The sequence below is a fragment of the Triplophysa rosa genome, unplaced genomic scaffold, assembly GCF_024868665.1.
Source record: "Triplophysa rosa unplaced genomic scaffold, Trosa_1v2 scaffold421, whole genome shotgun sequence".
Classification (NCBI taxonomy): Eukaryota; Metazoa; Chordata; class Actinopteri; order Cypriniformes; family Nemacheilidae; genus Triplophysa; species Triplophysa rosa.
This window is the reverse complement of record NW_026634427.1, coordinates 17,637-89,725: the sequence shown is the minus strand read 5'-3', so window position 1 is coordinate 89,725 and position 72,089 is coordinate 17,637. Positions and strand designations below refer to the sequence as shown.

General features: G+C 40.1%; 3 protein-coding genes across 6 annotated transcripts; 2 read left to right on the top strand and 1 right to left on the bottom strand.

Annotated features, from left to right (window-relative positions):
- Positions 1 to 18,270: 18,270 nt before the first annotated feature.
- On the bottom strand, positions 18,271 to 25,053 carry parp2 (poly (ADP-ribose) polymerase 2). 4 transcript variants are annotated; one of them, XM_057328256.1, is made up of 17 exons: positions 24,086 to 25,039; positions 23,745 to 23,828; positions 23,323 to 23,526; positions 23,066 to 23,239; positions 22,893 to 22,966; positions 22,727 to 22,777; positions 22,541 to 22,637; positions 22,376 to 22,451; positions 21,945 to 22,047; positions 21,727 to 21,874; positions 21,444 to 21,582; positions 21,148 to 21,346; positions 20,302 to 20,429; positions 20,102 to 20,201; positions 19,379 to 19,477; positions 19,161 to 19,285; positions 18,272 to 19,066 (listed from the first exon to the last, which is right to left on the bottom strand). In XM_057328256.1, exons 2-17 carry the CDS (start codon positions 23,815 to 23,817, stop codon positions 18,907 to 18,909), a joined length of 1,950 nt encoding a protein of 649 aa, XP_057184239.1. In that variant the 5' UTR covers positions 23,818 to 23,828; positions 24,086 to 25,039; the 3' UTR covers positions 18,272 to 18,906. The 4 variants fall into 4 exon arrangements, with proteins under 4 accessions (XP_057184241.1, XP_057184239.1, XP_057184238.1 ...); XM_057328258.1 differs by having other exon boundaries at positions 18,271 to 19,066; positions 21,727 to 21,871; positions 23,745 to 25,053; XM_057328255.1 differs by having other exon boundaries at positions 23,745 to 25,038.
- Positions 24,627 to 28,466, top strand: LOC130550757 (methyltransferase-like protein 17, mitochondrial). Its single transcript, XM_057328259.1, has 13 exons — positions 24,627 to 24,716; positions 25,189 to 25,327; positions 25,412 to 25,601; positions 25,832 to 25,913; positions 26,001 to 26,074; positions 26,225 to 26,319; positions 26,401 to 26,471; positions 26,566 to 26,673; positions 26,779 to 26,847; positions 27,051 to 27,101; positions 27,223 to 27,315; positions 28,044 to 28,243; positions 28,373 to 28,466. Exons 1-13 carry the CDS (start codon positions 24,627 to 24,629, stop codon positions 28,464 to 28,466), a joined length of 1,356 nt encoding a protein of 451 aa, XP_057184242.1.
- An 875-nt stretch (positions 28,467 to 29,341) lies between these two features.
- LOC130550755 (NLR family CARD domain-containing protein 3-like) lies at positions 29,342 to 42,676 on the top strand. The gene is given in 10 exon segments (XM_057328254.1): positions 29,342 to 29,413; positions 29,740 to 29,797; positions 30,854 to 30,964; positions 31,106 to 31,163; positions 34,664 to 34,868; positions 34,958 to 36,725; positions 37,897 to 38,070; positions 38,280 to 38,453; positions 42,021 to 42,194; positions 42,422 to 42,676. Coding segments are annotated over 9 exon segments (2,709 nt in total). The 5' UTR covers positions 29,342 to 29,413; positions 29,740 to 29,771; the 3' UTR covers positions 42,441 to 42,676.
- The last annotated feature ends 29,413 nt before the right edge of the window (positions 42,677 to 72,089 follow it).

Here is a 72,089-nt window from a genome sequence, read left to right as displayed (position 1 = left end):
TTTTATTAAAGAATTTGGTGGGTTCTTATCAGAACTAGTACTGGCCGCAGATAGACTCCTTGTCGTTGGTGACTTTAACATCCACGTAGATAACGTTACAGATGCCTTAGGAATGGCTTTCAAAGACACTCTTAACTCCATGGGCATTAGTCAACATGTGTCAGGACCCACTCACCTTCGTAATCATACTTTAGATTTAATACTGTCTTACGGTATAAATGTGGACGACGTTAAAATCCTTCAGCAGAGTGAAGACATTTCGGATCATTATCTGGTATTATGTTTGCTTCACTGGCCTACGGCTGCAAATAAAACTCATTGTTACAAATATGGTAGAACAATAACTTCAACTACCAAAGATGCGTTTCTCGATAATCTGCCCGAATTGTCTCAAATCATGAGAAATAACGTTGAAGATCTTGACATTACCACTGAAAATTTTAATTCCACCTTCTCGGTAACGCTAGACAAAGTTGCTCCACTACGTTTAAAGAAGATTAAAAATGGCAGCCCCACACCGTGGTATAATGAACACACTCAGGCTCTAAAGAAAGCGGCCCGAAAAATGGAGCGCAACTTTAAGAAAACTAAATTAGAGGTATTTCGTACAGCATGGAAGGATAGTATTCGAAAATACAGGAAAGCCCTAAAAACTTCTAGATCCGCCTACTTTTCATCACTAATAGAAGAAAACCAGCACAACCCTAGGTTTTTATTTAACACGGTGGCTAAATTAACAAAAAATAAATCGTCAGTGACTTCTGATCCTGTATATCAGCATAGCAGTGATGAATTTATGAACTACTTCACATATAAAATCCAAGATATTAGAGAAAAAATTATAACAATGCAATCAGAAGTGAAACCCGCTGAACAAACTAACTACAGCGCCCTTAAGGAGAAAATGCAATTATTTTATACCGTAGATCAAGATGAGCTGTCTAAAATTATTAGATCATCTAAATCAACAACATGCATACTAGACCCTATACCTACAAATCTACTGAAAGAGATGCTCCCAGAAATTATAGATCCTCTTCTTGGTATTATTAACTCATCTCTGACATTAGGACATGTGCCTAAAGCATATAAGGTGGCTGTTATAAGGCCCCTTGTCAAAAAACCCAACTCGACCCTAGAGAACTAAGGAACTACAGGCCTATATCAAATCTACCTTTCATATCTAAAGTTCTGGAAAAAGTAGTTTCAACTCAATTATGCTCCTTCCTCCAAAGGAATGACATCAATGAAGAATTCCAGTCTGGATTTAGAGCATGTCACAGTACAGAGACTGCTTTGATCAGAGTTACAAATGATCTGCTATTGGCGTCTGACCGAGGTTGTATCTCGTTATTGGTGCTGCTAGACCTTAGTGCTGCATTCGATACCATTGACCACAGCACACTCCTACATAGACTCGAAAATTATGTCGGCATTAAGGGAATAGCTTTGAAATGGTTTAAATCTTATTTATCCGACCGTTTTCAATTTGTAGCAATAAACAATGAGGTGTCACGCAAATCGCAAGTCCAGTACGGTGTACCACAGGGCTCAGTCTTAGGGCCTTTGCTCTTCGCATTATACATGCTACCTCTAGGAGATATAATAAAGGACAGGAGTTAGCTTTCACTGTTATGCTGATGATACTCAACTTTATATTTCCTCGAAGCCTCATGAAACACAGCAGTTCCATCGAATAATGGAATGCATAGTCGATATAAAAAACTGGATGAGTAACAACTTTTTATTACTGAACTCGGACAAAACGAAGTGTTACTTATTGGACCGAAAACTGCTATAAGTAACAACCAAGAATACTGTTTAACTATTGACGGATGTTCCATAAAACCCTCGTCGTCATGTTTTATCTTTAGTATTAGGTGTTGAAACATGAAGAACCATGACTTCAAAAGAATTATATTTAGAGTTCGACTTCTGGGAAATGCTAAGAGAGTTATTGTAAAGTGATAAACAATAAACAAGGGAGGGGAGGGGGGAACAACAAGGTTCATGGGGGGAACAGTCTTAATCCCCGGCTGCGCTCGAGGGCGCGGAGTCCTGGGGGATTCTGTGGGGGAAGTCCTGGGGAGGACCGCTGACTTGAGCATCGGCGGGACAAGGCTGGGACCCAGCTGGAAGGCCGGCTGGACAGGGCTTGACGCCGGCTGCTGCACTGGCTGGGACGCCGGCTGCTGTACCGGCTGGGACGCCGGCTGGATCACCGGCTGGGACGCCGGCTGCACCACCGGCTGAGACGCCGGCTGCACCGGACTGGACGCCGGCTGCACAGGACTGGATGCCGGCTGCACCGGACTGGACGCTGGCTGGATCACCGGACTGGACTCCGGCTGCACCACCGGACGGGATGCCGGCTGCACCAGACGGGATGCCGGCTGCACCGGACTGGACACAGGACTAGACACAGGACTGGACACGGGACTGGACACGGGACTGGATGCCGGCTGCACCGGCTGGGACGTCGGCTGCTGCACCGGCTGGATTGGAGTCCACGCTGCCCACTGCTGCCTCTTCTTCTTCCGCCGAGCCACCCGCCTGGTGGTCGGCTGAAGGAAGGATGTATAAGGTACGGCTGGCTCCGGCTGGGACTCCTCGGAGGTGGATCCCCAGGACGCGCACCTCCCCCGCATGCCAACGAGGCTGGTGGACGGTGGAGAAGCTGCCGAGGGTGAGGAGGATGGCGTGGCGATGCCCACAACCCCGATCTGCAGGGAACCACCCTCAGGGATCGTGACCAGCGGAGATGGGTAATTGGAATATGTTGAGACCGTGGACTCCGACCGCTCCACGGCAGACAGCCACACAGCGTTGAAGTCCAGCGGCCTCAATGCCCTCATCTCCGCCCTCGAGAGTGGATTCCTGAGACCGGAGTTGAAAAGCACGGCAAGCTCCTCCTCCCCAAAGACGCCATTCTCGGCGACGTCCAGGAACCTTTCCACATATTCGTCCAAGCTCTCGCTCCCCTGGCGGATTCCGCAGAGGAGGCGAGCTAGGTGGGACCGTCCAGTGTCCATGCCGCCTACTGGGTTCTTAGTAGGGCTCGTGGATTCTGTCACGGACACACGGAAAAGAACCCAAATGCAGGCAGTGGCAATGAAGGGATTAACACAAAGACTTTAATAAAACCAAACAAAACACCCACGATGGGGGAAAACACAGACAGGACTAATTGTAACAAAATGCAAACCAAAACACTTCCCACGGGGGGGCAAAACAAACTATGATTACTATACTGAGATTACTATAAATGAAGAATACACACACCAGACAGGGAACAGAAACAGGAACAAGGCTACGGACTAGGTAACATGATAACATCCTCAAGGTACGAGGTTTTAACAGCACAGGACACATCCAAAACATAGAACGCAATTCAGGAGCAACAAGACAATGACACATTAGGACTATTTAAAGGGAAGACAAACGAAGGATAACGACACAGGGCAGGTTTGTGGGGTTTGTATGTTTCTCTCCACACATAACCAAAGGCTTTGCCATGACTCTGCCACAGGACCAAGACAAACATGACTAAGTGAGGCAGAGCCATGACAGACTGTCTACAAGCTCCCCAATCAACTCCTGTTAGACATCTCATAACATTTAACGCCTTTTTACATTTGTCCACCAATTTCTGGATATGGATTTTAAAATTAATCCATATTCCTAGAAATCGAACAACTGATGTTTGCTCTAACTCTTGATCATACATTTTAATATTAACTGTAGGATTGATTCTTCTTTTATTAAAACATATCGCCTGAGTTTTTGCTACAGAAAGACAGAAACCCCATTCATTTGCCCAATTCTCTACATTATTAACAGCAGTCTGCATACACCTTTAAACACCTAAAGCTATGGGTCTGTAGTTATTTGGCTGCATATGGTCCTTGCCTGGTTTAGCAATTGGCACTATGATCCCATGCTTCCAGTCAGCTGGTAACTTTCTTAACTCTCAAACCTTATTAAAAAGGCTCAAGATTAGATCTAACGATGTTTCTGATAAACGTTTTATCATCTCATAACAGATGTCATCTCTACCTGGGGAAGTTTGTTTAACCCCTTCAAGTGCCTTTTTCAATTCATACAGGGTGAATTCTGAATCCAACGTACATCCAGATGGTCCTTTATCCTTCAATAAATGAGGATATTTACTTAATATCTGTTCCCTATCCTTCCTTGCGTCCTCTGATAGATTTGAGTTACTGTGTACTTTAACAAAATTTTCTGCCAACACCTCTGCTTTTCCACTTTCAGTTAAAATTTGTCTATTATTATGTATTAAAACAGGTATGTTGCGATCTCTTTGTATCCCTCCCATCTTTCTTATCATACTCCATATTTCATTTATTTCAATGTCTTCACCAATTCTCTTACAAAATTCTCTCCAATAATTTCTTTTAGATGTCCGAATTACTCTTCTCACTATAGCCTGTGCCCTTTTATATTAAACTAAATCATTAAAGTTAAGTGACCTTCTTACCCCCTTAAGGGCTTTATTTCTCCTTATAATTGCCTCATTACATTCCTCATTCCACCATGGTACAGCTTTCCTCCTGCTTCCTGCCTTCTTCTTACCTATTACTTCTACAGCTGAACTCTGTAGAACCTGACATATTTTATTATTAAAAACATCAACATCCATCATAACATTACTTATTTCCTTCATTTTGCTTTCACATAATTCCTTATACTTATCCCAATCAGCTGATTTAAACCCCCACCTTGGCATTCTTTCCCCCACGTTTTGAGCTATATCTACTCCCACTTTGCTGCAAATAGGAAAATGGTCACTACCTATTGTACTATGATCTAATACTTTCCATTCACACTTTCCAGCTAAGCTTTCCGAAACTATTGTTAAATCTAACACTGAATGTCTTCCCTTTGATAAATCAATTCTAGTATAACTGCCATCATTGATACAAACTAATCCTCCCCAATCTAGCATGTCTTCAATGATCTCTCCATTTTTATCTGTTTTTGCGCTTCCCCATAATGAACTGTGAGCATTAAAATCACCACACCATACCACTTTTTGCTTCCTATCCCCTCCAATACTTTCTAGAGTATCCTTATTTAACCTTTCACATGGATTGTAAAAGTTAGTTATTCTAATACTCCGTGAACCTTCCCATATTTCCACCACCACAACTTCTATTTCCCTAACATCCTCAACTGCTCTATACCCAAATCCTTGTTTAATAAAGGTTGCTACCCCACCACCATTTCCTAGATGTCTATCTCTCCGAATTGCTACATAACCATGAATTATAAAATTAAGTTGTGGTTTAAGCCAAGTTTCCTGTATACATATTATATCTGGACCATTCTCTTGATTTGCTATATATTTCTTAAACTCTTGTCCATTGGCAATTAAGCTTCTTGCATTCCACTGCAAGATTGTTACTACCATTAAGAACCACCACGTGTTGACTGACTGTTTGTTGTTTGCATCTTGAGCCTTTCATTTATCATATCAACATTAACATTCTCAAAATCCAGGTACTTTTCAGCTGCTCTAATAATGATTCTAATTCTTTCAGTCCTGCTTTCGGTTTGAGTAGAGCAATTCACTACTTCAGCGATAAATGCTAGGAATGAAACTTTGTCATCCATTACTCCATTTTTACCTTTACTTTGCTCTTTCCTCAATTGTTTCGGTTGTTCGGTTGCATTCCTGATTTCGATTACTTTAGGTATCTTATCTACTTTCTTCAAAGCCTCAGCATATGTTATTCCTTCTTCCATTCTGACATTTTGAACCTTCACCGCATTTTTCCGTACATGACACCATCCATAACCTGCACTGTGATCTCCTCCACAGTTGCAGCACTTAGGATTTACCCCTTGTCCACACTTGCCATACTCATGATCACCTCCACACCGCACGCACCTCTGTTTGCCTCTGCAAGCTGCCGCTACATGACCGAATTTTTGACACTTGTAACATTTTAGCGGCGGGGGAACGTATAATCGAACTGTATAATTTACAAATCCCAAATAAACTCTCTCAGGCAGTCTATTTTCATCAAAGTTTATCATTACTGATAAACTGTCTGTCTTTTCATTATTTCTGACACACTTAAGCCGTCTGACAGACTTTACTGCTGCTCCAGTTATATTACTTTTAATCTTCTCATCTGCAACATCCGTTGGGATCCCCTTTATAACACCTCTGACCCAATTTCTTTCTTCTGGTATTGAACATTCAACTTTCTTTCCATTTATCGGTGTTATTTCTAGAGCCGTTTTTTGCTGCCTACTGTCTTTACAAAACAACATCAGCTTGCCATCCCTCAGTGTCTTAATACTTTCAACTGTCCCTATTGTTTCTTTTAAAGTTTTTGTTAGTTTCAAAGGATTAATAGCATTAACAGACTCAGTAAACTTCACCATTACCTTATACTCCTCCTTCCTTCGTCTTGCCTGATGATTTCCTTTTTCACTATCTGTTTCTGAGATGTGTCCCCAACTTTTCTTTCTTGTCCGATTTTCTACTACTCTCCATTCGTCGCCTCCACTATCCATCTCTTCAACATCATCCTCCATTTCCGGATCACTTCCGGAATCTACACTACTTCCTACCATCAGCGCTCCAGTCGCAATCCAGTCGTTTGCCAACCGCCCCTACCGGCGTAACCTCTCGTCGGATGAATCCACCATTGGCTGAAGTTAGAACGTGCCCTATTGGACAACGAAGGCGGAAGTTACCCGACTGGTGTGCGTAGATAGTGGGCGGAGTCACCTATTTGTGGATTGTGCGCACGTCTTGATGTTACAAATGTTTCAAAATCCACAAATGCACAGAGAGCCATCCACAAATGCGTGCAGCGATTCACAAATGCACAGAAAGCGATCCACAAATAAATGCCATTAAAATACGTCTGTAAATATTTTTTATTTGCAAATCTCATTGTATTTATTTGTGAATTCCATTTCTTTTTGTGGAACGTCTAACATATATTTATGGTTCGCTTTTTGTGCATATGTGGATTTAAAAAATGTTTGTGATACTCACTATATTTATTTGCGGATCATAGTTTGTTTATTCAGAATATTGCAACAATTCTGATCCCATAGACATCTAGTGGTTGAGCTTGGTATCGCAGTCTAAATTCAAAATATTGGAGAGACAAGTTTAGCCAAGTAACTGTTCTTTTTGCTTTGGATTGTTATCAGAAATAATCTACAGGCACTCTTTTGTTTGTAAATGTGTACGGGAACTTAAGGTGGCGTCACAAAAGTGCACATGCGCAGTAACGACTGTTTATGTTAAGATGAAACCATATAGACAGTTTTATTTCGTCCCCACAAAAGAAAATATTTTAAAGAATGTTGTTTACTGCCAGTGCTGTTCGGTTAACAACTTTCTTCAAAATATGTTCATAATGTTTGAAATGACATGAGGGTGAATAAATGGTAATAAATGGACAGAATTCGACAGCTCAACAGAGTTATCCATCTGCGGTTGTGACAGGAAGTCTTTGGGCTGCAGCCACATCTCAGAATTTAACAAAAAAACTTTTTGGTCCAAGTTTATGTGTCAACTGTATACAAATATATTATTTTAGGGGAATTGAAATAAAACATGAATTAGAGGTTAAATATCTGTTAATTGTCAATAAGAGCAGAATAGAACAGAAATAAGTGAAGATGATAATGGTGTTTGTGTTTAATTCTCATCTGGTGAGATCTTGACATATTTGTTAAGAGTAACAAAACGTGTTGTTTTAAACAAAATTGCTTTTTCTTGTTTTTGTTCAACTTCCTTATATTAACTTCAGCACTTTGTAGAGTGGGAGCACATTTCCTGTGAGCAGTCTTGGTTTTGCTGTAGTCATCTAAAGCCCATCCTTCACAGTATAGAATCCATAGTGTAGCTGAAACTCAAAACAGGAAGAGGTATATGTGACCGCAATAAAAATGTGAGAGACACGTTGAGAGACGCGGGGAAAATTGGCTAAACTCGGTCAAAGACACTCAAATCACAAGAGCCTATATTTCAACACTTCACCAGTTTACCTTTATGTCTCTTATAAGCTCTTATTGATAAAAGAGGTTTTGCTTTAGTTCATGTTTTATTGAAAATAATACTTTTGTTTGTGGCAGAATCCTGGTCTTTTAATATTTTGAGATTTTAATGATTATTATTGTATACTTTTGCTGTTTAGGATGGGGAACACGGAAAGCTACAATGCTGAACAAGATAACCCTGTGCCCATCCATATGCCAGTGCTCATTCCCATGCCCGTGCAAACGCCCATGCCCATGCAAATGCCCATGCAAATGCCCATGTCCCCTCCATATCCTTTAGATCCTGTCATGTATCCCCAAACCTTTCCTGCAGGAGCCGGTTTTATTGCACCCTATCTGCCACCGGATGAGACCGTCTTAGGAGAACAGGAAGATTCAAATTTACCTGCTGTTGAGAAAGGTGTTCAACTTTAAAAAACTTTTTTTTTGGTACAAAAGGGATCTACAGACATTTTGTGGTAAAACAGCTCTGCAGCACAGATACTGGTAGATGTGTGAAGGTAATAGACTGACAATGACAGTGTGCGTAATTATTTGTTTTCTCTTCATATAAACAGATGCCTCAAATCCCAATCAAGAAGGTGAATTTCATGCACCTGGATTTGAGGACAACACCATTCGGAAAGCATTTATCAGAAAGGTGGGCAGTCAATGCAATGGCACTGAATCAATACTGTGAGGTTTTTATGTAGTTGATTTTCATTTTCAAACCCTTTTTAAGAAATCTAAAAGCTTCTATCTGTCAATGTATCGTTGAGTTCATTAGCACTTTGAATGCACACATCTTTTTGTCTTTTTTTAAATAAATTAAGTTAATAAGTTAATAACTAAATATTAACACCTTAAAATGAAAGGCATTTTTCTTCATGTCTGCATTTTTATACGCTTTGTTTTACATTATTTTTCAATAAAATATCACAATCTACATGCATCATTTGAAAGATAAAACACTCAAAATGTTCGTTCTGAACTTGTTTTTGCAATCAATAAAATGCTCAAAAGGGGGCTCTTATAAAGGTCAAATAGTCAGTCATTTGTTTTATGGGTCTTAATCGCAACAATTACACCGTGTCTACACCACACGTGACGCGGCGCAACCAGTGTGGAAATATTCAAACTTAAGTATTAAATGTAATTTAATGCACGTTAACACATTATTATACATCACTATGTTTTAAAAAAATGATAAGTGAACTGTTTATGTTGTTTGAAAGTTATTGCTTCAATGAATGTTTTGCGAGACAGAACCTTATAATTCTAAACAGAAGCCCAGTGTCTCAAAACGGCTCAGAATGCAGACAGATCCTTCTATTTCCAATTGGTGATGATTTTTCTTCATGATGAATGTGATGGTCTACATTATAGTATTCAATTTGTCTTTTCAAACATGCAGGTGTTCACCTTGCTAACAATTCAGATACTCATCACGTTTACTGCAGTGTGTGTGTGCTGCTACTCCGACACAGTCAAGAAGATGATTAAGGAACATGATTGGGTGCGCAAAAGTTCATACATCGTCTTCGCAGCGGTGGACGCATTCCTTGCCACGTTCTACAAATATATCTGCATTTTTCCCTTGAACCTGCTGGGGCTGGTGAGTTTCATTGGAACCTGCTGGGACTTAATGTTCAGATCAAAAATATCCCACTAATATGTTCAACAAAACATCAGGACGTATAACAGAGACGAAGTCAAAGGGGTTTGTTATAAGCGAACAACACCGCATTTATTACCTTTGCTCTTTGTAGTGTGGACACATATAAACACTAAGCAGGATTTTGCTCTGAGGTTAAATGGGTTACATGTGTAAGATAAACAAAAACACACAGTGACATGTATCTCAAATTTATGGCAAGAAACTGTAGAAAAACTTGGTAATTTGGTGACTTAGCTGCCAATAATTTACTATATAAAATATAACAGCGAATATAGCCATGTACAATAAAACCTTTTGCATGAAACAAAAGTTAATTTGACAAGTGAAATTAGTTAAAGTTCAATGCACTTAATGAAATAAGTTACATGAAGTCAATAACTGATCAGGAGTAAATTCATTACTATTAAAATCACAGTGTTACTGTAAACCATTTTACAGCAGTTTACAACATTTTACATAAGTTTAAATGATTTTATTAGGTGTGAAGAAATAAGCTTTGGAGGAAACCAGTTTAGCACCAGTTATACGGGTTAGCAGCACCATATACGTTTTTATAGACATTTCATAGACTTTTTAAAAACATACATAAACTTAGGATATGAGTGTGCGTATAAAATCTTGCTTGAATGCTGTTAGCTTTTGATGAATGTGTCTGCCAAATGCTTCAATATTAGCACTTTTAATGAATGAATCAATATTGTTGCAGTTTCAGATTATACATTGTTGTTTTCCCAAACCTGTCATCTAACATGCAACAATTTCTTGTATGTGTACAGTTAATGGTCACCCTGAGTCTGTCTTACATGGTGGGGACTTCAGCTTCACATCTCGACTTAACTGAAGTGGTCATTGCTTTAGGATCAACTCTGGTCATCTCATTTTCCATCGTCATTTTCTCTGCCCAGGTGGAGTATATCAGTTCGTCTACAACTCACACTGAGCAAACAAACTAAGATTTATACCAGAACAGATTCAATTTAGAATAGAAAATGAATGATTCAAGAGTCAGGATCAGTTTTGAACCACAGTTACAGACCACCAGGATGTTTTATTTGTATATTACGTATATTATATTATTAATAATGAATACTTTTGTAATACTGAATACATTCACACCGTTAACTCTTAATCTTACTTTAAATCACTTAAGGGCTGAATAAGAAAAGCTTTTCTGATAACTTTAAAGTTTAACTCTAAGTTCATTGCTTTTAACTAATAATTTCATCTTCATCTGTTCTTATCTGCTTTCAGAACCGTGTGAAGTACAACGTGTTTACCAGCATTCTGTTCGTGCTGTTTGTCGACTTACTTATTTTTGGATTCCTCAGCATATTGAATTTCTATATATTAAAAAATATAATTATAAAAGATATTAAAAACATTGTCTATACTTGCGTGGGAGCTCTTCTGTATGCGATGGTAAGGCATAAAAAATATTTATTAGCAACAACAACCAATAATGTTGACAACATGTGCCTTTTAAAATAGAACATTTGTCATTTAATTCAGTTGTCAAATCTACATTTCGCCACCCGATATATGATATTACATATTTGCTGTAAAAAAAATAGGCCCACACAACAACAAAAAAACTTTGTACCAATTTGCCCTAGCTTTTTCTTGTTTACTCAACTTTTGATCAAGTAGTTTACATTTTCTCAGTAATTACAAAAAGAAAAATCAGTTGAACCGACGAGCAAACGTGTGAGTTCACAGGAATCCTTTTTAAAAATTTGATTCAAAACGTAACTAAATATGCCTTTATTTGCCAACTTTATACGGCAACCTAAATATGCCAATTTTTCTGTTTGTTGAGATTACACAATTGTGCAAGTTTTGGACAAAAACTTGAGTATCTAATGCCAATCAACAAAATAATCTACTTTGTGGACGAATTTTATTCAGTATTAACACAAAATAGTATATTGGCTCCTTCTACAAAAAAATTGTTCCAGTTACTTAATCACCTTTGTTAGATGAACATATTTCAGTTGGTGTATTTGTTTGTCATTGTCTTGTTTGCATCTCTTCTAGTACCTCTTGGTGGACTGTGAGCTGGTGATCGGCAGGAAAAGATACAAACTGAATCCTGAACACTACGTCCTTGCTGCTTTAATAATCTACTTGGATATCTTTCTCATACTTATGAGCCTACTAGAAAAAGAACCAAAGAAGTTTGAGGGTGTTGAAAAATGTGCTATTGAAATGTCAGCTCTAGAATTGATTGGTGATGCAGACAGTGACTCTAATTAACATCTGTTCATGTCAACCTTTCTTTTAACATATATCAAACACACAGGCATAACTCAAAAACGCAAAAAAAATCTCTTTAAAGAATGATAAAGAGAAGCATGTATGGATTTGAGTATCGAATTGAATGTCTTACAGGACAACCGTTGTTTGCTTGCTGAAGATGTTGCTTTAATGTAATTGCAATGCTAATAGAAACTTGCTGTAGTAGTGGCTTTAACAGGCCAAACATGCTAGCAAAGCATTAACAAAAAGCCTGCTTATCCTCAATATCAAAACCAAGTCTGAGCAGGTCTGTTTCAGACTGTTTTGGGGCTAAATTACACATGCAAGTCTTATTGCCATATTTTTTTACAGAAATGGTGCGACTTTTTTTAAAGGAATACTTGTGCAGATAATACTTCTTACAGTGTAAACGTGTTTATAGAGGTCTGTGTACATATACATGTACAGACATACTTTAACACATCAGAATGTGAAATGAAAACTTTTTCTATATGACAGCTAATGGATACACACAAACTTTGACTGACCACCGGGATGCACTTTGGCACAACTTTACCCTTACATCACCTATTTTAACATTGTCATTTTGTTATTTGCTATAATTGTATTTGCATTATGAATAATTAGGTGATATCCCACATATGTTTTTATACACACTCTTTATTGCAATGGTGTTTTACAATATATTTGTATGTTAAAAGCATTACATGTAAATGAGAAAGAAAAAAAAAATCTGTGATAATGTGACTTTTTATGCATTATTAAATCAATACGGCTTTGTTTAGATGACATCAATTTCTTATTGTTTGTACAAGGCGAGTATAAATTACTGTTACGTCCCGAAGTAATCGGGAAGGTAACTAGTATGGTATACACACAGTTTTCATGGGGAATGGTAATAAGGACCCAGGAGAGACAAATGATGACCAAAAAGAGGGATACAATTAACGTATTTTATTTACAAGTGCTAAGGGTAAATTACTAATAACTCATATATACAATATTTACACCAGAAACATAAACAAACAAGGAAAAGAAGGGACATTAAGAGGTGCCAAAACAAAGAACTCAATATAACAAAACGCACTCTACCTTATTAAATAATAATTCTAATCTCACTAAACAAAAACAAGAAACAGAAAAGTCTTCAGTGTCCAAGACGCTCTGTAAGGCTCTTAAGTTTTGAACTGAGTTCAGAGTGAGATTTTGGCGGCAGGGGTTTGGGTGGGGACGGGGGTCTGATCTGAAAATTGTGAGACATAAATTCATACAAATAAAAAAATATTTATTTAATTCAGCATTTCTTTGGTTGGTAGCAGGTTTTGAGGCCTTCAACACAGGGGTTGGTGGCTCCCATTTGAAACACTGTGGTTTCAGGCCAGCCATTTTCACTGTCATGATGGATGACAGAGTTCCATCTAGTGCCAAGCTGTTCCTGGTATTGGTTTTGTTTAGTCCAACCATGGAGAAAACCCTCTCAGCGTCTGCATTTGAATGAGGGAGCACTAACACCAATGCAGCTATTTTAGAAAGCCTCCCAAACTGGCTCAAACCGGTCATCTTTGAAAAAAAGGAACCAAGACCCTTTATTACTCAAATGCTTTGCTTTTAAGATTTCAATTAATTATGTGTATGTCATGTGGTGCCAAATATTTCTTACCTTGCTCTTGATTGAGGACATACTCCCCCAAAACTCCTCAACGTTAAAGGTGGTGGGATCTTGGGGCATGGGGATATCCATGAGATGAACTGTTCCTCTGGCCCATGGAAAGGAAGTAGTTCCTGAAATCTAAAAAGAGCACCATGTGTAAAGAACTGATTAAGGATTTGTTTTGTGACCACATGCCTGCTTATGTCCCTCACGCCTTGATGGGCACAGGAGTTCTCTTGTCTACAGACTGAGCACCAGTAGAAGGAGCTGGTGGTTCCTATTTTGATGTATGGCCATCGGGTTGACCACTCCTTCTTAAAGAAACACCTATAGGTGGCTGCTCTACTTAATCCTCTCTTTTTCCCTGTTTCCAGTGGGTTCTCCACTGTCTCCTCTATGGTGTACTCCACAGTCTCTTCCATGGACTCATCCTCTACTGACACCCTAGCTGTCTCCTCCACTGCCTCCTCCACTGCCTCATCTACTGCCTCCACTACTGTCTTCTCCACAGTCTCCTTCTCTGACCTGGCCACCTTTTTAGGGAGCTGATCCTTCAGAGCGAAGCATGAAAGAATGCCCAGTTGCCTCTTCCCTGACATCTTTGAAATAGACAAATGCAATAATTAATACTATGCATTGTCTGGATAAAATATAATGAAATACCCTAGGTTAAAGGTTTGCATAATAATTTGGAATATTTTTAGTTTTTCCTTTCCTTTTCTTTCCTTCTGAATTAGAACTAATACTAAACAAGTGTCAGAATAGCTGCTGAAATTAGCAGGGATTCAACCGGCTAGCTAGGCTAGTTCACATACTCTGGTCAAACTGTTAGCTAACCTACCAGCTGCCTGGACACATATATTCCCCAGCAATGATGAGATGACTTACTGTACTCATAGGATATGGTCTTCTCCCACGTCGATCAGTCTGTAGCCACTTCGGCGAGATGTGAATCAATGTGACAGCTGTGCGCTTCTGTAGCTACTTCAGCGAGCATCTGAATCATTGACGTGTCGAGCAAGCCCGTGAATCACAGAATGTGTCGTTGGAATCAGAATGTAAACATTGTTGTTGCGGGAATATCGAAATCTTACCCGGATACAGCAAATACAGTAATATTTTCTGATTGGCTGTTCGGTAGCTATATTTTTTTAGTTGATTAGCTGGTGCGTGGCAGGGCCTTCTGAATTCTATGGGGAACTCACTTGATTCCTCTAATAGCGGCGCAACTTGGTGGGCATTATCCTGGAAATTTCTCTGCGTGAGAAATACAAGGTGTGGCGTGTAAGCATTGAAATGCGTGAGAGCCCTGGCTCTGACTAATCCCTACTCTAACGATACTATATCAAAACAAAATACAGTGGGTGGCACACGCTCCTAACCTAATGTATTTAACAGAAAACAACATATGTGTAGCAACATGTATGTCACGTGACATGCTTAAACCTAATGTATTTAACAACGAAAACAACCTACGTGTAGCAACATGTATGTCACGTGACATGCTTACCTGTCCACTTCTTTGTAAGGCGAGACATAACACATAGGTTGAATTATCAAACCCAAGAGCACACAAAGTTACTCGGCAAATGACAGTAATCGAGATTCAACAACGAATCAGATATCAATCGTGCATCAAACAAATACTAGCGAGCAGCTAGCAACACAACTCTCAAACCAAAAGCCAACCCAGTCAGCAAATTTCCTTTGGTGCAGATCTGACCCAAATAAACTGCTGACCTGTGGCCCACTTAAGAAAGTGTTCCCCGGCCCAGATCTGGTCCACATCTTCTTAGCCACAACTCAACCAGATCTGTGCCATAATTCCACCAACAGTCAGCCATATAATAAAGAATGATGTGGCCCATATGTGGACCTTATATGTCATTCTTGTTTGGCTGAGTTCAGTATAGGACTGACGGCCCTTGTGTGGGCCACATGTGGCTGATAGACCAAAAGCCAGAATTATCCCAGAATTTAACTTTATTTACACCACAACATTTTTTTATTCAAAATATGCAATAAACACAATCAAACAATATTAAACACAAACACTGATTCTCAAAATGGATTTTTTTATTACAGATTATGCAAAAGCCCAACTACACAAATGTATTCAAAATCATTTACTTTTGTCGTGTTACATGTACTCAAATATCTACAGGTACTCTGTATTCATTTGCAGTGTTGGGAGTAACGCGTTACAAAAGTAATGTATTACCGTAATGTATTACTTTTTGCTGTAACACAGTAGTGTAAGGCATTACTAATCAATTTTCAGTAATATTTTACTCGGTACATGTTCAGTAACGCTTGCGTTACAACAAACTTTTCGCCCGCGAGACATTAACAAATCAAAAATCCTGCAAGTAAGTTCTATTTCCTGTTCGTGAATAGACGCTTGTGGTGTCATTCATCTCCCTCTGGCTGGTGGAACTTTGTATTTTGTATTGTAACGTGGCATGATTTCAGCCTCTGAGCTCGAGGTTCGCTGTAGTCCCTAGCGCCAGTGTTGCTAGAGGAAACACATTTCTCGTCCATTTCCGTGCGTGGCCTCGAGCACACATGGGATCTTTTTTAAAGGGACACTCCACCCAAAAATGAAAATTCTGTTGTGGATTACTCACCCTTTAGTTGTTCCAAACCTGTATACATTTCTTTGTCCGGTTGAACACAAAGATATTTGGTAGAATGTTAGCAACTGAAAATTCTTTGGCATCATTGACTACCATAGCAAAAAAAATTATAACGGTAGTCAAAGGTGACCCAGAATTGTTTGCTTTCCTAAATCCCCCAAAACATCTTTTGAGTTCGACAGAACAAAAATATATACAATACCTAGGAAACCATTCAGATAAGTAAATATAGCAATATAAACGTCTTTTGGCAGTTATTAACTTCGTTTGACACCGGAAAATAATTGGGCTAGTTTTCATTCCCTTTGGGTGGGTTTTGAGGGGTCATTGGGCTGCTTTCAGGAAGCTAGTTAGCAAGATCCCTGTGACCAGCAGCAATGACAAGGTATGCTAACGTTTACATGATGACTAGCTAGAATTCTATATAATCTAGTTCAGTGATGAGATGGGACAATTTTGTATTTAAATACCTTTGAAAAAAATGAAATGTATTTTGTATTTAAATGTGTTTAATCTTAGTATTTTCAAACTAAAATTATTTTTGCCAGTCAACCTCCTTATTAGACTGCATGGATGGGCAGTGTTTCAAATACATCCATTTGAAATACAAAATACTATTATTTTTAATAATTAAGCTTAGTTTTTTTTTTGTATTTATTTTTGTATAGCCTAGTTAATTCAAGAATTCAGCAGTCTAGAGGTTGATTGGCAAAAAGTATTTTGTATTTTGAAAATACAAAAATACAAAGACACTTTGTCATTTTAGAATTACTTCTGTAATTATTTTGGTGAAAGTAACTCAAAAGTAATACCGGAGTCGTGTAACGTATTACAATTCTGAGACAGTAATATTGCAAGGTAAGGGATTACTTTTAAATAACAGTAACAAGTAATCTGTAATGTATTACAGTTTGGAAGTAACTTGCACAACACTGTTCATTTGTAATCCATTTTTTTAAATAATGTGTAACGTTCAAAGAGTCTATCCTGCATTTCTGTACACTAAAACATGTGAAGAGTAAACTAACATTCTAAGAGTAAATACTAGTTACATCACTAATAATGTGATTAAAAATAAACATAATTTACTCCTTTAACAGTTCTCCATTTGGAGGGAAATCCGCCATTTCTAAAGTTATGGCTAAACGAATATGGCTCATATTTGGCCCATATATGTTCAGCCATGCCATAGCTAGGCCAGATGTGACAGATGATTTTCACATGTGGCCCAAATATGCTTGCTATCTGGGAACAGTTCTCTCGACGGAAACGGCGTCACGCTTAACACTGGGAGTACCACGGGATTCAGAAATTCTCCTGCAGCGGCGTCACAGGTTCCTAATCGGAGAAATCAAGAAACACACACACAAACATACATGGGCACGTAACAATTGAACAATTACACAAAAATAAGACTGATAAAAGTGTTTCAGAGAACTGCACAAAAACGGCAACAAAAGCATAAGGTACACACAATACATACACAGTAAAATCGCCAGTGTTAAAAAAAGTCAAATTAACACTCACAGTGTATATATAATCCACACTCTCAAAGTGTGGATTATATAAACACTGTGAGAGTTAATTTGACCCTTTTTAACACTGGCGATTTTGCTGTGTAGTCTACACAAGTCTGCAAGATAATGATTTTATTTTCACGAAAAATGTTATTTTGGTTAAAACTTTACGATAAAAATGTATTTGTTAACAGTTAGTTAATGCATTAGCTACAATGAACATGAACAGCATTTGTTTATCTTAGTGAATTTAAACATTTACCTACTGTATATATTTCATACTATAATCAAATTGTAACAGTTAAAATGACTTAAAGCACGGTGAACAACATGAACAACTGTACATGCATTCAAATGAATAAAAGCTGAAAACTATATTGCTCATTGTTAGCTAATGCATTAACTAAGATGAACAAATACAACTTACAATTGTTGTAAAGTGTTAACCAGAATATTATTATAATATACTGTATATACAGTATATATATATATAATTAATATTCTGCTTGTCTATCAACATTAACCAGAACGTTTCATGAACAATTTCATGAACATATAACCGGCAAGGTACATAGGTTACATACACTATAGGCAAGTATCAGGAGACAGCCTTCTGATGAACAGGTTTGACTACTTTAGTCATATTCGTGAGTATGATGTCTTACACCATATGGTACTATAGGGAATTGTATCACGTTAAAACAGAAGAGGGACCTGCTCAAACAGATACAACATTGGAAGCACACAATTCTCTGTTGACCACGGAGGAGGACATTTTGAGGAATGTAGGAAAACAAATAGTAGATCATAGGCAAACATAAGGTTTATTGTTGCTGTACTGTCACGCTCTAACAAAATGAATAATGTTGAATTTTCCGAACAAAGGAACATGTATACAAGTAGAAAATATACCATTACATTTTATTTTGCTTACAAATACCAGAAACAACATTTTAGTGCTCAAACTAACAATATAGAATTCCTCATGACTTTCCCGATTCTAGTCCCCTTCATGAATGTATGAGCAACACTACACACAACTGTAGTTTAGGTCCTAAACCTCAGATTGTATTAGTTACGTATATAAATATACACATTATAGTCAGTTCGCCCGATGTAAAGCATGCCCCTTTTGCTTCACCACAACGAGGAGAAATTAAACTGAACACGGAGGAGATATTTCATGCGTGTCTGAGCAGGGTTATAAACGATGTATTCATTATACATGAGCGAGTAGCCTCCTTTCTGACCCACCCCGGTCATTCCACCAGGCCCCATGGGTACCGTCGCACCATCCCTAAGAGACAAAAAGAGAAAAATCACAAGAGTTTTCACAGTTCTTTAGTACAGCACCTGATTCAATTATCAATGAAATCTAAATGCACACTCACAGTGTAACATGGTTGTTTGGGTTGGGTGCAGTCTGTCCCAGGCCTTTTGTACTGTGTTTCCCAGAAAGCAGTTGGTCAGCGTTGTAATTTGCATCCAAAAGCTCATTACTGTCCCCAAGGGCAACCTGTGTGGAGTTGAGACGAACTGGCATGTGAGCAATAAAAATCTTCTGATGTTTAGAAATGTGTCGAAAATAAACTGAAGTAGAAAAACTAACCTCACTCAGCAACAGAAGTCCCTGGTTGTTCTTCTGATTGGCAAAGCAGTAATTGGCACTTTTTGATGACATGTCTGCAAAGTAGATCCCCTTACCGAACTACTCAGACAGAGAGGTTAAAAGATGTATTTGTTAAATATCGACTGCTCGTGTCACTGTATTGTATTTCGTATTGGTTTTGCACTCCGTCTACACCGAACGCAAGTAATATAGCATTAACCCTCATATGGTCCTCGTTTCCTGTTTACACAACTGGTATTTGGGGTCAGTATGACAGTAGGTTTTTTTTGTTTCATTTACAAATGAAAATGTATTTTTTCGCATTTCCCTTTCATTTTCAATTGGGGTCATATTGACCCCAAATACCAGATTTATGTTTTTTTTTTTTTACATACCTTCAAAACAATCGAATCAAGCCCAGTTTTTATATGTGAATATAGATAGGACATGTAGAAAAGTCACAAAATCTTATTCCACTGAGATGAAGGGAACCTTTTTTTAACTAGGGAAAACTTGACTGGGGTCATATTGACCCCAATGAGAGGTTGAGGGTTAATTCATTGACAGAAAAATTGTGAACCAATAGATACACAATTAGCTATAAGCGTTTTGTATTGTTGACGAGTTTATCAGGAGTTAAGTGAGCAACAGGAAAACAATGTTTGACCTTTTTAATGGGATGATCATAAGTGTGATACAGTGTGTATGATGTTCTCTTCTCACCATGTATCCAGTTATAGGAGCCTCCGGTGGGGCCACTCGCAGCCCTTGACTCAAAATCCCCACCCAGTTAGACAGACGAGAGCCATGCCACAACAGCATCCTAGAGTTAAATAAATAATAGACCATAAAAAATACATGAAATGGAAGTGGACAAAGTGTAAGTGGTAAAAGTATCAAACATGAGAAGTCTGGTTTAGTACCTGTTGTCCAGCTGAGAATGGAAGTCGTCTTTCTCGCCCTCTCTCTCCACGGCAAAGACGTCCAGGATGGTCATTGTGTAGTCAGTGTGTGTTCGTGCATGAGTGGACTGTAGATACTTCTCGATGACCTTCACACAGACAGAAAGTGATATTGAGCTCAGGACAACAGAGACAAACACGGCCGTGTGTCCACCAAGTGTTTCAACACGGCCTGTGATTTTTCAACTCTCAACGACCGAAACAAAACGCAGAGCATCATCGCCGAACATTAAAGTCCCAGTGAAACAAAAAATGACAGTTCTTATTTTTTCATGAAATATTGCAGCGTTTCTAGTAAAGAGCTTATCAATGTGGGTCATTTTCTTTTTCAAATTCATGTACCCTCATAATCTTCAGTTAAAATCTGAAAATGCACTTCAACCTTGAAATGACTATCCGTCTCAAATGACGCAAATTAGACGGCTTGGGCGGAGCATCCGTTAACTCCTCCCCCTTCAACTGTCAGTCTGCTGCCAGTTTCATTTCAAAACAGCTGTTTTCATACAGCCAATCAATTCGCAGTGAAAAACGCAAGCCACGCCCACTAATTTCCTTTGAAATTCCTTTTCACTCGGAAATGTGTCAGAATACCGAAGTAAACGATCGCAATTTACGGTTCACGGGGACTTTAAGAGCGTGCCGCTTCGATTGCATACAATTGACGAAATTTGGTGGCCTTAGTAAAAAACACGTTCAGTGGACACATGGCCTAAATGTGAACATCCCAACAGAAATGAAAGAAAAGAAAAAAGCGCATTAAGTGTGTGGTTTACAACTAATATTTAGTTAAGATTAAGTATTACGCACCTTATAGTCATTGCTGTCAGAATCCAGCGGCTCCAGTTGACACTTCAGAGAGTGATACTGTCTGTCCAAAGGATGCTCGTCACTCTGAATGCTCGACTGAACCATTTTCACAGCGATCTGAATGTCACTTAGAGCCTCCAGCAAAGCGATCTTCTCCTTGAGCACTTCTTCTGAACCTATGATGGGCGGTGTACGCAACCTAAAATCAACATCAGCTGTTCAGAACATCCAATAACTTCACATTATATGCCAAATGAAATGCAACCACTAAATCATTAAATTGTAGGTGTTATTACCCGAAGTCATGTGGGATACGGGTGTAAAACTCATTGCATGCGTCCAGTAGTTGTTTATTTCTGCCCTTCTTCTTTAAACACTCCTCAATCTTCTTCAGAGAGGCATAACCGGCTCGAATTTGCTCTGATGTCAGTTTCCCTTTAAGATAAATGAACTCTATCAATATTGTTTTTATTCATTTCATTTCATTTGCAATGCTTTTGTTGTTTGGTTAAAACACGTCCATCATTACAAATAACGCTCAATATACTCCAGTCTGGAAAACCAAATGCACACACTCACCGAGCGGTGCTTTTTTGATGTCAAACTTCATCTCCAGCACACACTCTTCCATAGCTTTCAGGTCACATATCAACTCAAGGAGAGACTGAACCTTGCTGTTTAACTGACAAGGTTTGTCTGAAGGAGGAGGGGGTATCTTGTCCTCCTGCTGAGAAAAACATGAGAATGAAACAAATGTTTGTGTGATATTGGGAGCAAAAAAGGCAGCGTCTTCTTACTTTGTCCTCAGCGTTGTAGTCTACAAACACCATGTCGTATTTTCCTGCAACTTTCTCGAAATGTGCGCGATGTTCCCACTCGTTCTTGGTCTTGTCAAAGAACCTGCATAATATGCATATAACACAACATAAAAGCACCGTTTACAATCACATATCAACTCTTGATTCATATGGTTTACATATTTTTGAATAACGGTAAACTCGTCAAATGTATTGAATGACCCGAGTGGGTCATTCTCGGGTCATCAACTATAGGTTGATTTTTTCACCCTGTTTTTTTAATGAAAGAACTTATAAGTCAACACACATATGTTTCATAGCTCACATCTTCAATTTCAAACATTTTCACATGCATTCAGTTTTTTGATTTTTTCAATCTAACGTACATGAGTTAAGAATCAACAGACTGAAATACAGCTGAGAGATCTTACTTTTTTTTGAAGGTGTCTTTGGCCTGAGCCAGATTCCCCCCACAGCTAACCAAGCTGTTCTGTCCAACTTTACCCACTGAACACACAAACAACATAAATGAGGATAGAGATCAAGACTAAGCTCCCGATGTCGTTCAAGAAACATAAAATCCCAGTTTGTCATACCTCGCCCCCACCTCATCCACACGCTGTAAACCTTGGCGCTGTCGTCCTGAAGGAGCTGGATCAGGTAATATTTATTGTTGTTGAACTGAAGATAAGTCTGTAAATTGATAGCAAAAAAGAAGTCAGACATGGGTCACGCGCGGGACATTTTTTCGTGTGGTTAAGATATTTGTTCTCAAGATCCACCTGATTCAGCATAACGTCGTACACATCTTTTCCCTCACTGTAGACGTGGGCCTGAAAATGACCGATGGAAAGAAATATAATCAGAAACAATGTGTGTTTGTGCAGAAGAACAGAAAGAGTTTTTATGTGTTCGATTTCGCAGAATTGTGTAACACATTTATGGTACCTTTCCAATTTTAGCTTTGCATTCTGGGTCAACAGGAGCTTTTCCCTTCATAACCACCGTCTTCACAACCTCTGCTTAAACACAAGGGTAACAACAACTGGGGTAAAAACACATTTCAAGTCAACATATAATGCAATCCTTCTGTGTGTCGGCACAAGCTTATTGAGCATCACCTTCATTCTCCTCTTTGGCAACGGGCTTGGCTTTGTTCGCCCTCTGACTCCTCCCCTCATTGCGTCTCTTCTTGGCAACCGGCAGCTCTTCTTCCTCCTCTTTCTCTTCTTTAATCTGATCGACACCTGCGCCTCCATTATTCTCATTCAAAACGCTCTCTTCATTCTGATCCTCTGCGACGCGACAAATCACCTGGGTTTAGTGTCTCTACACATGCATCATCAGATACTACAAATACTGAATTAACTCTGAGTACCTGACTTCACTTTTTGAAGGCGTATTTTTCGTTTATACTTCGTGACACTGTTGATCTGAACCATTTTCACAAGATCCACCTCATAGCCAGACCCGAGCGCCAGGGACAATGACTTTTCACCAGCCTGCTTGGCTGTATCCAGCTGGGCACAGATGTCTGGAGTGTACGGTTCCCACTCGCCATCGTCTCCCTTCCACTGCCACACTGAAAAATAATAGAAACCATATTTAGATTGACTCTGTGTTTTGATCCTTATTAAAGGACATTGTGTCACACACATACATCTTTAAAGCAACTGATCTATGTGATGCTGTCTAGTTTTAGTGCATGTCTAACAAACAAAAATGTAAAACTACACATAACTTAAAAATGTGATTACAGATCAAGTGTTGGGTTGTTTTGGTGTAATGTGATGTATTTACCTGTCTTTTCAACAGGAGTTTCACTGCCTGAATTCGTCACAGATTTGTTTCGGGAACTTCTCGTTCGTCTCATGCTTCAAAACACTTATATATATATTTATTAAGTGATGTAATAAATATAACTTAGGTAAGGCCCAACGATAGTTATTAATAGAGAAGCTTATTGCTAAATACAGTATGACTGTAACTTAACTAACGTTACTTCCTCGTTCTCCACAGGACACGGGCTCATTTTACTGCGTCAAACAGCAAATACAGACAATATAGGCCGTGCTTTTCTTTTACAAAAACTAAAGTCAACCCTCGCGAGCAATATATTTAATATTTCAATCGATACTAACCTGAGATGAAACCCCTTCGCTTTGTTTTGAATGGCGCCAAAAGTACTATGACAACGCGGAACTGTTGTGTCGGAACGAAATCATCTCCGCTTGTTTCCAGACGGATTTGTTTTGAAGCCGCTTTCTCGACGACCACATGAACACGCGATCGTTCAAGTGATCTCGCTTCGACCTCTCTCATGTATTTATTTCACACACAAAACGTTGTTTATTTAACGCAAATAAAATGTTTGTACTTTGCAGCCGAGTGTATGCTAAATGTTCAAGATGCCACGTCTCCGTATGTTGGAAAGAAGCGCGACGGGTGAGTACTTTCCCCTCATACACCCTAAATCAAAAAGCGGAGGGAGAGTAGTCTGAATTGGGTTCTAGCACCTTATGCTAGCTCACACATCGCACTCGTTGCGCCAGCCGCGAGTGTTTCCAAGTCTGCGCGGATCGCATCAGTTGATGTGCTGAATTCTGCGCGAGCATCAACGTCTCGTGCGAGGACACCGCGCTGTGACCCACGTTTCTGTGCGCTCGCTCATCTGGTCAGATGATGTCCTGTGAGGACAGCGATTGGCTCCTGTCTCAGACCTTCCCCGAGGTGATTGGTCGAGTGATGAACACTCAGCTCGTGACCTCTACAGTGAGCTTCCCTCCGCTCGAGATTGAGGCGTTTAGCGCCTCGTTTATATACCGCGCGAGCGTGACTACTTTTTCGAGCGGTGGTGACGAGGAAGAACGTAACATGTCCATATTTGTAACCTTGTTCTTTTTGCCAGACCAGTTTGCATTAATAACTCTGTATTTATGTTGGACGAATAAGTTGTTTTGAAAAAATTTAATTAATTTGTTTGAACTCCAAGAACAAGAATGTGGGAATATGTTAATTGCTGTGCAGTGATTAGTCAAACTCCTTTTTTTATTTCGTAACTCCTCCCATTCAACCATCAGTCATGTCATATGAATCCTGTTGAAGAAAATCAAATCCCTTCATTTTGGTTTTTAATTCAATAACATACTTTACAATTTCCCCATTTTAAAAATAGATCATTTGTTGCATACACCATCATGTTGACTTTAATCATTTTCGCATTTACATTCTTGTCTGTTTTTAGCGTCAGAGTACCGCAGAGCCTCTTGTCCAGGCAAACTTCTTGAAAGGTTCTCCTCATAGAAAGCACCCGGGTGTGACGAGCCTCAAAACAGTGCGTCTGCCCGAACCGCTGCAGGAAGCGGCGCTCTCCGTCTTACGAAGTCAGCTTTGTTTGTGTTCACCAGTTCAAAAAGTACATACTCATGTCTCACTTGACTAACTGCGAATGGAAATGCTGATTTTAGGGGCAGAGGTTAAAGGTCTGACTGAAAGGGCACGAAAACTGTCAAACTTCCTTTGGAGCAGGAAGCGGGCAATAGAACCCTCACAACTCCGGGAGAAAGCCCGCCTTCTTGAGAGGAAATGTCTGGATGAAGAGAGGGATAGCCATAAAGGTGGGTTCTATATGATGAAGATGATTATGACGGACAGACGGTAATGTGGACATTGGTTTAATGTGGATTGAAGACTATAATCAAACCAGCGAAGAAATGTTATTTTCAGATGTTGGTGACCGTGAACTAGAGGCTCGAATTCAAAAGAAAGTTTTATCAGAACTGAGACGAACAACATACCACAGGACTGTCCTCAGGTATAGTTTCTATGGAATGCTTTGCAGAAGTAACGTTTGGTTTTGCATTACAAGCATGTGTTTACCTTTCAAGGTATGATAAAGAGCTTGGCTTGCTGTACGTGGCTGCTAGACTCGCTGGTGGTTATGCTGCTGTCATCAGAGCATTAAATGAGGTATCGTTCGCACATTAAGTGTGTTTTTAAGGATATTTGGTGAACACCCTCTCTAATGTGTCTATATGTCACTGATGTATCTTCTAGATAAAGACGAGAGATCCTTTGTTTGTACCGTCTTCTCTCCTGGACTTTGGATCAGGACTTGGTTCAGGTGTTTGGTGAGTAACATATAACAGCATCATTCTGTCATGAACATCTTTGTATTTTAAAGTGAGAGAAACTCCAAGTGGCTTAGTCATATATAAAGTGTATAAAATCATTTTCTTTCGCACAGTTGGCTATGTTGAATGTTTTCTTCTTTCATTCAGGGCGTCACACTCACTCTGGGGAGACCGTTTGAAGGAGTATGTGTGCGTGGACAGCTCTGGAGACATGAACGCATTAGCAGAACAGCTGCTAGGAGGTCATTTCCAATGATTTAAACATCTGGCACAATCATGTATAGACCAAACTGTGTTTCATGAGGCTTGTTTCTACCAAACAGGTGGTGAGGAAATGGATAATCCAGTGATCAAACAAGTATATTTCCGTCAGTTCCTCCCAGTTTCTCCGAAGGTATCTTTATGTGCTATACTAGATGTTTACATGTAGCCCACATAGTGCACTGCTTCTCACAACAGAATATAATGAATGATTCTCACTTCCACAGGTCCAGTTTGATCTTGTGCTGGCTGCTTTCTCTTTGTCAGAACTAGCAACGCTGAACGAGCGACTGAATGCTATTTACACTCTCTGGAGAAAAACCAACGCCTACCTTGTGAGTTATGACGCTTGAGTTGGAGCAGAACATTAAACTCGGTTCTTGATGATATTGTGAGATTGAATTATTGTTTCTAAATGCCGTTCTTGATACTTCGTACAGGTACTTGTGGAGAATGGAACCAAAGATGGTCATCAAATTCTTATGGAGGCCAGAAATGCTATACTGAAGGTATGCTAGTGATTTCGTTACTTTTCTATACTTTTCTAAGTGTTTCACTTTCATTTTTGAACTCATGATATAACTTCTGCATTCTTTGGAAATAGAAGTATGATGTGATTTGTCATTTACCGATTCTTTGTAGCAAAAGCAGTCTCATTCCCTGTTTAGGAAACTAACAGAAGGATATTCTCTTTCATTCTGTGTAACTGTAGGGAGATGAGGAGGTTATACATGACATGAGGAGACCAGCTGTATTTGCCCCGGTGCGTCTCTAAACCCATCCTTAGTATCCGTATCACAGTGTGATGTATTGTTATGCAGTTGGTTATATTTACATTATTTTCAGGTCGGTTTCATTTTGTCGTTCGTCTTTGTTTTGTACAGTGCACCCATGAGCTGACTTGCCCCAAGTTGATCAAGCAACCTGTAGTTCCCTGTAACTTCATCCAGTTCTGCTATTCTCTGCCTTTATCCAGGGTGAGTCAACTACAAGGCACTTTTCCATCGAATTTGTTTACTTTGTGCATTACAAAATCCATCCAGATTAACTACAATTCCTAACAAAAAAAAAAATTAAAAAAAAAAAATAAAAAAAATAATTTAAAAAAAAAAAAACAAGAAAGTATACTCTGTAATGGATTTTTGTAATATAGTAAAATACTGTGAAACACGATTATGAGTAAAACACAACCTTTCTCCAGTGTACTTTCTGTCTTCTTTTTTATCTGCTCTCCAGAATTTAAAAGTATGTATACATTTTTTGTTCTGATGAACACAGGGAAAGATATTTGGAAGAATGCTCGTTACCAAACAGTACTTGACCACCATTGACTAACATATTAGGAAAAATTACTTTGTCATTTTTTTGTTCCGTTGAACACAAAAGAAGATATTTTGAAGAATGTAGGAAAGCAAACAGCACTTTTGACTACCATTGTATTATTTCCTACTATGGTAGTCAATGGTGGCCAATTGTTTGGTTACAAGCATTCTTCCAAATATCTTTCTCTGTGTTCATCAAAACAAATACATTTACACAGATTTGGATTAATAATTCAGATTTGTAATAATATTGATTTGAAATAAATATATGATCACATTTGATTGAGATGTTGAGCAAGATTACTGCCTAACTTTTCACAACTAAGGCAAGAAATCTAGTGATATTTCTCTCTCATCCTTTCTCTATTGATCAAACTTCACAGAGCCAAGAAAGACAGCAGGAGAAGTTCAGTTACCTCATCATATCCAGATCAAATGAAGAGCAGACTCTGCAGAATGAGGGGTTTGATATGGGCAGACTCACGGCACAAGTCCGCCGTAGACCCAGACATGTTCAGTGTCAGCTCTGTTGCTCTGATGAAGAACTCAAACACGTGGCTGTAACAGCCCGTCATCATGGAAAGTATGAAACACTTTCATTTCACCAATCTCTCTGATTGCATTGTCAGTGAATGTAGATTTCCTCCAGCTGTATGATCTCTAATAGATTCCACTATTTTATCTGTTTTGATTTTCTTGTCCTGTCTTACAGAGACGTGTACAGATGCGCCCGAAACAGTGACTGGGGAGATCTGTTGCCAATGTTTCATGAGGATGACGACACTCAAATTAATGAGAATCTATGAAGTTCATCTATTAATGCTGTATTATTATCATTTCTATTTACCAGTTAAAGCAATTCAGTCTTTGTTATATTTATTTGCAAATAAACACGTTTATTATTGCAGTCTATTTTTTCTCTATATCGCACTGTATTTGTCTTACAAAAGAAAGACTTTATTGCTATGAATTGAAAACAACTTTTAATGAAAATGAATCAATATTAAACTGTCAAATCCACCCTGGTTAGTAGCTGATATACTTGTATGACAATCTTTTATATTTAATTGCACAATAATGCATCAGTTCTCTCAAGGTAGATCTTACTGAATCTGCTTATTACATGTTCTGTGGACTTTTAATTTGTATCTTGATTTCCTGTTTTAGTTTGTAGTCCTTTGTACTTTCTTTGTTCATTGGTTCCCCATTGATTAGTCCTAGCTGTTTCTCTGATCATTACACCTATTAGTTCTGCTTATTTACACCCCAGTGTTTCCCCAGTCCTTTGTCCGGTACTGCTGTATTGTGGTTCTCTGTGTTATTGTAGTTTCTACCTTTGTATGTGTATCTTAGTTTCATTAATGAAAACATTGAGTAAAGGGCTGAGGCTGGACGTGGGCCACTTCCTGATTACAAATATACATTAAAGGAGAAACGGTGTCATCTGAACAGAGTCATCTTGTTGCTTTGACTGAGATAAGTCACAGAGCAAAATCCCTTGTGTTGAATGAACAGGCTTTGTAAGCTGCTATTGAGCCAGAAACATGTTGTGGCCTAAAAACTTGTGCCAGATACACTTTGCTACCTGGGGTTACATCATAGCAAAAGCAGGAAAAGCGTGTTTGTGTGTAATATTGTCTCATGATGTTTGAGCTCCTCCTCCTCCACAGGTAACAGCAGGTGAAAGTGAAACTATTAAAGCAGGAGCCATTTTAAGAAGAAATATATAAATCGCAGGAGGAGAGAAAATACAGTGAGTATCACACATCTCATCTGTTTAATCACTGCATTCACTTGTGTATTGATGTTTGACTTATAGTTTACAGGTTTATTAGCTCAAGAACCTGAAATGTGGTGTGTTACTGTATATTTATAATCAGGAAGGGTGTTTATGAACACACAACATTAACAAGGGACTTGATTTGTTTTGGCAATTTTATTGTTCAAAATATACACCACAGTCCAAAGTGGTTTTAGACCAAAAGCACGAATGTGTTGGAAATGCTGTTGATGAACTTATTTAAATGAAGTGTGTATTTCTGAGATGTCATAACACACAGTGTTTTATTTTGTTTGCAGGTAGATTCACTCGTCGGGACACTGTGTTCACAATGAGTGTCTCAGGGAATATAAAAAGGTGACGTAGTTTCAAGAGTTTTATATACAAATGTTAACATGTTTTTACTATAATCATAAATGTGTCTATAGTTATGATGGTCTTAGTAAATGTAGTTATGTAACCCCCATAAGTGCCACTTATGGAAAAAAGAAGCAATGTAAACTATTCATATACTAATTTAGAACCCTCTATATTAAACCTGCATTGTAGAATTCAACCAATCATAATTCCACAGTAGATTTAGTATATCTGCCTAGCAACAATTGAGCATTCGAATAAAGGAAGTTGCAATTGGTTGAAAAATGTTAAGCTCCGCCTTGGTTGTTTTGAGGCGCATGATCGATGAGAGACGTGAGGAAAAAATGCAGGCAGCGGAGAAGGAAGAAAACGTGATTGAATCCAGCGAGATTTTTATTAGTTGAAAGCCGCTTTTAAAGTGGAAGTTACGTATCCGAAGGTACTGCAGAAGATATATTTTTCCCTTTAAGTTAATTTTAGGATGAAAGGATGTTTATTGAATTTCGGCCAGGTTTTTGATCCCCTCGAATTCTCTTCAAATGGATTGATTCATAACATTTATTTTTCTTTGTGACTCTTTATATGTGTGTGTGTTTATCTAGATAATTTACGACTCCAACCCCCAACTTTCTCTGTTTTCTTTGTTTGCCCCAGTACTTTCCACTGAGTGAAATAGAAAGCACATGACCAAAACACACAGCTTAATGAAACAAATGAAAGAAAACACTTATTGATTATATTGATATTTAAATCATACTTTTATATAAAAAATATTCCCACAGTACTTACCCATAGCGGGGTTACAGTTAGTATTGAAATTAATGTGTATTTAGTTTGTCGGGCTGACGGATGTCAGATGTTGTAAAAGAAAAATGAGTTTGTTAATTGTGTGTGTGTGTGTGTGTTGGGGTGTTGGGGAGGGGCATATCTAAATAAAAACTGCATAAAAGCTTATAAAAAGCATACAGTTGTTGTTTTTATTGAATAGTTAATAGATGATGTTTCACATTACTGATATCTACTGTACTGTATGTACTCTGTTTAATGTTGTTTTAGTTTGACTGATGGAGAATCTCCTAAACCCAGCTGTGTGTCCATGAAGAGTGATGATTCAATGGGTAAATTAATCTACTTCAGTTCAGGAGACTGTGATGATACAGATGTGAGGTGAGAACAGTCTGATGATTTAGACGAATAATTTGTGCTCAAAGAATGTGTTTTTATTGTGTTTCACTGTATTACCTGATTCATTACTTGTATTGTTTGAATTTTCTCACACGTAAACACATAAATGTGGTTTCATTACAGTAACACAACAGATGGATCAAAGTCCTTTAAAGGGAAGCACATGGATGTTGTTTTTCAGGTAGGTGTGTGTATGTGTCTTGATTCTCTTTTGGTTCAAGGGGTAAGGACCATATAACCCTTTAAACGAAGATTTTTCGGTACCACACTTCAAACGAAGGGTTATGACATTTTCCTGCATGATTTCCTTTCTTTTGGACATACTTTTGCATTGTGAGATTTTAGTGATTGTAAAGACTGCAGTGCATGAGCATGGATAACATAATGTTATCGTACACTGGTGTGAACACAAATATAGTTATTCAGAGCCATTGAAAAACAGAGTTGCGTCACACTTTGATCTCCCCGCCGCATGGTCATGTGGTTCATGGAGCTCTCAATAGTTCCAAACTCTCACGCTCCGTCTGAAATTGCCTAATTCCATACTATACAGTAGGTGAAAATGAGTATGAGTCATGAATAGTATGTCCGAAACCTCTGTATGCACAAAACAGTAGGCGAGAAATACCCGGATGGTCCATTACTTTCATTACGCCGAGATTCGTGAGTGTGGACTCGCTTATCTATCCCATGATGCCCGTCCAGTGAGTAGTGAACTCACGCAATCGCACCTCAGTCAATACCCTTTGGTCCTGAGAATCGAACTGTCAATCTTCTGGTCACGAGTCCGACTCTCCAACCATTAGGCCACGACTACCCACACTGTTAATGCCTGATCAGTGCCCCTGGTCCCGTATGGCATAACATTACAACACATTAGCAAGATTAACATAACCATACGCACCAACCCGTTGGCTAAGGCTGTGATATATGAATACATTTATAGAAACATTTTGTCTGATGAGTGTTAGATAAACAGCATTAATCAGTTTTGTGTGTTTAATTTGACTAGGAAGAATTCATAATTTAGAATACATTAACAGTATGCATGCATTCATAAGTTTCTCATGCTTCTAAGATCACCATTACATCCCAAAGTTACATTATGTTAAGACATTTACAAAAATGCACAAGTAATTTATCAATAAATAATCAATGATTGCAAGCAAATTCACAACAAAGAACATTGGAAAATTAACAAGGCAATTGCAGCCATTAAGACATTTTATTATGCTACATAATTGATACATTATATAATCGCTTTCCTGGTTAGAGCATGGCGTTAGCAACGACAAGTTCATGGGTTCAACCCAGGGATTACATATACTCAAAAAATATATATTTGATCAATTTACAGGCAAATGTGTGCATGAAACACTGAAATGAATGGGCTTCAATGCCATGTTTGGAACTATAGAGCCCACCAGTGGCATCGCTAGGCCCTTTTTAGGTGGGCTTTAGCCACCCTAAATTTCTATTTTAGCCACCCTAAAACATTGTGCGTAATTATGTAATTTGTACAGGAATTCGAGATCGCTTTGGTCCACTTTAAAACTCTTATTATGAAAATGGCGGGAGGCTGCGCATTCTTCAGTTCACAGCGGCACAGAGTGGAGTCAACGTCATAAGCAGAGTACAAGTTTTGTTCATTAACATGACATCTGCATCTTTGCCATTCTTTCTTTCTTATAAATGCAGTTTACATAATATGATGTGGGGGCGATACAAGACCCTTTCCCATCCACTGTAAAATGTTTTGTCTGCGTTCACCCCTCGTCACACTGTTGACTAGTTTTTTCCCTCCAGCAAAATGAAAGCATCACTTCTCACACCAATGACAGCATAATTTAGAAAACGATCATGATGATATTGAAGTGCACAGAAATGTGTCATTCATGATTTATTTTTCTGCACCTAGTTATAGAGAGCTGACGGTAGTTTTGAGAGCCCCGGAAAGACGACGGGCAGATAGAGTTATAGTTTAGCCTGGTGCGCAGGGCTGGGAAGGTTACTTTCCAAATGCATTTCACTACAGATTACAAAATACATGCCTAAAAAAGTAATCTGTATCGTATTTTGTTAGATTACACAAATTTTGTAACTTAATCTAAATACTTTAGAATACTAATAAGGTACATAAAACAAATGCATCATCAAACAGAGGACTTGGCTTTCCTCTGCTTATTATTTTAAACAACATCAGTTTTACAGTTTTCCCTCATTAGACATTATAGTCAACAATTCTAAGAAAAGAAGTCCGAATTATGAGTTATATACTCACAATTGTGTGAAAAAGTCAGAACTGTGAGACAAAAAGTCGCAATAACTTAAAAATGACTTAAACAAGAAACTCACAAACAACTATCACACTTATACAGGACAGAACTTAATAATATTAGCATGTGGTTTCTATTAACCCAGATCCCTCTCATTTTGTTAAAAATATACAAATTTTGCATATTCGGCAAGGGTTATGAAACTTATGAGCATAACTGCTTTTTATAATGCTTTTGCAGATTGTCAGAGTTAGAGAATCACCAATTGCTGTTTACATGAATTACATGAAGTTACTGTTTATTTTAATGTTTAAATGAAATAAATGACATTAAAATTCCAAGTAATCACTTTGGCAATCTAAAATACTTTTTGGATGTAACTGTACTTTGATTACCACCCATTTAAAAGTAACTGTAATGAAATACAGTTACTCAAATTTTGTATTTTAAATATGTAACTGTCATGATCCTGCCTCATCTTGTCTTGCTTTTCTAGTCTTGTGGCAGGGTCATGACAGCCCCACGTGTTTTGTGTGGTCATTGTTTGTTTATGATAGCCATGCACTCTCCTGTCTCTTCTTTTGACCCCGCCCCCTCGTTTAGCTTCCCACCAGTGTTTGATTCCCCACACATGCCTATTGTTAATCATCCCTTGTTAGTTTCCCTATTTAATGCTCTTGTGTTTGCTGTCCTGTGCTGTTTTGTTTTGAAATGTATTTTACACTTACCTCGTGTCCAGATTCTTGCACTCCCAGTCTTGTCTAGTTCATGAGAAGTGTTTAGTTTAGTTATACTGTCTCTCCCTTGTTTTGCCCCCTTGTGGGAAGTCTTTGTTTTGAAGTTTATCATTGTTCACAACTCAGTTTTTCAATGGCTCTATAATTATTGTCACAATTATTAATATAATGGCCTTTATTTATTGTGATTTAATGTAATTAACTGCATAGCACAATCCATACTTTGACTTTATTTACAGTATAATTGACATTATTAACAGTTCACACAGTTGTGTAGATTTACTTGTAGATGTTTTTCCTCAAATGATGCTCTATTTTCCCAAAACAATACTATACGGCCAAAACCAAACCTATTACTTCAGAAATAGTTTATATTATGATAACATGTTTTTCACAGTCCTACTGTACATTATATACAGATATACATGATTGTGAAGTTTTACAATGTCTCAACCTGATTCATTATAGTAAGAAGTCAAGATTAGATTCCTTATATTCCATATTTGTTTAAAGATTATCAGGCCACATGAATTGAAAAGTAAAGTCCCACAAAGATAAATTGGTTATAATTAAAATGGCAATATTCCATAAAAAGTAAGAATTATTAATTAATTATTTAAAAAATTATGAATTAATGAATGAAACCTGTGTTTGAACAATGTTTTCAGGAGCTTGAGCACAAACTCATCTCTCTGATGAAGAAAGAGCTGAAGATCTTCAAGAGTCTACTGAGTCCAGATTACCCATCATGCTCTGAGAGAGAAGAGGAGGATGATGAAGATCAGATCAGAGTCAGAGAGATGTTTCTGAAGATCACACTGAACGTCCTGAAGAAGATGAAACAGACAGACCTCGCTGACAAACTACAGACCAGTAAGAGATTCATGAATTTATTCCTGTGGATTCTTTTTTTATTTGACATTTCATGCATTTAACTTATTTTGTTTTCCTTTACACAACAGAACTTGCCCCTGTATACATGAAGAAACACAAATCCAGACTAAAAGAGCAATTCCAGAGAATGAATGAAGGAATGTCAGCTCAAGGAAGCTCAACACTTGTGAATGAGATCTACACAGAGCTGTACATCACAGAGGGAGGGAGTGAAGACATCAATAATGAACATGAGGTGAGACAGATTGAGACAGCATCCAGAAGATCAGAGACACAAGAAACACAAATCAAATGTAATGACATCTTTAAAGTCTCACCTGAACAAACCAAACCCATCAGACGTGTGCTGACTAAAGGAGTCGCTGGAATTGGAAAAACAGTCTCTGTGCAGAAGTTCATTCTGGACTGGGCTGAAGAAACAACAAATCAAGATCTTCACTTGATATTTCCACTTCCTTTCAGAGAACTGAATCTGATCAAAGAGACAAATATCAGTCTGATGGATCTTCTTCATCACTTCTTCACAGATACAAAAGAACTGAGATCAACAGACTTTGAGGATTATAAAGTTGTGTTTATCTTTGATGGTCTGGATGAGTGTCGTCTTCCTCTAGATTTCTCAAAGAATCCCAGTTTGTTTGATGTCAGAGATTCAGCGTCAGTGGATGTGCTGCTGACAAACCTCATCAAGGGGAATCTGCTTCCTTCTGCTCTGATCTGGATCACCTCTCGACCAGCAGCAGCCAATCAGATTCCTCCTGAGTGTGTTGATCTGATCACAGATGTACGAGGATTCAATGACCCTCAGAAGGACGAGTATTTCAGGAAGAGAATCAATGATGAGAGTCTGGCCAACAGAATCATCACACACATGAAATCATCCAGAAGTCTGTACATCATGTGTCACATCCCAGTCTTCTGCTGGATTTCAGCCACTGTTCTCCAGAGAATGTTGAGTGAAGCAGAGAGTCCAGCACAGATCCCCAAGACTCTCACTCAAATGTTCACACACTTCCTGATGTTTCACATCAAACTGAAGAGTCAGAAGTATGATGGGAAATGTGAGGTAGATCTTCAGCAGGCTAGAAAGAGTCTTGAGTCTCTGGGAAAACTGGCTTTTCAACAGCTGGAGAAAGGGAACCTGATCTTCTATGAGGAGGATCTGAGAGAGTGTGACATTGATGTCAGAGAAGCGTCAGTGTACTCAGGAGTTTGTACTCAGATCTTCAGAGAGGAGTTTGGACTGAACCTGGGGAAGGTGTTCAGCTTTGTGCATCTGAGCGTTCAGGAGTTTCTCGCCGCTTTATTTGTGTTTCTGTCATTTCTTCAGCAAACATCAGAAAACTTCAGCAGATTGAGATCAAATATGAGTGATTTACTGAAGAGTGAAGTGGACAAGGCCTTACAGAGTGAGAACGGACACCTGGATCTTTACCTCAGATTTCTTCTGGGTCTTTCACTGGAGTCCAGTCAGACAATCTTACGAGATCTGATGACACAGACAGGAAGAAGCTCTGACAATAAACAGGAAAAAGTCGAGTACATTAAGATGAAGATCAGAAAGAATCTCTCTCCAGAGAAATCCATCAATCTGTTTAACTGACTGAATGAACTCAATGATCATTCTCTAGAGCAGGAAGTACAAACATATGTGAACAGAAGAGATAAATATAATCTCTATGGAGTCCGTCTCTCTCCTGCTCAGTGGTCGGCTCTGGAGTTTGTGTTACTGAACTCAGAAGAGAAGCTGGATGAGTTTAATCTGAGAAAATATGATCAATCAAATGAATGTCTTCTGAGGCTTCTGCCAGTGATCAAAGCATCCAGAACAGCTCAGTGAGTCATTTAACTGCAGTTTATTCTCAACAGTTATTCTTTTTCATGGATGTTTTAATATCATCCCCTTAATGCCATGTTGCTTTGTTGCTGTAACAATAAGGTGCCAGTAATGTTTACAACAATTTACTAATATACTACACAGTCATGGTCAAAAGTATTGGCAGTGACAACAATGTTGTATTTAGTTTCTGCTTAAGCGGTTGTGGTGTTCATTCACATTGTTTATAGATTATTGTGCAGAGTGATCAGATGCATTTTAAATAATTGCAAAAAAAAGCAACTCCCCAGATGTCAACCCCATATAGAGAACCTGTGGTCAGTCCTTAAAAGGCGAGTGGACGGGCAACTCCGAGCACTAATAAGACAAGAATGGATCACCATCAGTCAGGATTTGGCCCAGAAGCTATTATCCAGCATGTCAGAGTGAATTGCAGAGGTTATGAAAAACAAGACTGAACACTGTAAATATTGACTATCTGCATAATTGTTTTTGCCAATAAAAGCCTTTAAAACCTTTGATACGCTTATCATTGTTTTCCAGTATAGTCATTTTGGCCATCTGCAATACCATGCTCTGTACAGTCATCTACATCTTTGTGTGTTTTTCTCCTGTAAAGCTGCGTTGAAACAATGCACATTGTACAGAGCGCTATATAAATAAAATTGAATTGAATTGATTAAGAGGAGAGGATAACACAGTGTAATCTAGAGAAAAAAGAAACAACTATCTACTTGACTCAACTGATTCAGGACCTTTGTGATCCAGAGACCAACTGACAGGCCAGAGGGCTTCACCTGAATGACACCTAAAGGAGGTGTGGACCATAACATGTGCAGCTAGAAGACTGAAGTTTTTAAGCAGAAGTTAGTGAAGGACTCAGGAGTTTAATGGCTCAGATCACTTAGCAGCGGCTCTTACCTTTGCAGCAGCGGCCTGAGTCCCATTCACAAAAACAAACAAACCCCAGTAATGAATCAGACTTGTAGCAACTTATACATTTTTTGAATGTTTACAGAATTCCAGTGGTATGGATATGTTGGAAGATGATTTTATTTATTTATTTAATTGACTTTTAATTGCTGGTCATAGTTCTCTAGGAGGTGGAGAATTGCTGATGTAGGTGTTACTATATTTTAACTCACTGTTGTGTTGTTATTTCTCTCTCAGTCTGAGATACTGTAATCTGACAGAGGAAAGTTGTTCATCACTGGCGTCAGTTCTCAGATCAAACTCCTCAAGTCTGACAGAACTGAACCTGAGTCACAATAAACTGAAGGATTCAGGAGTGAAGCTGCTCTCTGATGGACTGAAGAATACAAACTGTAAACTGAAGACACTAGAGTAAGAAAATCATTAAAGCAATACAGTTAAACATGTGTTTGTAAATTGAATAGAGTTCACATAAAAGCCCATGACTTCACCTCTCTTACACTGTAAAAAATGCTTTCAATTGTAATTCATTTATATATACTGCTCATAATAGTCACAACCGTTTCATTATAATTCATGACTTTATTTGCTGTGACTGTGAGTTTTTCTTCTCTCTTCAGTCTGTCTGGTTGCAGTATTGGATCTGAAGGTTGTGTTGCTCTGACTTCAGCTCTGAGATCAAACCCCTCACATCTGAGAGAACTGGATCTGAACTATAATAATCCAGGAGATTCAGGAGTGAAGATGCTCTCTGATCTACTGAAGGATCCACACTGTCAACTACAGAAACTAATGTGAGTTACTGATTCAATTATCATTTTTTGTGTTGTTATTTCTCTCTCAGTCTGAGTGCTGTAATCTGACAGAGGAAAGTTGTTCATCACTGGCGTCAGTTCTCAGATCAAACTCCTCAAGTCTGACAGAACTGAACCTGAGTACAATAACTGCAGGATTCAGGAGTGAAGCTGCTCTCTGATGGACTGAAGAATACAAACTGTAAACTGAAGACACTGAAGTAAGAAAATCTTAAAGCAATAAGTGTGTGTGTGTGTGTGTGTGTGTGTGCGCGTGTGTGTCCTAACATGAATTCAGATTTGATGTGGTAGCACTACTTGTATTGTGTTCTTAGATTAACTCATTCTTCTTGCATTATTATCATTTCTCAGTGTCTTTAAATAAAAGCATTTGCTAAATTTAGAAGTGCAGATGTATAATGTGGAAAGTTGCTATCCATTTGCTTAAAGTGAAACATGACACAGTTTTGCTGTTTCACTGGACATGTCTCACATCATGTTTTGCTGAAGGTTGCTGTCACTCGTGTTACTGGACATTGTCAAGAGCTCATCGAAAATGAATGAGATCAACTTTTTTATTATATCTGAGTGTGAGTGCTACTAACATTTGTTTTTTTTCTCCATTATTCAGCATTGGAGTTTGGGTTCCTCGCCACAGCAGAGCAGTGCAGTGTTGGCTTGCTCACCGGGAGACTGCATTTATTTATTTATTTATTCATTTATTTATTAGATATTATTTATTATAATGATCTTGCTTGGTCTATAAACACCATGCACTGTGCTGTGTTTTACCTTTCTGTGTTTTTCTTATTTGCTCCTGTAAAGCTGCTTTGGAACAATGCACATTGTGAAAAGCGCTATATAAATAAAATTGAATTGAATTGAATTGTCCAGCTGGCCTTCCAGCCGGCGTCAAGCCCTTTCCAGCCGGCCTTCCAGCCGGCGTCAAGCCCTGTCCAGCTGGCCTTCCAGCCTGCGTCAAGCCCTTTCCAGCCGGCCTTCCAGCCGGCGTCAAGCCCTTTCCAGCCGGGATCCAGTCCGGTGCAGCCGGCGACCAGTCCGGTGCAGCCGGCGTCCAGTTTGGTGTCCAGGCTTGTGTCCAGTCCGGTGTCCAGCCCGGTGTCCAGTCTGGTGCAGCCGGTGATCCAGCCGGCGTCCCAGCCGGTGGTGCAGCCGGCGTCCCAGCCGGTGGTGCAGCCGGCGTCCCAGCCGGTGGTGCAGCCGGCGTCCCCAGCCGGCGGTGCAGCCGGCGTCCCAGCCGGCGGTCCAGCCAGCGTCCCATCCGGCGATCCAGCCGGCGTCCAACCCTGTCCAGCTGACCTTCCAGCCGGCGTCAAACCCTGTCCAGCCAGCCTTCCAGCCGGCGTCAAACCCTGTCCAGCCGGCCTTCCAGCCGGCGTCAAGCCCTGTCCAGCCGGTCTTCCAGCCGGCGTCAAGCCCTGTCCAGCCGGCCTTCCAGCCGGCGTCAAGCCCTGTCCAGCTGGCCTTCCAGCCGGCGTCAAGCCCTTTCCAGCCGGCCTTCCAGCCGGCGTCAAGCCCTTTCCAGTCGGCTCCCAGCCGACTTTCCAGCCGGTCCCTGGGAGACTCCCAGGGTCAAAGACTGTTCCCCCCAGGACTTATCCTAAGTCTCCCAGGACTGTCTTGCCTCCCAAGGACTCCGCGCCCTCGAGCGCAGCCGGGGACTGGGACTATTCCCCCCAACCTTTTTGGACTGCCCCCTATGGGCTCTTGTTTGGCCCCACCCCCCCTCCCTTGTTTGTTATTTTTACTGTCCCACCCAAGTCCTGTTATTATGTTGTCTGCCCTTGATTTTATTTTCTTTGTTTTGCCTTGTCCTGTCTGTCTCCCAGTCTGTCTTGTCTCGTCCGTCTACCCCTTGGTGAGCACCTGGAGGTGCTCATTAAAGGGGGGGCTTCTGTCATGGCTCTGCTTCATTTAGTCATGTTTTTCTTGGTCCTGTAGCAGAGCCATGACAAAGCCTTTGGTTATTTGTGGAGAGAAACATACTATTGTCCTTTTGACAATAATATGCGTTCTCTCCAGTGTCTCGTCATTGGCCCCGCTCCTCTCATTTCCTTGTTATCTTTCCCTGAGTGTTTGATTACCCACACCTGCCCCGTGTCGTTATCCCTCGTTTGTCTTCCCTATAAATGCCCTCATGTTTCTTTGTCCTGTGCTGGTGCATTGCATGTGTACGTGCGTTCTATGTGTTGTTGTACCCTGGCTACCTGTCTCTCCCAAGTTCGTGTTCTTGTTTGGATTGTACCGTCAAAGTCTTAGTAAGTGTTTGAGTTTATTTTATGTCAAGTGTTGTTTCTAGTTTAGTGTTTAGTAAGTTTTCGTCCCTGTTTCACCCTTATTATTATCTTGTCTTGTTTACACCCCCTCGTGGGTTTTTGTTTTGTGTTTTTTGTATAAATAAAGTCTGTTGTTAACCCCTTCACTGCCGCGGCCTGCATCCGGGTTCTTCTTCTCCACGCTACCAACCGTGACAGAATGCACCAGCCTGTTCAGAACCCAGCGGGCGGCATGGAGTCGGACTCTCGTCCTGGACCAGGCTCTGCCAGAGGGGAACCCCCGTGAAAGACTTCGCCATGGACTTCCTGTCCTCCGCGCGCTACTCGGGGTTCACCGAGGCAGAGTTGAAAGTAATATTCAACAGCTGCCTCGATTAACCCTTCGAGCCAGCTGAGATGCGCCGGTTGAGACACCTGGGCTTCGCGGACCAGGTCGAACTCGCGATGAATCGTGAGGAGCCCAGGGGAGTGTCCATGGCGGAGCCTCTCACGGGGCTGGCGGCTATCCCCGAGGACGGTCCCTTGCGGATCGGAGTTGTGGGCATCACCACACCGTCCTCTTCCCGCCAGCGAGCCTCGGCGGGAAGCGGGGGAGACGTGAGTCCTGGGGCTCCACGTCTGAGGATTCCCAGCCGGAGCCAGCCGCACACTTTGCCTCTTTCCTTCAGCCGACCTCCAGGCGGGTGGCTCGACTGAAGAGAAAGAGGCAGCGGCGGGCAGCGCGGACTTCCCTCTCTGCCGGAGCAGGAGCCGGTGCAACAGCCGGTGTCCAGCCCGGCATCCAGTCGGCATCCAGCCGGCATCCGATCTGGTGCAGCCGGGATCCAGTCCGGTGCAGCCGGCGTCCAGTTTGGTGTCCAGTCTTGTGTCCAGTCCTGTGTCCAGTCCGGTGCAGCCGGTATCCAGTCCGGTGCAGCCGGTGATCCAGCCGGCGTCCCAGCCGGTGGTGCAGCTGGTGATCCAGCCGGCGATCCAGCCCTGTCCAGCCGGCCTTCCAGCCGGCGTCAAACCCTGTCCAGCCGGCCTTCCAGCCGGCGTCAAGCCCTGTCCAGCCGGCCTTCCAGCCGGCGTCAAGCCCTTTCCAGCCGGCCTTCCAGCCNAAATTGAATAGAGTTCACATAAAAGCCCATGACTTCACCTCTCTTACACTGTAAAAAATGCTTTCAATTGTAACTCATTTATATATACTGCTCATAATAGTCACAACCGTTTCATTATAATTCATGACTTTATTTGCTGTGAGTGTGACATGTTTTTCTTCTCTCTTCAGGTTGTATAACTGCAGTATTGGATCTGAAGGTTGTGTTGCTCTGACTTCAGCTCTGAGATCAAACCCCTCACATCTGAGAGAACTCAATCTGAACTATAATAATCCAGGAGATTCAGAAGTAAAGCTGCTCTCTGATCTACTGAAGGATCCACACTGTCAACTACACAAACTAATGTGAGTTATTCATTAACTGATTGAATCATTTTTTAATTATTAACAATGGCCATTAATTACAAATGATTGTCATGTATTCTTTGTGCTCACATTTGTGCTGTAGTGTTTTACTCTGGTTATTATGTACATTTGGTGTGGTACAGTAGCAATACTTGTTTAGATTTAGGTTTCTGCTTGTATTATTCTCATATGTGTATAATATTTTCTTTCTCTTCAATCTTTTACAGTATTGAACCTCATCGATAACAATCACCTAGAGACAGTGGCATTACCACAAAAGTGGCACAGGCGTGGCCTAAAGAACACATCATCACCCCAACGCTGCCCATGAAGTCACATACTTGTGTATACTACAGATATATGCACCCTGCAGCAGTCCATCACTGTCTCATTCACTGAAGAGATTTTATACATTTTAAACAACTGGACAGTATTTAAAAAATAACAATGACCAAAAAACAGTACTGTACACCTTTTACATATAGCTATTAACAAAAAGGTGCATTTACTTTTGGATATATTATTACATATATATTATATTATATATATCCCTTCTTTCTCACGCATGAAACACTGCAGTATTTAAAGTCTGTAGTTGTATAATTCAAACAGTACAGGTCATTTATCTCCTTCAGACTTCTGTCATTTGCGCTCAAATATCTTCAGCTAACCTCTGTGTTTTTTACCACCTATTGCTTTCTCAGATCCATTTGTACTGAATTGAAGCTTTTATTTTATTTTGACTTTATTTGTACCTAGTGATGTTTAGAATATTTCTTATGTCACTGATAATGTATGAACATGAACATTTTAGGTTTCGTAGACCGCAACGCTGCATTGTAAACACAACAATTTAGGCGTAGAATTTCAGAGTTTTAGCTGTTAAAAGTCAGAAGCAGTGCTCGAAATGAAGGGGGGCTGGGGGGATCCAGGACCCCCCATAAGGCATTAGGGCCCCCCCGTAAGACTTAGGGGGTCCCTCAGATATTTTTATTTGAGTAAAAATGATAATGACAAATGGCAAATTTGGTAAATTTTGTGAATTAATTATTTACAATAATTTATATTAAGTTTGTTTATGGGATAGTTGTCATGTCTCTTTAAATTTTAAATGCCGCACCCCACGTCTAAAGAACGCTAAGCACAGGACATCGTTGACATGACTGCTTGATTGGCGTTGCTCCGGTGAAGCTAACTTCAGCTAAAAAATGGAGAATAATAAATCTCCACTCGCAGTCGGGAAAAGGAAGCTTCTACTTTTTTGAGGGGTAATTTTCTCTCTATATATCTTTCAGCTATATTTATCAACTCCATGTTGGGGCTTTTGTATTCCTTGAGTAAATTATTATTAGGCCTGGTTCTGGGGTGCTAGAGATCTGGATGAAGATGAGTGACAGCTTCTTAGTAATTATAAAGGGAGTGCTCGTTGTGCGGTTTCTGTGCAATATATAGTAGGTAGTGCCTCAATATAAATATATGGGAATACTGATTGATTCTAAACGTACATTTAAAGCTCAAGTTTAAAAGGTTTGTAAGCAGGTTAAATTTAATCTCTATAATTTAAAATTTATTAGAGATTACATGTCATTAGAGGCATGTATATGTATTCTATGGTTATTTCTCACATGACTTACTGTTTCACCACCTGGTCTCAGGCGACGCGTTCAGTGACTCTAAAACCATTAGTCCCTTTACAAACGTACATTAAAATGAAATTCATTGACTATTAAAGGGACAGCTCACCCAAAAATGAAAATTCTGTCATCATTCACTCACCCTCAGATTATTCCAAACCTGTATAGATTTCTTTGTTCTGCTAAACACAAAGACGATATTTGGAAGATTATCAGTAACCAAACAGATCTCAACCCCCATTGACTCCCATAGTATTTATTTTCCCTACTATGGCAGTAAATGGGGGATTAGATCTGTTTGGTTACTGACATTTAGCCCTCAGGAACATCGTCATCACGTTGCGGAGGTCCTCCAGCAGCTAAGGGACCATTAGCTTTGCTTAAAAGCAGAGAAGTGCAGCTTCCATCAGCCCCCAATCCAGTTCCTTGGGTATAACATCTCCCGAGACAGTATTACCATGGATGAGGGGAGGGTGGCAGCCATGCGGAACTGGCGCATGCCCAAGAAAATCAAAGTCTCCAACGCTTCCTAGGCTTTGAGAACTTCTACCGCCGGTTCATCAAAAACTTCACCCCACTCACCAATTTGATGAAAGGCAAGCCCAAGTCCCTGTCCCACTCTTCTGCACCACTCAACCAATCTTGGGCTTCCGGTTCCTGTCTGCATCCCTGCCGGCGGTTTGTTTGTATCCCTGCACTTGCACTTCATTTTAATATTAGTGTATTTTATTATCGTTACTTATCACTGTCGTTGCTAACTTATCCTGATATCTCAATAACCCTGTTCTTGTTATTTACTTGAAGATTCTAAACCAAAATTGATAGTTAACTTAACGCCATTAGCATAGCATTAGCGTGTTAGCTTGCTTTCTGTTTACACTGTGGAAGTTCATCTTGCCTCTGGTTTGTCTTGTGTGCTAACTGTTTCTCTTTTTAAGCGAGTATACTACGATTCATCGAGCAACCTTGGTAAGTCAGAATTGCACTTCAAACCCGTGAGTTATGGCTTCTATTCCTATTATTGTTATTTGCACCTCACGTCATATGTTTAGCTTAGCCTTCTCTGTCAGCTGCGAGGGTTTTATATGCGATAAATGCGGGGAAATAGTTAGGCTGACAGAGAAGATCTTAGAATTAGAGTCTCACATCCAATCTTTATCTGAGGATAGTAAGAGTATAAAGACAATAGAAAACACTTTGGATGCGAGCAACATTAGCGCACACAGCTCGGTTCCGGTTGAAAATCCCCCGCAGCTGGGAAACTTTGTGATTGTGACGGCGTAGTCGCAGGACAAAACATCACTCAACCGTTCCGATTACAGTCTCGAACAGGTTTGCCCCGCTCAGTGACGCACCGACTGAGAAACCTGCTGAAAGTTCCCTAGTTATCGGTGATTCTATTGTTCGAAACGTTAACATAGAGGCACCAGCCTCCATAGTCAAATGTTTACCGGGAGCCAGAACGCCTGACATCAAGTCAAAAAGGCTAACTAATTGTAAATTCAGTAAGATTGTTATTCACGTCGGCACAAATGATGTTCGACTCCGTCAATCGGAGATCACAAAAGATAACATTAAAGAGGTGTGTGAGCTCGCAAGCAAGATGTCAGACACTGTAATATTCTCTGGCCCCCTCACTGCTTATCATGGTGATGAGATTTATAGCAGATTATCATAACTAAATGGCTGGTTGTCTGAGTGGTGCCTGCAGAATGGTATAGTTTTTATAAATATAACTGGAAGAGTTTTGAGGGCAGACCTGACCTGTTGAAACGAGATGGTCTCCATCCCTCCTGGGCTGGGGCTTCTCTCCTGTCTAGAAATATGGCAAAAAGTCTTAATAATGCTAAAGCTTGACTCACTGGGGCCCAGGTCAGGGAGCAGACAGAATGGCTTAACCAACTGTCTGCTTGCCGTCTTAAAGTGTGAACACAATTGAGAGACCCCTATGTGTCCTACACTGTGTATCTGTGTGGCAAGATAAGGAAGCAAGGCTTTTGGAGCTACCGTTCTGTTTTGATATCTCCAAATGTTGTCATCTGACAATTTACAACCATTTTCCATCCACTCCCATTTTTCTTCTCGGGAGCAATGATTTTGCATCTCCGCTATGTCTTTGAGCTGTGTGTGATGTTCAATGACCTGCAATTGACATGCTTGAGCAGTAGGAATGTCTGCCGTTCTTGCGGCGGCAACCTTGGATGCCTGGTCAGCAAGAGAATTTCCCCTCGTTTAAACAGAATCGCTCTTTGTATGAGCTTTCACCTTCAATACAAATACCTTTTGCGGAAGCTGCAGAGCCTTTAAAAGATTTTCCACCACTCTACCATTCTTTATAGGTGTACCTGCAGAGGTGAGGCCAACCTGCCAACCTGCTCCGAAATCATGAACCACACCAAACACGTAGCGGGAATCACAGTAAAAATTTACTGTTTTGTCAGTTGCCAATTCGCATGCTTTTGTAAGGCCAGTCAATTCAGCTTGTTGAGCTGAGGTTCCTGGTGACAGGGCCCCAGAAGCCAAAATTTCTGAATCAGTAGTCACTGCCCAACCTGCCTTGCTTTCCCCATTGTCCACAAAAGATGACCCATCAGTGTACAAAATCAGATCGGGATTTTGAATTGGTACATTGTGTCAGCATTTGACTGGAGTTGTTTTGGTTTTTGGACATTAGGGGTCACTATTGCCATCTTTGTCTATCCTTCGTTTTAGTCATTGTTTTCACCTGTGCCTCATTTGCCCTGTGTGTATTTATACTCCTAGTTTCATTTAGTTCTTTGCTCTGTGTTTTAAAGTTAGTACCCTATCTTGGAGAGTTGTCATACTTTTGTGGTTACGTTGAGATTTATCTTTTGACGCCTTTTTTGTTTACCCATTGGAGCTATTGGCATTACCTTTTGAGGCTTTTGTTTGCTTCCAGTTTTTTCCCTGTGGATTTACCTTTTTTTGACTTTGTGGACTTACCTTTTTGCTGTGTGGCATTATCTTCATTTCTTGGGGATTATTTTTGTTCTTCTGGATTATATTTTTGCCTGGAGTATTTTCGCCTTCTATATTAAAGTTCATCTCCGGCATCACTGCGTCTGGTCATTCACTGCTCATTCAGTTAAGCAACGGTTTACCACACCGGAGACCCGAGTTCGTGACCGGGTCTTGACAGAAACACAGAGCCAACATGAACCCAGAGGCAACCAGTACCCAGGAGCTCCTTACCACATTGGCCCATCACGAGGGAGCTGTCCAACGTCACGAAACTGCTCTGGTTCAGCTAGAGGCCTTGATGGCTAGCCACTCCCAACTGCTGGCGGAGATGCTGGCCTCCATTAAGCAGATGTCAGAGCGACTTCCCTCGACAACTTCTCCCGCTCAACTACCTGCCCCTATTCAAGTGCCTGTGGCAGTCAACCCTCAGGTGATCCTAATGCTTGTAAAGGTTTCCTCACACAATGTTCCCTCTCTTTCGAGCTGCAACCCTCGTCGTTCCCTACCGATCAGTCCAAAATCGCATACATCATCACCCTGCTGTCGGACAAAGCCCTAGCCAGGGCCACTGCCATGTGGGAAGCTCAAAGTTCCTGCTGTGCCAGCTACCCTGCCTTTGTTGAGGAATTCAAACGGGTCTTCCAAGATTCTACCAGTGGTTCTGATTCAGCCAAGCAGCTTTTGACTCTCCGTCAAGGCCGGCGCAGCGTCATGGACTATGCCATCCAATTCCGCACAGTGGCAGCTACGAGTGGCTGGAACAACGAGGCACTCACAGTATGCTTCCAGAAGGGTCTTTCCGAGGTCATTCAAGACGAACTGGCTACCCGGGAACTACCGGACAATCTCGAGTCTCTGATCAAGCTGGCTTCGCGTATTGACCAACGCCTGAGAGAGAGAGAGCTTAACCAGAGATCCCCAGTGGTGTAAAGTATTGGGAGTAAATGTACTTAGTTACTGTACTTAAGTATCTTTTTGGCTACTTTGTAGTTGTACTGAGTATTAAAGATATTAGCAACTTTTACTCTCTACTTGACTACATTTTTGAACAAGTATATGTACTCTTTACTCCACTACATTTGTAATGACTAATGCAATTACACATTACATTTCACCTGGTACCCATCATTCTTTTGCGGCAGTTTATGTTTGATACAGAAGAATTAATATTGCCATTTACAGGGCATTGAAGGTACTATATCTTGTGGGTTTTGCTCTTACTTACTAAAACTTGTCAACATGGCTTCTTTATGTGAATAAAGAGTGCATTATCAATTAGGGTTAGGATAGGGTTATCAATGTCAATCGCTGGCGGTTTATGTGAAATGAGGACATGACAGCAGCTGATGATGAGGCCAAAACCAGCATGTCCAGTTTAAAAAGGCTTTGACTTTTTAATTGGACTTAACATTATTTTATTTAACCGTTATATTGAAGAAACCTTTTGAAAGAGTTTGGTTTATTATGAGCACTTGAGCTTAAATGAGACTTGAGTTTTTGTAATAGACGTAGGTTATGGTGTCAACCATGATTTGTTGCAATTTTGAGGTGTTCACTCTTATTTTGATTTAAGTAGGGCTGTCAAAATTAACGTGTTAACACGTTAATGCAAATTCCTTTTAACGGCACTAATTTTATTAACGTGCGATTAACGCAGCGCGCATTTTCTGTTTGACCCTTGGCCTTGCCCGTAGTTTGAGAAAGTAAACGATGCAGCAGCAAACAGAAATGGAGAAATAAATAGGTCTTCTGAACATAAAATTCATATATAAAACGATGTCTGATGGTTCTGTCGACAAGACTAAAGTGATCTGCATTTATTGTCGATGTGAATTAAGCTATCACCGCAGCACGTAGAGTTTAAAATATCACTTGATGGCGATTGGCGAAGCATACAACTGACGCAGAGAGCTCTCCTCCTCCTCGCGGCACACCACACTAGATTGTTTTCAGCAGAGACGGATGGACAACTCCACAAGCAAGACTCACCACATCGATAGCTAAATGGGTGGCTACAGCATGTAGGCCAGTTAATGTAGTGGAGGACGAGGGTCTACTTGAAATTATTCGCATCGCATCTAACGATTACACATATGAACTACCTTCGAGAGCCACTGTTACAAGCAAGATTCACGACTCTTACGAAGAGGAGAAAGCGAAAGTCGAGGAGGCGATAAGACAGACAAACACGGTTGCGCTCACCAGAGACTACTGGACTTCCCTCAGTAACCATAGCTACCTGGGGGTCACGGCTCATTATTTTGACACACACTGGAAACTACGGTCGTCCGCTTTGACCGTTATGAAGACAGACAAGAGGCACTATGCTAACGTTTGCGCTGAGCACTTTCTGCAGGTAGCCAGACAGTGGGATATTGAATTCAAAATTAGCCCACTGACCACCGATAGTGCACGCAACATGATTGCCGCGGCCAGGCAGCTTCCGTTCGAGCATATGCCTTACATTGCACACAGCCTCCACCGAGCTATCACAGTTGCGAAAATGTAAACATGCTTGTGTAAGTAAATAGCTCAGTGCAAAGAAAGAAGTAATGGGAACCTGTGTTTTTCCTGGGTTTTTTTTTTTCATGTGTTTAGTAGACATGTACAAGTTCTTTGAAAAACATCTATGACCTTTGAAACATGTCTAGTCTTCATGCTCCATGTTGAGTATGGTTTCACTAATAATAAACAATATACATCTGCATAAAGCATCAATATTTGTCCATGCCCATGTTGATTAGAGTATTAAAAACTTGAAAAGTATTCATTTAAGGTACATTTATAACGGATAAAAATGTGCGATTAATCACGAGTTAACTCATTACAATCATGCGATTAAATATTTTAATCGATTGACAGCCCTAGATTTAAGAAAATAAATGTGATTGCTCTCCTCATGAATCAACGGTTTCTTGTTTTTCACTGACATGTCTCTTAAGTGTTGAAGACTAGTGCTGCTTTGAGCCTACATTCAGTACGAGTAAAATACTCAAGTACTGTTCAATTCAGATACTCGAAGACTTTTACTGAAGTCATTTTTGAATTGGTGACTTGTAACTTGTAATGGAGTAGTTTTCGCTGCAAGGTATCTGTACTTTTACTCAAGTATGGTTTTCAGGTACTCTTTACACCACTGGAGATCCCATACCATAACTCCCATCAGTCCCATTCCCGAGTCCCTACCTTCATCCCCAGTGGCTCCACCGGAACCCATGCAGATCGGACGCATCTCCCAGGCTGAAAGAGACCGCCGGATGAAGGAGCACTGCTGTCTGTATTGCTGCAAACCAGGTCACTTCCGCTCCTCATGTCCTGGACTCCGGGGAAACGATCCGTCCCATACAGGTCTGGGAGAACTGTAACGGGAAACATCAACACCTCCCACCCATCCAACTCACGTCTCCTCATCCCAGTCACCCTTTCCTGGAACGGCCACGAGTTGTCGCTTCGAGCATTGCTGGACTCTGGAGCAGCACGGAATTTCATGGACGGTATCTGGGCAAAGGAGAACGGTATTTCATCAGACTCTCTCGAGAACCCCATAAGGATCGCCACACTGGATGGGAGTCCCCTAGGATCTGGATTTATTACCCATGCCACTACCCCCTTGCGGCTTTCAGTTTCCCAATATCAGGAAATGATCAGCTTTCACCTCATCCCCTGTTCCGAGTTCCCCCTTGTACTGGGTTACCCTTGGCTGCACCGTCATAACCCTCACATTGACTGGTCGGTGGGGGCTATCAAGCAGTGGGGCCCTACGTGTCAAGCCACTTGTGTTTTTTTCGAGTTTCCCGAGTCCCTCTCCCGAGACTTTAGAGTCTATCGACCTGTCTCAATTTCCCGAGTGTTACCATGACCTTAAGCTGGTACTTAGTAAGCAAAGGGCTGCCACGCTTCCACCTCATAGGCATTATGATTGCCCAATCGACCTGCTTCCGGGCACCTCTCCCCCCAGAGTTCGGATCTTTTCCTTATCCTCTCCTGAGCGAACAGCAATGGATACCTACATCAAGGAGGCACAGGCAGCAGGACTCATTCGCTCATCCACTTCACCCGCGGGAGCAGGGTTTTTCTTTGTGGCCAAAAAAGTTGGCGGATTACGCCCTTGCATCGACTATCGGGGACTCCATGCAATAACCATTCGTAACCGCTACCCACTACCCCTCATGGCCACAGCCTTTGAGCTGCTCCAGGGATCAGCCGTTTTCACCAAGCTCGACCTGCGGAATGCTAACCATCTCGTGTGGATCAGGCATGGGGACGAGTGGAAGACCGCATTCAACACACCCACCGGTCATTATGAGTACTTGGTGATGCCCTTCGGTCTGAGCAAAGCCCTGGCTGTATTCCAAGCGCTCATCAATGATGTACTTACAGACATGTTGAACATCTTTGTGTTTGTTTACCTGGATGATATTCTCATTTTTTCGAGTTCCCTCCAGGAACACACGACACATGTCAGACAAGTACTCAAACGCCTCCTGGACAGTCATTTGTACGTGAAACCAGAGAAATGCGAATTCCATGCTTCCCGAGTGCAGTTCCTAGGATTCGTGGTGGAACCCGGTCGCATCCAAATGGATCCCAGAAAGGTTCAGGCGGTAGCGGATTGGCCGATCCCTAAGACCCTTAAAGAAGTCCAACGATTCTTGGGCTTTACAAACTTTTGCCAAAAGTTTATCAAGAACTTCAGTTCGATCGCGGCTCCTCTCTCGGCCTTAACCAAGGGTGGAAAGACAGTGTTTCTATGGGGTACAGAAACAGAGAAGGCCTTCCAAGAGCTCAAGCAACGCATTCTCTCTGCTCCCATTCTGACACTGCCTATGGCGGATGAGCCTTTTGTGGTGGAGGTGGATGTTGTGTGTTGTTGTGCTTTTTGGATCACGTTCCATGTTGGACGTTCCCTGTTCCTGATTCCGTTAGTCTTTTGTAGTAAGTGTTAGTTTAGTCTCCGTCAAGTGTTCAGTGAGTCTTGTGTTGTGATTTATCATTATTATTTTTCTCGTCCCAGTTTTGTACCCCATCGCGGGTCTTTTGTTTTGCCCTGTTTTTGTGTGAATAAAATCTCGGCGCAGCCGGCGTCCAGGCCGGTGCAGCCGGCGTCCAGTCCGGCGCAGCCGGTGTCCAGTCCGGTGTCCAAGTCGATGTCCAGTCCGGTGTCCAAGTCGACGTCCAGTCTGGTGAGCCAGCCGGCGTCCAGTCCGGTGAGCCAGCCGGCGTCCAGTCCGGTGAGCCAGCCGGCGTCCAGTCCGGTGATCCAGCCGACGTCCAGTCCGGTGAGCCAGCCGGCGTCCAGTCCGGTGATCCAGCCGACGTCCAGTCCGGTGTCCAGTCCAGAGTCCGGTCAGGTGTCGAGTCCAGTGGTCCAGCCTACGGTCCCGCCTCTACAGGCTTCCCGCCCGATATAGCCGGAAGTCAGTCCGGTTTCCAGTCAGGCCTTCAGTCCGGTCAAGCCGGCGTACCAGCCGGCCACTCGGCCGGTCTTCAGGCCGGTGACTCGGCCGGCGTTTCAGCCGGCGATGCAGTCGGCCTTGGGTGGCCGGCCTTCCAGCCGGTGCATAACCTGGGACCTCCAAGACCTGTACCCCCCCATTCCCCAGGAACGCCGCGCTGGTTGGTCGTGTTCAAAGCTGTTGTGTGTGCGCTCTACTCTCACTGTATCCCAGCCAACATTTGTATGTGGGGCCCATTTGGGTATGAAATGGGCTGGAAAATGGGCCCTATGTAGGATTGTCCGCGGGTTCCATAATGGCCCTATGCCAATTGCCCAAATGAATATAATGAAGGATTGCACTTGCCTCTAAGTGGGTCCCAGCTGGGCAACATGCACAAGACCCATATCGGTACCAGATTTCAGTTTTATGTGGGTACTACATGGGGACAACATGGGCTTGAAATATGGGCTTTAAGTGGGATTGTCCATGGGTTCCGTGTTGGTCCTTTGTCAATTGCCCATGTAGGTAATATGCAGGATTTTACTGGATGTTAGGTGGGCCAGAACTGGGAAATATGCACAAGACCCATATTGGTCCCAGATTTAAATTTCATGTGGGTACTACATGGGGACAACATGGGCTTGAAATATGGGCTTTAAGTGGGATTGTCCATGGGTTCCGTGTTGGTCCTTTGTCAATTGCCCATGTAGGTAATATGCAGGATTTTACTGGATGTGTTAGATGGGCCCGAACTAGCAAATATGCACAAGACCCATATTGTTCACAGATGTAAGTTTTATGTGGGTAGTACCTTGTGACTGTGTGGGCTTGAAATATGGGTTGTAAGTGGGATTGTCTATGGGTTCCATGTTGATCAATTACCTATATAAATTATATGCAGGATTTCCCTGGGTGTTATGTAGGGCCCAAGTATACAGCATATGCAAAACCCATCAAGGTCCGATCTACATCAGCGTTTGTCTAATGCTCCATTGGTTTCACACTAGGCCTAGAAACATCTAATTCAAAATATACTTAAAGCAACTTCTGCAACATCTAGTAATATTAACAGTGTTGGGTGTAATTAATTAGTAATTAATTAGTAAGTAGTATAGTCAGTAACTAAGTAGAAGTATTTTAATTACTTTTCCAGTTGAAAATGTAATTAGTAGTAGTAATGAATTACTACATCAATGAACACACAAATTAAAAGTTGATAAACGTCCATGACAGAAACAATCTTCCATAATAGATCTGACCAGCAAATTAAATAGTATCATGAAGGAAAGCAGTAGAGCACACAGAGAGACTGAAATCCTTCCAAATTCCGATTTTATTTAACTATAACCATTATGTCACTTGTTCTTGCTAGTTGACCTTTGATGTCAGGCTGTTGTTCTTAAGAGCATCTGCAAAACCAAATTAATTTGAAAGATAAAATACATAAGCTATTATTACAAATAGCACATTTGTGCTTGTTCAAATCACAGCCCGTGGCACAGGCAGAATGTGCAAATGCTAGGGGTGCCAAAACATTCATAAGAGTGCCAAAATTAGTGAATTTTGTTTAACTTTTTTACTAATACTTTTTAATTTTAATTTAAAATATTAAAAAGCCAAAAAACTACTAAAACATAACTACATTGTTTATGTTAAACGGTATGTTGGATCAAATTAATAGTTGGATCAACTTTAAAAAATAACTTCAATTGATAACACCAAAACAATTGTTCCAACTTAATTTTACTAAGTCATTTACACTTAAATTGTTTGTTCATTTTACCCTGTAATTTACTTTGAATGTTTACATTGAACTTAATTTTACTGCATTTCAACGTTGTATGTTTATATTGTTACGACCTTGAGTGTCCTCCTTGCCTGATGGGGGCAGACTGTGGGAGGAGAATATATAAGGACTGGGAGTGTTCCTCTTGGTCTCTCTTTCTGGCTAGCTGGCTCGCTCACGAGCTTCCTTCTCTCTCTCGGGAGCAACAGATGGCAGGAGTTGCTCCCGTAGAAAAGATAATGTTTCTTTACTGTTTGGCTTGATATTCACCTAATATATATTTTCTCTTTTTGTTTGTTTCCTTTGTTGTTTTGGGTTACCCCTAGACTTTGTTTTATATATGTAATAATTGTGTAAAAAATTAAAACCATATGTTAAGTTTGAACAACCGTGTGTGACCCCATCTTTGTGTTTCGGTTTAACAAACGAGCTGGCCGTTACATAAAATGAGGGCTCGTCCAAGATTTCTACATGTATAAGTGAGTATACAATATTACAGTGTTTGCCAATGTAAATGGACTTCAGTGAGTTAGAGTGTCCTCAGTTGGGTTTAAAAAAAATCTTTCCGTCGAGGCACTGTTTGTTATTTTTGTTTGTTATTTTGCCTTTATTGTTTTTGAAGGTTAATTTGGGCGGAGGTTTCTAATCTCTGTCGGGGGTACGCTTCAGGCTTTTGGTATAAATGTACCGATTGTCCTTGAGTTTAGCGTTTAAATGCCGCCTCGTGCCCAGTATACCTTTGAAGAATAGGTAGGTTTAGGTAGTTTTGTAGGAACTGAAGTCTATATTTTTTTTTAGGCGACACTGTTTATTGTTTTTCCATGTCTGTGTTTGTTAGTAGTGTTTATTAGGAATACAAAGACGAATAGAGAACGAAGGGTGGTAAGTTTAATCTTTTCTAAACTCATTATGCTCCAGCGATAAATGAATGTGAAGTTGGAATTTGTAGTCTTAACGTTGTAGCTTAAAGTAGTTTTCACGTGTGTTGTTTGCTTTAGTTACACATTGTTTAGTAAAATGCCTTCAATAATAGAAGATTTTTTCGCGTCTCCTTCAGAAATTACTGGAGAGATGCACAAAGGAAGAATTGTTACAGATTGCGGAGCATTTTAGTGTGGAGGTATTAAGTACTGATAAGAAGCTTAAGGAAACGTTGAAGCAAACAGTGAGAAGTGCCCTTTTTGAGCAGGGTATTTTGGAGGTAAGAGATGAAGTTGTTATCCTTAGAGAGTCTTTGGCATTTCCTTCTGTAGATGCAGACAGGAATGTACATGAGATGCCTTTGCAAGACAAACAGGTATGTGTCGATGTGGAAAAACTTTGTGTTGAACGTGATGCTTATGCTTTGAGGGAGAAAGAATTAGAGAGAGATCTTGAGATTAAAAGGTTGCAACATCAATTTGAGATGCGAAAAGTGGAACTGCAGTTTACAAAGGAAAGGGAAGAAAGACAGTTTCAGTTGAAGAAACTTGAGTTAGAAGCGGCTGCGAAAACTGCTGAAATCCCACCTTTCGGGTCTTCTAATAATGAACCAGTCTCTACTGTAATGGGTTTTGATGTTTTTAAAAACATTAGGATGGTACCGCTGTTTTCTGAGAGAGAAGTAGAGAAATATTTTTCTCATTTCGAACGTGTTGCAGAGTCACTAAGGTGGCCCGGAGAGTTTTGGACATTATTGCTGCAGTGTGTGTTAACCGGGAGAGCACAGGAAGTTTATTCAGCGCTGACCCTTGAGAAAAACTGTAATTATGAAACCATTAAAAATGCAATACTACAAGCGTATGAATTAGCACCCGAGGCATATCGTCAGAGATTTCTAAATTTTATGAAACCGGATAGGTGTTCTTATCTCGAATTCTCTAGAGAAAAGGAAAACATGTTTGATCGTTGGTGTATCTCAGTGAAAGTGACTACGAAAGAACAACTCAGGGAGTTGATTCTTTTGGAAGAATTTAAACGTTGTGTACCGAATCCTGTTGCTATGTACATAAAATGAGCAAAAGGCGAGTAAAGTGTCCGATGCAGCTCTCATGGCTGATGAGTTTGTTCTTACTCACCGAGGTTCGACTAGTCATTTTAATGATTTGTCTCAGGTTAAACCTAGGATGAGTAGGAATAAAGTGATGGGAGCACGTCAAAATGGTGTTTCTAGTCCATCCATTGATCATGCTGTTGTAAATAAACATGTGAAAGGTGAGATGGTGTGTGTAACACAGTTCAATGTAGGGAAGGAAGGAGGCGGGAACCAGCGAACATTAACAAACTTTAATTCAAAAATAAACAAACAATAATCCAAGAATAAAAGGCCGGCAGCCACCTCACGGTCGACTGCCGGCCACACAAACATAAACAAACTTAACAGTTTCCGGGCCCGGGTCCTCTCTCTCGATGGTCCGGTCGCTCGTCCTCTTATGCTCCCGAGCTCCCCCGTGAGGCATGCGGGGACCGGCGGTCGCACCCCGCCTTACTCGCCCCACGGCTCTCGCCCAGCCTTCCTCGCTACAGTGTGCTTTTATTGTAAAAGAGCAGGACATAAAGTTTCTGATTGTCTGGTTCTTAAAAAGAAAGAGAAATATGCTAAAACTGTTGGCTTAATTTCTACCTCATGTAAAAGTTATAGTCCCAACCAAATTGGACAAAAACAAATTCAGCGAAGTGATATCTCTGAAGCTGAGGTAGGGAAAGTTAGGAGTCATAATGATTATGCACCATTTCTTACAGAGGGGACTGTGTCTTTACCTGGCTCTGAGAAGAGCGTCCCTGTTTGTATCCTTCGTGATACTGGGGCTGCGCAATCCTTTTTGCTGGGAGGACTCCTGCCTCTGACGGATAGAACTGCTACAGGGAATAGTGTATTGGTGAGAGGCTTTGAAATGGGATTTGTGGAAGTCCCTTTGCACCGGATAAGTCTTACTTTGAAACTTGTGTCAGGTAATGTTGTAGTTGGTATTCGTGCAATGCTACCTGTTCCTGGTGTTACTTTTATCCTTGGCAACGATCTAGCAGGAGGGAATGTGTGGGAAAAGCCTGATAGCGGGGTACCACCAATATTGACTCCAATTGTAAAGGAAATGGATGAGATTGCTGACTGCCCAGATTTATTTCCTGCTTGTGTGATTACTCGAGCCAAGGCTAAGAAGATGATCTTGGATGAAAAGGTATACTTTTTTCTCTTTTGTGAATTCCTTCCTACCGGAAGGTGATATTGAGGTTATTAAAAATGTGGCTGATAGTTCCGAGACGGGTCTACAGCCTGTCATCGATGAAAACGGGGAAAAATCTGGATCCATTTCAGAAAGCTCTTTTCATTGTGATGGTCATGATAATGTTTGTTCTTTGTCTCCACTTTATAGTATTACTCGAGATGACCTTATCAAGGAACAACAGTCAGATGACACTTTACAAGGTTTGTTTTCCCGGGTAGATGAGGAGAGAAGAGAAAATTATTCATTTCCTCTCTATTTTCTTAGAGATGGACTGCTTTGTAGGAAACCATCAAAATGTACTCAAATGACGGGAAAGCCGAATAAAAAAATTCCATTGACTCCTTTACAGTCTATAGCTGCGGTTACAACTCCTTTTGAGTATTTAATTGTTGACTGTGTTGGCCCATTACCACGATCTAAGGTGGGACATGCTTATCTATTGACAATAATGTGTCAGTCTACCCGCTATCCTGCAGCTTATCCTTTAAGGTCAATCACTGCAAAGTCAACTTTAAAAGCTTTGACAAATTTTATGTCTATATTTGGAATTCCGAAGAATATTCAATCGGATCGAGGTTCGAATTTCATGTCTTGATGTTTCTCAAAAGTGATGCAACAACTCAAAATAACTCGTAACATTTCAAGTGCTTATCATCCACAGAACCAGGGGGTGCTGGAAAGGTTCCACCAAACCTTGAAGTCACTTCTGAGATCCTATTGTGTCGAGCTTGATTCTGACTGGGAAGAAGGACTTCCTTGGATGTTATTAGCTATTCGTGAAGTCGTACAAGAGAGCCTTGGGTTTAGTCCTAATGAATTGGTATTTGGACACACTGTCAGGGGCCCTATAGCTACTTTGTCAGACACATGGGACATCTCTGAACCACCAACTAATGTTTTGGATTATGTGAATAGTTTTCGCTATCGACTCTATGAAGCTAGAGCTATTGCTCAACGAAAATTAGGAAAGTCTCAAGAGAAGATGCGGAAATTGTTCGACCATAAGGTTAAGTTCAGAGAATTTCAGGTAGGCGATAAAGTGTTGGCTATGTTACCCGTTTTGACTAGTCCATTCCAGGCTAGATTTACGGGGCCCTATACGGTTGCGAAATGTCTCCCCAAGAACAACTATATGTTAAATACACCTGATCGCCGTAAGAAATTACAGGTTTGTCATATTAATTTATTAAAACTCTATTTGACTCCTGTAACCTCTTTGTTTGTTGATGTTATATCGACCACCTCATTTGTTGTTCAGGGCTCTTTAGGAGTTTCGGGAGAACTGGTGGAGAATTTGGCTCCAGTGGGTATGGAAGAAATTAACGGACCTTCACGAGGAGTAGTGGAAGGGCGACTTAATAATTCTGAAATTTTTGCAAATTTAGCTCATCATTTATCTCATTTATCTGAGGCGGAGAAAGTAGATATAGTAAAACTGGTAGGTTCGTTTCCTTCACTTTTTTCTGATGTCCTTTCTCGAACCCATCTTGTTGAGCATGACATTGATGTGGGAACAGCTCAACCAGTGAAACAACATGCCTATCGGGTAAACCCTGTAAAAAGGGAATTACTCCAGAAAGAGGTGGACTATCTACTTGCCCATAATTTAGCGGAACCCAGTTATAGTTCCTGGAGTTCTCCATGTATTCTGGTGAGTAAACCTGACAACTCGTATCGATTCTGTACAGATTACAGAAAGCTGAATTCTCTAACAAAACCTGATTGTTATTTCTTACCTAGAATTGACGATTGCGTTGACCGTGTTGGTTCTGCAGAGTTTGTTAGCAAGTTTGATCTTCTAAAAGGATATTGGCAAGTGCCTTTGACATCTCGTGCTAAGGAAATGTCTGCCTTCGTTCCTGCAGTACACTGTCATGCCTTTTGGCGTTCGCAATGCTCCTGCTACATTTCAGCGATTGGTAAACCAAGTACTGTTGGGATTGTCGGGATGTGAGCCTTACTTGGATGATGTCGTGCTGTTTAGCTCTTCTTGGTCCGAACATCTCGACCAAATTTGAGAATTGTTTATACGTCTGACAAATGCCAACCTAACTATTAATCTTGCTAAATGTGATTTTTGGAAAGCTACAGTAACTTACCTGGGTAAGGTAGTGGGTCAAGGTTGTGTAAGGCCAATTGATGCTAAAGTAGAGGCTATTAGTAGATTCCCTATACCTGCTACCCGTCGTGAACTCCGTCGATTTTTGGGAATGGTGGGTTATTATCGAGGGTTTTGTCGAAATTTTGCGAGTGTGGTTGCTCCTCTGACTGATTTGTTGAGTCCAAAGAAACTATTTGTTTGGTCAAAACAATGTCAGTCTGCTTTTGATAATGCTAAAGCTCTCTTGGCTAATTCTCCTGTACTGGTTGCTCCAAATTTCCAGAAGCCTTTTCTTCTAGCGGTGGATGCCAGTGCTTGTGGTGCTGTCTTGTTGCAAAAAGATACCGAGGGAATTGAACATCCAGTTTGCTACTTCTCAAAAAAGTTCAATCGACATCAACAGGTTTACTCTACCATTGAGAAGAAGGAGGCTTTAGCCCTTGTGTTGGCTGTTCAACATTTTGAGATTTACTTGAGCTCACCTTGTGGACCCATTATTGTGTATACCGATCACAACCCTTTGATATTTTTGGACCGAATGCCTGGTAAAAATCAACGTATTATGAGATGGAGTCTCACTTTGCAACCTTTCCATCTACAGATTAAACACATACGTGGCCAAGATAATCTAATTGCCGATGCTCTTTCACGTGTCTGGTAGATGCACGTATGGGCTGTGAAGATTGTTTTATTTTCTTTCTTTCCCTCTTCCTGTCTCTCCGATGTCCTAGGGCCCAGGAGATCTGGGGTTGAAATGGAGTGGGATTGAAGAGATGAGTATTCACAGTTTTAATGATTGTTTTGTTGTGTTTGTTGTTGTTGTTTTTTTCGGTTCTTTAGGGAACCTCTATTTGGATTGGGAGGTGTTACAACCTTGAGTGTCCTCCTTGCCTGATGGGGGCAGACTGTGGGAGGAGAATATATAAGGACTGGGAGTGTTCCTCTTGGTCTCTCTTTCTGGCTAGCTGGCTCGCTCACGAGCTTCCTTCTCTCTCTCTTGTGTTTTATAGATGGCAGGAGTTGCTCCCGTAGAAAAGATAATGTTTCTTTACTGTTTGGCTTGATATTCACCTAATATATATTTTCTCTTTTGTTTGTTTCCTTTGTTGTTTTGGGTTACCCCTAGACTTTGTTTTATATATGTAATAATTGTGTAAAAAATTAAAACCATGTGTGTGACCCCATCTTTGTGTTTCGGTTTAACAAACGAGCTGGCCGTTACATATTGCTTTCCCCAAATCATTGTTTTCATTACCTGCAAGTAAAAACCTTATAATTCCAAATCCAATATTGCTTAAAGTACATTTTTTATTTTTTGAGTCATTTATTTTCCTTTAAGTGCTGGTTAATGTTATCACAAGAATCAAATAGCTTTAGAAATATGTATTAACATTAATTCAATACAATGTCAGTATTTTCTTTAATCCACTACTTTGCAAATTTTCAAACAATAAAGCTAGACATAAAATTACACATTCATACTAGACATACACACACAAACCTACATCTGGACCGGCTTGCAAACAAAAAACAACAACTGAAACATCAGAAGTCTTTTCAATAGACTACACTGAACTTATTGACGATGATGAAATGTATGTATGTCTAGTGTGTGTTTGAATGAATGTCTCATGGATTTTGCAGATAAACGGGTACTTTCAGGAACACCTCACAAGTGATTTGAAGGAGTTTCAGATAAGCCAGGTTGATAATGTACATCATACGCAGAATCAGGGCACAAACTGATGTTACTGAAGTCAAACGGTTTTAAACTTTAATCCCTCAATCGCAATGCCAGTGTCAGCAGGTGGTTCATGAAGTTCTCACTCCTTCAGAATATAGCGAACACCGCCACCCACAAGCTTCTTAACGTCAACCTCACATCAGTCTTGTTATCCTAAAAGTAGTGTATAAAAAATTATTGCCTTTTGCCATCACAACTACAAAATACTTAAATGTTTCTCTACAAAAATAAATCAAAACAGAATATGCTGCTATTTAACTAACAAGGTAATGCTTGATAAGGTCTTAAAGTACTTTCTTACAGGAAAATGGTTCTGGATACTCATTTTAGGTGAATGTTTGCAGTCTGTGATAAAGCAAATGTGGTTACTTTTCTTATTTAAAAAATCTGGATATACTGTAACAGAGATTTGATTTAAAAAAAGTGATAGAAAAGGACAAGAAACCATAAATTTTTATATACAGTATATGTGTATATATATATATAAATATATACAGACCAGATCTGCTCCTGCAGGTATGTCACAACAGGAAGCTAGCCCTCCAGACTGCCTAGAATGTACTCCGGACTGTTTGTTGAGGCTGTGGATTACATGTAATGGTATAAATGTTCATGTTCAGTTCATGATAGTCATTTCTGTGACCCTGCCTGTGAAAACCAAGCTAAAGTCATTTTTTATTTAGTAAGTTACTGTTTTATATTTAACCTTAATATCTTTAATAGTAACAACATGTGAACAATTGAAATCATGGTGAAATTAATAACTGAAAGCAAATTTTCATGCTCCTAATCTCACAATTAGATCATTAGACTTCAGCCTAGATTTCACAGACATGGTCACATATTATCTACTAACAATTATAGAATGAATATTTTGAAAAAATAAATTACTTACCATGTTTTGCAGTGTTCTCATTAAACAGCACCAAAAAGGTCCTACGGAGAGAAAGACATTGCAGAATTTATAAGCAAGTGTTTGCTACAAATCAAGTAATTGATTAGGTGTGTAAATATGGATCTCTGCTACAAAACATCCTGATTGTAGAAACCACTACAGTCTTTGAAACTTATTTTTTTTATTAAACTGACACCATAATATTTTGCTGCACTTTGATAGATGTTAAAAATGATATATCTACTAAACATATGCTCCCAACGTCTAAACTGAATACATTTCTCCCAAACAAATGTATATACAGTGTGCAACATCTAGTATTCAGAAAATATTCAGTGAAGTAACTTACACCTTGTCTACAACACGTGTTCGGCGCAATGTGATGCAACAATAAAAAATATCAAGAACAAGGTGTTTGTCGTGAGGACAGCATTTCTGTTTATAATGAGTTCTATAGTCCTATGTCACGTCGCATCGTGCTGCTGTGGGAATATTTTTCAGATAAAAGTATGATTTAAATATCAATATAATCAATAAGTGTTTTCTTTCATTAAATCATTAAGCTATGTGCTTTTGTCATGTGCTTGCTATCTTACTCAGTAAAATAGTTACTGTGGCAAATGGGGGTTGGAGCCATAAATTATCTAGATCAACACACACACACACACACACACACACACAAAGAGTCATAAAGAAAAGAAATGTTATGAATCAATCCACTGCATATGTTTTAAGTATAATCATGAGTTGTGATGTGTTTTAATGAATCATAGGATTAAGAAACAACGCTATATAATTAAAAACATTAGATGATTGAGTGTTTTCTTTTTACTAAAAGAATGTTAAGAATGTTGGTATGTTGTCCGGCCACAATAAACTGTTTCTAGGAGACCACTCCCCAAAAGAAACTGTCCTGGAGAACATTCCTCAGGACTGGCGATTGACCACAGGATATACGTTTTGAAATGTTATTTTACAGGAACTAAGAAAAAGGACTTCACGGTGATTGGTGGAAACGGAGCAGCACTCCTTAAAAGGCAGAGGAGGAGTCAGAAGATACGAGCGACGTCACATACTTAATAAATATGGGTGTTTTTGAATATTTTGGGTTGTTGGCTTGTGGTGGAGTGAGGAGATCGTCTGACAACCCAAAGCTTTGTTACCTTTTTACATCTGATAATAAAACTTCTGTTTAATTTTGGAGAACGTCTCTGTGCAAATTTTTGAACATGCAGGACTGCCTTTAAAGTCCAACAAATGGTGACCCCGAGACGTGATTTGACGAGACGTGATTTGATGAGAGACGAAGGCATTTTCTGCCAATTTCGTTCGGAACGGATTCAGATTCAACACACAGGTCGACCTAAAAATAAAAGGTAAGCAGAAGCCTGTTTATTCAAAATTCTGCTATTGAATATACCTAAATTGCTGTGTTGAATTTGATGAACATTCCGAGTAAGTACAAGTAAATTATAAAAAAGAAGTTTTGAGAAATCAGATTTAAAAAGTAATAGTATAAGAATTGAAGAAATTAGAGACTGGGTCTCAATATTTTGTGCGTTGTGGTAATCGCGTCTGTGACAAAAAAGGCCAGGGTAATAAAACCCTTGAGTTTGGAACTCATAAAGTGCGTTGTGGTAATCGCGTCTGGGACAAAAAAAGGCCAGGGTAATAAAAACCCTTGAGTTTGGAACTCATAAATTGCGTTGTGGTAATCGCGTCTGGGACGAAAAAGGCCAGGGTGAAATAAATCCCTTTGAGTCGGCGAACTCATAAAGGAATATTCCAAGATTGTCTGTTATATGTTTGAATGTTTTGAAAAAGTGAATGCAATTGCTGATGTGAAAATTAATGTGAAAACTGACTTAACTGTGTGACAAAGATACTGTATAATTTTTGCAAACTGTGAATAGAATTTGTGCGTAAAATGGCCGAATTTCAGAANTTGTTGTTGTGTTCTTTCCATGTGTGATTGAATTATCCCTGCTGCTGTGATCCCGAAATTTGTCCGTGCTGTGGATTTACTTCCTGTTTCGGACTGGCGAGCCATCCCATCAGTTAGTACCTGGAACAGAGAAAACACATTTTATGATCTGGTAGGACAAAAAAGTTGCTTATATCTTGAGTTTTTTTTCTCAAGTTTCCTGGATTTCTCTGGACATGAACGGAAGTTTTTTTTCCTTCACCACTAAGAGACAATACGATTATCTATATATTTTATCCTTGGAATCTATGCTTTCTTGAAATGGGACATTGAACATTGATTTCATTTGAAATCTGCTATTGAAAATTAGCAGCATTTAGAAACTCATTTTGTGTTTTAGAACACTGGTGAACTGATTTTGGGATTTTGAATTGTTTTTTTTTTAATTCGGAATTTTCTCTTATTTTGTCCTTATTGTTAAATCCTTTCTATAAAGCATTGTATTTTACTTATCTGGGTTTATTTGCTTATAACTTTCATTTTTATATTGATTCCAGTTTATCTAAAAGAACTCAAAATGTCAGAACAATACATATTCCCTCTCCCTGGTTAAATTCATATCTGTGGTCTGANACTAGCAAATATGCACAAGACCCATATTGTTCACAGATGTAAGTTTTATGTGGGTAGTACCTTGTGACTGTGTGGGCTTGAAATATGGGTTGTAAGTGGGATTGTCAATGGGTTCCATGTTGATCAATTACCTATATAAATTATATGCAGGATTTCCCTGGGTGATATGTAGGGCCCAAGTATACAGCATATGCAAAACCCATCAAGGTCCGATCTACATCAGCGTTTGTCTAATGCTCCATTGGTTTCACACTAGGCCTAGAAACATCTAATTCAAAATATACTTAAAGCAACTTCTGCAACATCTAGTAATATTAACAGTGTTGGGTGTAATTAATTAGTAATTAATTAGTAAGTAGTATAGTCAGTAACTAAGTAGAAGTATTTTAATTACTTTTCCAGTTGAAAATGTAATTAGTAGTAGTAATGAATTACTACATCAATGAACACACAAATTAAAAGTTGATAAACGTCCATGACAGAAACAATCTTCCATAATAGATCTGACCAGCAAATTAAATAGTATCATGAAGGAAAGCAGTAGAGCACACAGAGAGACTGAAATCCTTCCAAATTCCGATTTTATTTAACTATAACCATTATGTCACTTGTTCTTGCTAGTTGACCTTTTGATGTCAGGCTGTTGTTCTTAAGAGCATCTGCAAAACCAAATTAATTTGAAAGATAAAATACATAAGCTATTATTACAAATAGCACATTTGTGCTTGTTCAAATCACAGCCCGTGGCACAGGCAGAATGTGCAAATGCTAGGGGAGCCAAAACATTCATAAGAGTGCCAAAATAAGTGAATTTTGTATAACTTTTTTACTAATACTTTTTAATATTAATTTAAAATATTAAAAAGCCAAAAAACTACTAAAACATAACTACATTGTTTATGTTAAACGGTATGTTGGATCAAATTAATAGTTGGATCAACTTTAAAAAATAACTTCAATTGATAACACCAAAACAATTGTTCCAACTTAATTTTACTAAGTCATTTACACTTAAATTGTTTGTTCATTTTACCCTGTAATTTACTTTGAATGTTTACATTGAACTTAATTTTACTGCATTTCAACGTTGTATGTTTATATTTGTTACGACCTTGAGTGTCCTCCTTGCCTGATGGGGGCAGACTGTGAGAGGAGAATATATAAGGACTGGGAGTGTTCCTCTTGGTCTCTCTTTCTGGCTAGCTGGCTCGCTCACGAGCTTCCTTCTCTCTCTCGGGAGCAACAGATGGCAGGAGTTGCTCCCGTAGAAAAGATAATGTTTCTTTACTGTTTGGCTTGATATTCACCTAATATATATTTTCTCTTTTTGTTTGTTTCCTTTGTTGTTTTGGGTTACCCCTAGACTTTGTTTTATATATGTAATAATTGTGTAAAAAATTAAAACCATATGTTAAGTTTGAACAACCGTGTGTGACCCCATCTTTGTGTTTCGGTTTAACAAACGAGCTGGCCGTTACATAAAATGAGGGCTCGTCCAAGATTTCTACATGTATAAGTGAGTATACAATATTACAGTGTTTGCCAATGTAAATGGACTTCAGTGAGTTAGAGTGTCCTCAGTTGGGTTTAAAAAAAATCTTTCCGTCGAGGCACTGTTTGTTATTTTTGTTTGTTATTTTGCCTTTATTGTTTTTGAAGGTTAATTTGGGCGGAGGTTTCTAATCTCTGTCGGGGGTACGCTTCAGGCTTTTGGTATAAATGTACCGATTGTCCTTGAGTTTAGCGTTTAAATGCCGCCTCGTGCCCAGTATACCTTTGAAGAATAGGTAGGTTTAGGTAGTTTTGTAGGAACTGAAGTCTATATTTTTTTTTAGGCGACACTGTTTATTGTTTTTCCATGTCTGTGTTTGTTAGTAGTGTTTATTAGGAATACAAAGACGAATAGAGAACGAAGGGTGGTAAGTTTAATCTTTTCTAAACTCATTATGCTCCAGCGATAAATGAATGTGAAGTTGGAATTTGTAGTCTTAACGTTGTAGCTTAAAGTAGTTTTCACGTGTGTTGTTTGCTTTAGTTACACATTGTTTAGTAAAATGCCTTCAATAATAGAAGATTTTTTCGCGTCTCCTTCAGAAATTACTGGAGAGATGCACAAAGGAAGAATTGTTACAGATTGCGGAGCATTTTAGTGTGGAGGTATTAAGTACTGATAAGAAGCTTAAGGAAACGTTGAAGCAAACAGTGAGAAGTGCCCTTTTTGAGCAGGGTATTTTGGAGGTAAGAGATGAAGTTGTTATCCTTAGAGAGTCTTTGGCATTTCCTTCTGTAGATGCAGACAGGAATGTACATGAGATGCCTTTGCAAGACAAACAGGTATGTGTCGATGTGGAAAAACTTTGTGTTGAACGTGATGCTTATGCTTTGAGGGAGAAAGAATTAGAGAGAGATCTTGAGATTAAAAGGTTGCAACATCAATTTGAGATGCGAAAAGTGGAACTGCAGTTTACAAAGGAAAGGGAAGAAAGACAGTTTCAGTTGAAGAAACTTGAGTTAGAAGCGGCTGCGAAAACTGCTGAAATCCCACCTTTCGGGTCTTCTAATAATGAACCAGTCTCTACTGTAATGGGTTTTGATGTTTTTAAAAACATTAGGATGGTACCGCTGTTTTCTGAGAGAGAAGTAGAGAAATATTTTTCTCATTTCGAACGTGTTGCAGAGTCACTAAGGTGGCCCGGAGAGTTTTGGACATTATTGCTGCAGTGTGTGTTAACCGGGAGAGCACAGGAAGTTTATTCAGCGCTGACCCTTGAGAAAAACTGTAATTATGAAACCATTAAAAATGCAATACTACAAGCGTATGAATTAGCACCCGAGGCATATCGTCAGAGATTTCTAAATTTTATGAAACCGGATAGGTGTTCTTATCTCGAATTCTCTAGAGAAAAGGAAAACATGTTTGATCGTTGGTGTATCTCAGTGAAAGTGACTACGAAAGAACAACTCAGGGAGTTGATTCTTTTGGAAGAATTTAAACGTTGTGTACCGAATCCTGTTGCTATGTACATAAAATGAGCAAAAGGCGAGTAAAGTGTCCGATGCAGCTCTCATGGCTGATGAGTTTGTTCTTACTCACCGAGGTTCGACTAGTCATTTTAATGATTTGTCTCAGGTTAAACCTAGGATGAGTAGGAATAAAGTGATGGGAGCACGTCAAAATGGTGTTTCTAGTCCATCCATTGATCATGCTGTTGTAAATAAACATGTGAAAGGTGAGATGGTGTGTGTAACACAGTTCAATGTAGGGAAGGAAGGAGGCGGGAACCAGCGAACATTAACAAACTTTAATTCAAAAATAAACAAACAATAATCCAAGAATAAAAGGCCGGCAGCCACCTCACGGTCGACTGCCGGCCACACAAACATAAACAAACTTAACAGTTTCCGGGCCCGGGTCCTCTCTCTCGATGGTCCGGTCGCTCGTCCTCTTATGCTCCCGAGCTCCCCCGTGAGGCATGCGGGGACCGGCGGTCGCACCCCGCCTTACTCGCCCCACGGCTCTCGCCCAGCCTTCCTCGCTACAGTGTGCTTTTATTGTAAAAGAGCAGGACATAAAGTTTCTGATTGTCTGGTTCTTAAAAAGAAAGAGAAATATGCTAAAACTGTTGGCTTAATTTCTACCTCATGTAAAAGTTATAGTCCCAACCAAATTGGACAAAAACAAATTCAGCGAAGTGATATCTCTGAAGCTGAGGTAGGGAAAGTTAGGAGTCATAATGATTATGCACCATTTCTTACAGAGGGGACTGTGTCTTTACCTGGCTCTGAGAAGAGCGTCCCTGTTTGTATCCTTCGTGATACTGGGGCTGCGCAATCCTTTTTGCTGGGAGGACTCCTGCCTCTGACGGATAGAACTGCTACAGGGAATAGTGTATTGGTGAGAGGCTTTGAAATGGGATTTGTGGAAGTCCCTTTGCACCGGATAAGTCTTACTTTGAAACTTGTGTCAGGTAATGTTGTAGTTGGTATTCGTGCAATGCTACCTGTTCCTGGTGTTACTTTTATCCTTGGCAACGATCTAGCAGGAGGGAATGTGTGGGAAAAGCCTGATAGCGGGGTACCACCAATATTGACTCCAATTGTAAAGGAAATGGATGAGATTGCTGACTGCCCAGATTTATTTCCTGCTTGTGTGATTACTCGAGCCAAGGCTAAGAAGATGATCTTGGATGAAAAGGTATACTTTTTTCTCTTTTGTGAATTCCTTCCTACCGGAAGGTGATATTGAGGTTATTAAAAATGTGGCTGATAGTTCCGAGACGGGTCTACAGCCTGTCATCGATGAAAACGGGGAAAAATCTGGATCCATTTCAGAAAGCTCTTTTCATTGTGATGGTCATGATAATGTTTGTTCTTTGTCTCCACTTTATAGTATTACTCGAGATGACCTTATCAAGGAACAACAGTCAGATGACACTTTACAAGGTTTGTTTTCCCGGGTAGATGAGGAGAGAAGAGAAAATTATTCATTTCCTCTCTATTTTCTTAGAGATGGACTGCTTTGTAGGAAACCATCAAAATGTACTCAAATGACGGGAAAGCCGAATAAAAAAATTCCATTGACTCCTTTACAGTCTATAGCTGCGGTTACAACTCCTTTTGAGTATTTAATTGTTGACTGTGTTGGCCCATTACCACGATCTAAGGTGGGACATGCTTATCTATTGACAATAATGTGTCAGTCTACCCGCTATCCTGCAGCTTATCCTTTAAGGTCAATCACTGCAAAGTCAACTTTAAAAGCTTTGACAAATTTTATGTCTATATTTGGAATTCCGAAGAATATTCAATCGGATCGAGGTTCGAATTTCATGTCTTGATGTTTCTCAAAAGTGATGCAACAACTCAAAATAACTCGTAACATTTCAAGTGCTTATCATCCACAGAACCAGGGGGTGCTGGAAAGGTTCCACCAAACCTTGAAGTCACTTCTGAGATCCTATTGTGTCGAGCTTGATTCTGACTGGGAAGAAGGACTTCCTTGGATGTTATTAGCTATTCGTGAAGTCGTACAAGAGAGCCTTGGGTTTAGTCCTAATGAATTGGTATTTGGACACACTGTCAGGGGCCCTATAGCTACTTTGTCAGACACATGGGACATCTCTGAACCACCAACTAATGTTTTGGATTATGTGAATAGTTTTCGCTATCGACTCTATGAAGCTAGAGCTATTGCTCAACGAAAATTAGGAAAGTCTCAAGAGAAGATGCGGAAATTGTTCGACCATAAGGTTAAGTTCAGAGAATTTCAGGTAGGCGATAAAGTGTTGGCTATGTTACCCGTTTTGACTAGTCCATTCCAGGCTAGATTTACGGGGCCCTATACGGTTGCGAAATGTCTCCCCAAGAACAACTATATGTTAAATACACCTGATCGCCGTAAGAAATTACAGGTTTGTCATATTAATTTATTAAAACTCTATTTGACTCCTGTAACCTCTTTGTTTGTTGATGTTATATCGACCACCTCATTTGTTGTTCAGGGCTCTTTAGGAGTTTCGGGAGAACTGGTGGAGAATTTGGCTCCAGTGGGTATGGAAGAAATTAACGGACCTTCACGAGGAGTAGTGGAAGGGCGACTTAATAATTCTGAAATTTTTGCAAATTTAGCTCATCATTTATCTCATTTATCTGAGGCGGAGAAAGTAGATATAGTAAAACTGGTAGGTTCGTTTCCTTCACTTTTTTCTGATGTCCTTTCTCGAACCCATCTTGTTGAGCATGACATTGATGTGGGAACAGCTCAACCAGTGAAACAACATGCCTATCGGGTAAACCCTGTAAAAAGGGAATTACTCCAGAAAGAGGTGGACTATCTACTTGCCCATAATTTAGCGGAACCCAGTTATAGTTCCTGGAGTTCTCCATGTATTCTGGTGAGTAAACCTGACAACTCGTATCGATTCTGTACAGATTACAGAAAGCTGAATTCTCTAACAAAACCTGATTGTTATTTCTTACCTAGAATTGACGATTGCGTTGACCGTGTTGGTTCTGCAGAGTTTGTTAGCAAGTTTGATCTTCTAAAAGGATATTGGCAAGTGCCTTTGACATCTCGTGCTAAGGAAATGTCTGCCTTCGTTCCTGCAGTACACTGTCATGCCTTTTGGCGTTCGCAATGCTCCTGCTACATTTCAGCGATTGGTAAACCAAGTACTGTTGGGATTGTCGGGATGTGAGCCTTACTTGGATGATGTCGTGCTGTTTAGCTCTTCTTGGTCCGAACATCTCGACCAAATTTGAGAATTGTTTATACGTCTGACAAATGCCAACCTAACTATTAATCTTGCTAAATGTGATTTTTGGAAAGCTACAGTAACTTACCTGGGTAAGGTAGTGGGTCAAGGTTGTGTAAGGCCAATTGATGCTAAAGTAGAGGCTATTAGTAGATTCTTTATACCTGCTACCCGTCGTGAACTCCGTCGATTTTTGGGAATGGTGGGTTATTATTGAGGGTTTTGTTGAAATTTTGCGAGTGTGGTTGCTCCTCTGACTGATTTGTTGAGTCCAAAGAAACTATTTGTTTGGTCAAAACAATGTCAGTCTGCATTTGATAATGCTAAAGCTCTCTTGGCTAATTCTCCTGTACTGGTTGCTCCAAATTTCCAGAAGCCTTTTCTTCTAGCGGTGGATGCCAGTGCTTGTGGTGCTGTCTTGTTGCAAAAAGATACCGAGGGAATTGAACATCCAGTTTGCTACTTCTCAAAAAAGTTCAATCGACATCAACAGGTTTACTCTACCATTGAGAAGAAGGAGGCTTTAGCCCTTGTGTTGGCTGTTCAACATTTTGAGATTTACTTGAGCTCACCTTGTGGACCCATTATTGTGTATACCGATCACAACCCTTTGATATTTTTGGACCGAATGCCTGGTAAAAATCAACGTATTATGAGATGGAGTCTCACTTTGCAACCTTTCCATCTACAGATTAAACACATACGTGGCCAAGATAATCTAATTGCCGATGCTCTTTCACGTGTCTGGTAGATGCACGTATGGGCTGTGAAGATTGTTTTATTTTCTTTCTTTCCCTCTTCCTGTCTCTCCGATGTCCTAGGGCCCAGGAGATCTGGGGTTGAAATGGAGTGGGATTGAAGAGATGAGTATTCACAGTTTTAATGATTGTTTTGTTGTGTTTGTTGTTGTTGTTTTTTTCGGTTCTTTAGGGAACCTCTATTTGGATTGGGAGGTGTTACAACCTTGAGTGTCCTCCTTGCCTGATGGGGGCAGACTGTGGGAGGAGAATATATAAGGACTGGGAGTGTTCCTCTTGGTCTCTCTTTCTGGCTAGCTGGCTCGCTCACGAGCTTCCTTCTCTCTCTCGGGAGCAACATTGTGTTTTATAGATGGCAGGAGTTGCTCCCGTAGAAAAGATAATGTTTCTTTACTGTTTGGCTTGATATTCACCTAATATATATTTTCTCTTTTGTTTGTTTCCTTTGTTGTTTTGGGTTACCCCTAGACTTTGTTTTATATATGTAATAATTGTGTAAAAAATTAAAACCATGTGTGTGACCCCATCTTTGTGTTTCGG

Excerpts from the sequence above, each read along its gene's own strand:
- parp2 (XM_057328256.1), bottom strand. The coding sequence starts at position 23,817 with ATGAGACGAACGAGAAGTTCCCGAAACAAATCTGTGACGAATTCAGGC. Across the intron at positions 21,583-21,726 it reads CATCAAAAAAGCACCGCTCG|GGAAACTGACATCAGAGCAA; the intron begins GTGAGTGTGTGC and ends TTTATCTTAAAG. Across the intron at positions 20,202-20,301 it reads CATTCTCAGCTGGACAACAG|GATGCTGTTGTGGCATGGCT; the intron begins GTACTAAACCAG and ends ATTTAACTCTAG.
- LOC130550757 (XM_057328259.1), top strand. The coding sequence starts at position 24,627 with ATGTCCTGTGAGGACAGCGATTGGCTCCTGTCTCAGACCTTCCCCGAG. Across the intron at positions 26,320-26,400 it reads AGCAGAACAGCTGCTAGGAG|GTGGTGAGGAAATGGATAAT; the intron begins GTCATTTCCAAT and ends TCTACCAAACAG. Across the intron at positions 27,316-28,043 it reads ATTCTCTGCCTTTATCCAGG|AGCCAAGAAAGACAGCAGGA; the intron begins GTGAGTCAACTA and ends CAAACTTCACAG.